The 60,948-nt window shown below is 38.6% G+C and overlaps 1 protein-coding gene across 1 annotated transcript; it reads left to right on the top strand.

Moving 5' to 3' along the window:
- Positions 1 to 2,689: 2,689 nt before the first annotated feature.
- On the top strand, positions 2,690 to 55,226 carry btbd8 (BTB domain containing 8). Its single transcript, XM_067459545.1, has 19 exons — positions 2,690 to 2,875; positions 4,495 to 4,653; positions 9,253 to 9,429; positions 9,650 to 9,783; positions 9,940 to 10,057; positions 21,519 to 21,608; positions 24,484 to 24,564; positions 24,688 to 24,784; positions 30,710 to 30,798; positions 41,492 to 41,594; positions 42,231 to 42,413; positions 42,496 to 42,669; positions 45,510 to 45,639; positions 46,650 to 46,711; positions 47,525 to 48,110; positions 50,233 to 50,320; positions 50,428 to 50,549; positions 50,642 to 52,492; positions 54,298 to 55,226. Exons 2-19 carry the CDS (start codon positions 4,550 to 4,552, stop codon positions 54,831 to 54,833), a joined length of 4,725 nt encoding a protein of 1,574 aa, XP_067315646.1. The 5' UTR covers positions 2,690 to 2,875; positions 4,495 to 4,549; the 3' UTR covers positions 54,834 to 55,226.
- Positions 55,227 to 60,948: the final 5,722 nt, after the last annotated feature.

Here is a 60,948-nt window from a genome sequence, read left to right as displayed (position 1 = left end):
CCTACTCTGAGCCATAGACAGTAAAAGAAATGGACTGAGCGATCCCATAGACAGTAAAAGAAATGGACCGAGCGTTCCCATTGACGTCTACGGCGAAAGAATGAAGTCAACCTAGGGGCACTCACTTCCTGATGGCTGAGCGAACTGCGCAGGCTCAGACTGAGCTTGACGACGTAGATGTGACGTGAGCCTCCTGTCTGACAGCTGTGAGTCTTCTAGTAGATGTGGAAAGCGAAATCTGAATCACGTTGTTTAAATATTTTCTCCCGTTGCTTTTGGCTCACTATGGGCTTCTCCCCATTCTTCCCCCTTGACTTTATCAGACTAGTCTCCAGGACATGTCTCCACGTCCCCCCGATTGTCTCATAGACAGTAAAAGATTGCCTGCGAGCGTCTCTTCAGGTCTATACGGTAATTTCTCAACTGTGCGACAGGGTCGCGTTGGTTATGACGCAATCGTTAGCCTATTTTTACAAAAACAGCTGCTGCGGGGCGATAGTGTAAGATACAAGGTAATGGAGCCTTTTATACATTGTCATGTTTCTTTAGAAATAAACAATGGACAAATGGAGTCTTTAAACGTCTCAGATGTAAAGTTATTCACTGTCAAAGTGACTCAAAAATGAATGGGAGTCAATGGGATGCTAACAGCAGGTGATGGCTTGGTTAGCAATGGCAGCCCCTAGGGGTGGAACGCTTTCCGAGCGCTAGATTACCCCCTTGAGCGATCCCTGAAGTCAACCTAGGGGCACTCACTTCCTGATGGCTGAGCGAACTGCGCAGGCTCAGACTGAGCTTGACGACGTAGATGTGACGTGAGCCTCCTGTCTGACAGCTGTAGGTCTTCTAGTAGTTGTGGAAAGTGAAAGCTGAATCACGTTGTTAAAAATTTTCTCCCATTGCTTTTGGCTCACTATGGGCTTCTCCCCATTCTTCCCCCTTGACTTTATCAGACTTTATGTCTCCACGTCCCCCCGACTGCCTCATAGACAGTAAAAGATTGCCTGCGAGCGTCTCCTCAGGTCTATACGGTAATTTCTCAACTGTGCGACAGAGTCGCGTTGGTAATGACGCAATCGTTAGCCTATTTTTACAAAAACAGCTTCTGCGGGGCGATAGTGTAAGATATAAGGTAACGGAGCCTTTTATGCATTGTCGTGTTTCTTTAGAAATAAACAATGGACAAATGGAGTCTTTAAACATCTCAGATGTAAAGTTATTCACTGTCAAAGTGACTCAAAAATGAATGGGAGTCAATGGGATGCTAACAGCAGGTGATGGCTTGGTTAGCAATGGCAGCCCCTAGGGGTGGAACGCTTTCTGAGCGCTAGATTACCCCCTTGCTCTGAGCTTGATTGCTATGTTTGAGGTATACCACGCCCTCCTCATTACCCTACGGACAAAGAAATGTACAAATATATAAATGTAAAAATAAAGAAATGTAGAAATAAAGACATGTAGAAATGAATAAATGTGGAAATAAATAAAAATAGAAATGAATAAATGTATAAATAAATAAAATAATAAATAAATAAATGTGAAAAAATATATACTCAAATAAGGAAATAAAGGTGCTTTTCTATTTCTATTTATTTGTATATTTATTTATAGCATTCCATAGTTTGCGCGTTCATGAGAGACTGACGTTCCAGGGTAAGACAGGACACTCCGGTGAGTATATGCTAGTTCTGGCGAAAAACAAGTTTTTTTTTGCTGTATCTTCTGTGCTTCTGACCTCCGCATCAAGAACACGCGTAGCCTACAACGACAGTTAACGGAAGCTAAATTTCCTTAATTTAAATCGTTTTCAATATGGATATTTTTCGTACACAAACACGCTTTGCTTCAGAAGGCCTCTATTAACCCCCCCCCCCACCCCCCCCCCCCCCCCCCCCCCCCCCGTAGCTGTGTGGTTTACTTTTATGATGGATAAAAGCACTTTTATGAACTTCAAAACGGAAACAAACATTCACTGCAAGGCTTGGGATTTTTTCGTATGAAAGAAGAATGTCATATAGGCCTACACCTAGGATGATTTGAGGGTGGGTAAATCATGGGCTAATTTAAATTTTTGGGTGAACTATTCCTTTAAGTCGGCATAAAACAGAAGCTGCGATAGTCTGTCTTTCCTTTTATGACGTAGTAGACTATTTGATTTTGTCCATCGATAAATGATTGGACCGTTGTGGTTTGCCGTTGCGATCGCCTAATTTGTGCTGGTAAACACAAATTTACTTTCTTTTACTGTCTATGGGTAAACATCATTTTCAAGAGGATAGATATTGGATGGTTGCAACAGAGAGGGACATTTGTTTATTAAGATTAAAGATTACGAAGGCATTAATAAAAATAAATAAATAAAAAACAATTATGTGCACACCACGGATAAATGATTTATAAATACTCCAATAGTCCATAAGACATAATTGTCCATTTTAATCGTGACTTTAAGACTAGGTTTAAATTTCTCCATTTAGCTTTTTTGTTTTTAGTTTAAGGGCGTTTTTATTTCTTATCTAGTTTCGTTCTATTACATTTGGCACCTACACATACATATTTTTTTTACAGTCTATGTGTTTGGCACATAGACCGTAAAAGGTTTGGCACACATCTAATAACCTCACACAACCTTCACCTACTTTTTGCATGCCGTACATTTCACATCTTCACCGCACGAGGGCAGCAAAACAAAGTCAGAAATACCCAACTCCCAGAAAGCACTCCTCATGTAAATTGTGAAGGTTGTGTTAGTTGTCAGCTTTTCTTGGATTGGTAAAATGTACTCTCGTTGTCAGAATCATTTGCGAACTGTTAGGTGCAGATGTGGATGTTAAACTGTGAAGATGGCGCGTTGTTCAGTTTGATAAAGTGTGAGGTAAGTGTCCTCCTCATCCAGTTGTCATTGACAACACGACAGTCTCTCTGATGCTTTTGAAATGTCATAGTGTCTCAGTAAGTGGTCTGTTAGTTTTATCGTCTCCAGCGCGATGTGAATATTATTTTTTCTTGTAGAACAATACAGATAATATATCTATTATGCACAGCGAAGTTTATCTCTTTGTGGTAAATGACAGTTTATAGGCTAATGGCTAGCAGTCTTGATCATTAAATACACGTTCACACCCTTTATTTAAACATTTAGCTCACAGTATGGTATAGATGAAGTGATTTTATGTAAATATTACTATTTTATGACTGATTTATTAAAACAGCCTTGCTTTGATAGCTCTGATATATTAACTCAAAAGGTGTGAATGCTAATCATGCTAACAGATCAGATTTTTCCATCTAAGCTTTATAATATATCATGACTTTGGTCAGTTGATTCTAACCTTTATTAAACAATAATTTACTTTATTATAATTGTGCATACTCACAGATGCTGACCCATGTTAGACTTGGTGGTCTGGTGATCGAAGATCCGACAGGGTAACTGAAAGTGTAGGCGTTCAAAACCCATGTGTCAGTTCTAAAAGCCCTGTCAATGGATAATTACCTGTTTTCCTATAATGTTAAAAAAACCCTCTTTAAACTATATTTGATCTATTTATTACTATATTTTTACTACTATATTTTGTTCATCACATGTCCTTAAATATCTAATAGCCTTGATATTATAGCCTTTTGATATTGCATGTGTGATGATAATTAAAATTTTACAGTTAGTGCAATCCTGCCACTTGTTATTTTCATAACCATATATCAGCTTTATCTGGAAAATCTCAATTGTTTTCTATAATGTTTGACTTAATATAATGACAGCAATATTGGACATAGCAATTTTTTTGCACTTTCATACATAAATAAACAATTGAATATTATTGGTTGTATATCTAGACTATTTGAAACGTGTGTAAATGTATAAATAAATTAGGTTTTGGTTTCATTATCAATTCATTGTATGTAACATTATTATTATTGTTGATACCTTTGGAATTAAATGTAAGGATTTAACATGATTGGGTCTAGGAAAACATGCAAAGTAAAACATTCATATTTATACCACCGTACCTCATTCTTCTTTCTAAGTATTAGCTACAGAAAACCCACATTCAATGCAACCAAATGTTGTTTTATGTTGGTTACATTTACTTGATTCTTTGAGTTAACGTTGTTTCTTGGTTTACTTTATTTTTATATGTAATTTGTTTATTTTATTGATTTTATTTCATAGATATTTAACTCCTAGTAAATTGTTGTACATTTGACATTGAAAATATCCTTTTTGTCCTATATAGGGTGCTTTTTTTCTTCTAATTCATTCCTTCTAAAACAAAACTAAAATTAAACAATGACAAAATATACACACAAAAACCCCAAAAAACATTGATTGACCATGAAGATTGTTATAAGTGTACGCTATAAGACACTTTAGCCAAGAGCGTCCCTAAATATTAAAATGGTATCATTATCATTTATTTGTATTTGTTGTAGTTTAAAGATGGTAAAGATGTGGTTAGAAGACTGAATTGTGTCTCTTATTTGTCTCATCAGATGTTCATCATCACAGAAATGTGCTGACGATTGTGCTCAGCAGTTTGGCAATAACATGTCATCCACCGAGGCTGCCAGGGAGTTCCAAGCCAAAGAGCGCAAATGCAGAAACCAGCTGAAGAAGAGACTGGCAAATGCTTTGTCAGGAGACCTGAACCGGTAATGATCAGATTCAGCATGAAAGACCTTTGTTATTCTCTTTCCAAACTTGTCTGAATTGCTCACAGCATGGAGCATCACTGTTGTTATACGATGCACTCTTAGCAACCAGTGTAGTCAAATCACGCTGACCTGCTTTAATGTTTGCGCAGCTCATGCCACTCCCTTTGCTGATTTCATACTGTATGCAAACGCTGATCATTTCTCTTTATGTGAACATATATTCTTCTACCGCTCAGAAGTTTGGATTAAATAAATATGTATTTGTATTTTTAGGTAAAGACTTTTTTAAATAAATAGATATATGTTCATAGCATTGTCATTTAGCATTCTTCATAGCATAGCAAATAGTCCTTTTGTTTATGGATGCACAATATATTGGTACCAAACATGTGATTTTTTTTTTTTATATATATGTATCTGCCAGCATTAGATTAATTTGTGAATTCTCATTCCTCTATTTTTAGATTTATAATTATACTACATTTGGCATCATACTGCGCTCAATTCAGTTAAAAATAAACCAGTTAGGAGCAGATGTCACATTTACGTTACTTGCAGCTGCAAGTGAGGAAAAACAAGCAAAATCCACAGAATAAGAGAACAAAAATGTTAAATGTCAGAATCAGAATTCAAAAAAAAAAATGTCTTTATAGAATTCCGCTGTAGAAGACACCCTTTGAAGCTAAATGCAGATGTTTATGTTGCAAGTCACAGACTGGACTGATGAAATCTGCAATGATTAGTCTACAATTAAAGCATGAATTTAATGTAAACAGTAAGTCTATATAATATTCACATGCAGTTCATAGGAGACATGCATACATAGCAGTTACAGCATGAAAAAATATTTAAACCTATAGCATTTTACATAGACAATGTTTAAACATAGCCTATAACATTTCTGTCTAAAAAAAGACTTTCTTGCACTTGCATGCACCAATTCTGATGGGGGAAAAGTCAGAATTGCAGGATATAAACTTGACCTTTTAAACAATTCTAAGGGGAAAAGCAATTTCGTTTTATCCTTCTAAGAATTTTGAGACATAAACTCAGATTTGTGGGGGGAAAAGTCTGAAAAGTCTGGGAGATCTAAACTAACTAAAATTAACTTTTATTCCGTGGCTTCCACTGATTGCTACTGCATAACTGTCATTTTATGCCACCACGTAGGCTCCACCTACAAAAAACATCATCGCTGATTGGTCTATGCTAAAAATGTAAACATTGTTGATTTGTCATTTTTACCAAATCTCAAAATGATTATCTGTTTTTTGATACTGCACATTAATATGCTGTGATGTCTAAATTCATTTTATTTTATTTTTTATTTAGACAAATTTAGTATTTGTTTTGTAATAATGTCCATTTATAACTTATTGCCCATAACATGAAAACGATTATTGACTAATGGGTCCGATTTGTCTACAGTCGGAGCTGTAGTTATTACTCATGGATCACAAGGCATTTTTAGTTTGGATGGAAATGCAACTCTCTTCTCTCCGATTTCTTTATTTCTCTGTGCTCACATCGGAGGAGAGAGGACTGCAGTCACACCAGTGCCCAGAACAAAGGCCTCGGGCAGCATAGGATTCTGGGTTACCCAGATTCATCGCACTGCAGCAGAAGATGCCAAAATGATGCTGACAATGATGTTGATGTGGATGTGAAGTGTGAGGAAGCGCCTCCATCAGTAAAGAGTCACTTTTTTGATTTAGTGCCTCAGTGATTCTTTAATAATAGTAATAGTAGTTATGTTGTTCTTTAAAGACACGTGTGTGTTTTTATTGTGTAGTATATTTTCAACACTTTTAAAGCCAGTTTTTAGTAAAATATATAGCTAACTGAGATAGGGCCCTTTCATACACCTGGCACAATGCGGTGCCAGGCATGACGCAAGTGTTTTTTGCTAGATTCATCCTGACGCAGTTATCATTTTCATGTCCAGTGCCACATTGTTTATATAGCAAATGCATTTGTACCCATTTATGTCCCCATGAGCATGCTGGTCTGAAAACAAGGTGTGTTCAGGCGCATTGTTGGCGCATTGCTATTTTGAGGCAACTGAAACCTGGGTCCTGTACCATGAAGCTGGTTTAGCAGGCTAGCCAGATTTGTTTAAGCTTAGTTTGTGCCAATCCTGGGTTTTAGGTACCATTAAAGTGGTTTGGCTTTTAGCTGTGTTCATCACCATAGTAACTTACGCTCCAGAGCTAACCTGCTCTGGGGCAGGTTATGTTCTGGATTAGAGATCTCAATCTGAAATTGGACCAATCAGCTGTGAGTAAAGTGACACACCTCTGATGCAATAAAGTCACTCCCCCTGTTTCTACTCCAAATTAAAGGTAACTGCATAGTAAATGGTTTTTAAAGACTAAAGTGTCTGGCTTTTAACAATGCTTATTTATAAAAAAATAATAATTTTGAATGATTTAGATATAACTTATGTAATTATTATACCTTTAATAAATTACACATTTATCATTTTAGTTAATCAATCATTAATAGGCACTTTGTTAAAATTAATACATAAGTCATATAAATAACATCACCTGCATAAAGTCATATGGATAAGCTTTAAAATCAATAAATAAAACTAGCCTATTAAAAAAAAGAAGCTTACTAAGCTTAAATGTTCAATTTTCTCTATATCAACTAAACTAACTTCATAACTTTTACTTGCATTGACGTATACTATTTTTCTTAAAGTTGTCCTCTTTCATAGACAGCTTTTCTTCTTGCTGTGTATTTGTTTTATTTTAATTCTCAATATTTTTCAATCATGCAATATTCTGCAGAATAGAGAAATTAATCTCACTGATTGTCTCGCGAGAAGTTCATCTCAGTTCCACAGCGTGTGATTGGCTGTTCACTACTGATGTCACAGCTAAACTCCTGAACTCAGGATCAAAGCCTGAGTTGACAAAGAAAGTGGATGATCAGCATCATGGGACCAACAAAGCCTTAATACAATGGTTTGGTTTTGTCAACTCAAAACTAATCCTTTAACCCTGAGTTTGTTAAACTACCATCATGGTACAGGCCCCTGGTCTAAAGTCAATAGCACAGTATTTTTGGTGTTATTTAAAGGGCACTTTAGTAATATGCGCCTATAGGCGGGTGCACAACGTACATACACTCTCCTTATTACACACACAGCAGCACACAAACTGTTTTTTAATATTACAAATAAAACGATTACAATGTAAAAGATTATTATTGTATACATGAAGATAAATATGCCTACATGTCATAATGGATAGTCATTGCATGTATCAGAATTACCTGTTTGCAGTAATGACAAATAAAATTAACTGCTTATTTAACCAATCGTGGCAATACAAACGTGCATTTAAACTGATCCGTCAAGTTTAGGGTCTTCATTCTGCCATGTAAATAGCGAATCCACCATGGTGCAAGCGCAACTGGCTCTTAAAGGTTGATTGGTTTATTGCATATTATGCCCAAAACACACCCATGACTAGGGGCAGCTCTTTAAGTGCATGGTCTTAAGCGCACGGCGCAAGTCAGAATACAATTTTGTTAGTTTAATGATGGGAAAAATTGTTCTGCACACCCTGTGCATAGTCTAGCCTGAATTCGATCTGAGGATACACATGTCATATCCGATCTGTGCCACACGAGAGGAAAAAATTGGAATGGGTCACTGTAACCATGCAGTGTAAAGTAGAGGGCTTAGACCAGGGGTTTTCAAACTGGGGTCCAGGGACCACCAGGGCTCCTCCAGGTCTAAGGGGTTCCCAGAAAATTTTAGATAATAAAGACAAAGCAAAAATGGATACAGTCTACTGAATATTGTAATTGGTTCATTTCTAAATGTTTCTCTCCTTTCTTGCCATATACATTCCAGAATTGTATGTTTGCTTTGTGTCTTTAGTGACTTTTCCTCACTATAGTACCCATAAAGCAACAATTCAGGAATGGTTTGAGGAGCACAACAACGAATTTGAGGTGTTGACTTGCCCTCCAAATTCCCCTCATCTCAATCCTACCGAGCATCTGTGGGATGCGCTGAACAAACAAGTCCGTTCCATGGAGGCCCCATCTCGCAACTTACATGACTTAAAAGATCTGCTGTTAACATCCTGGTGCCAAATACCACAGCACTCATTTAGGGGTCTAGTGGAGTCCATGCCTTGATGGGTCAGGGCTGTTTTGGCAGGGAAAGGGAGACATATTAGGACATATTAGAAATATTAGGAAGGTGGTCATAATGTTATGCCTGATCAGTGTATCTCATAGTGTGGCTGTATTGCTTTTTACACATAGCTGTACAATATATATATATATATATATATATATATATATATATATATATATGTATATATGTATATATATATGTATGTATATATATATGTATATATATGTATGTATAAATATATGTATATAAATGATATGTATATGAAAAAGAGACTCTCAGCAGTGTGGTGCTAAATGCAACAAAATAGTAGGAGGCAGTGAGAGATTCGACAAAATGTTATTCCAGTAAAAAAAAAAAAAAAACGGACTAACAGACAGACAGAACATAATAAAAACATCCTGCATTAAATTTTGTTATTTTGATCTCTTCTGCACTAGGCTGCTGCAGGAGGAGCAGGAGACTGACGTCACTCTGTGTGTGGGTTCTGTTCGGCTGAAGGCCCACAGAGCGGTGCTGCTGGCCAGAGCTCCTCACCTCCTGCTGGGAACCGAACCAACTACACCTGTCGTCCACCTGCAAGGGATTGAACCTGCAGCCCTCAAGGACTTCATACAGTATATACTGGCCTTTTCTGTATTACTCTTCACGACCAACTTAATCAGTATTATTATTATTACCGGTAATATTTTTATTGCATTAAAACTAAAGCTGTTTTTCCCCCCCTTTTTTATTTGATAAAAATGTAAAATAAAACTATGGATCAATCTTTTACCTGTTTCTGTAAAAGAGTTAAGAGTTTCTGTAAAACGTTACATGTTACTCTTGCTATAACAGAAAAGTGTACACAGATGACAAGTGCCTGGCGAAGGATTGCACTGCCTTAAATATACACAACGGCCAGTCAGTGGAAGTGAACGGCACTGCTGCAGATGACCCTGATGTTGAGTCTCAGGTCAGCTCTGACCCAGGTAAGGAAAACATGTCCAGTTTATTTCTCTTCAGATCTATGCAGAAATCGTATTGTTCTTTACTAATTTTTTTGTCCACTGGAGCTGAGTTAGCGCTGCTCTCTATTTATGAATAGTCTGTAATATCATTCTGCTTAATTTCTCTTTGTTTGTCAGGTTCAGAGAATTTAGAATCAGCATCAGGGCTTGGGGCAGATCTTTTGGCTCTGTATCAGAGGGCTGATATGTCTGACATCAGCATTCAGGTGGCCGATAGAGTCTTCTCGGCACACAGGTAAAATCATCATGACCAGCTTTCTGCAGCTTTTGCATAAATTTACACATGTGCTTGCATCTTGATATTCTTAAATTGTTTATGCAGCAGGGTTCAGAAGTTGCAGACCATTTCGAAAATGTTGTATTGTTTTTCATTTAAACAGGAGAATAAACAGTTCTAGGATTTTGGAAAAAAAATAAACTTATGATGTAAAATCATGAAGCTATTTTTAATATTAAAAATTTCTTGGATAGTAATCAAATTCTTGGTAGTCAGCAAATTTGTGACATTGACCATGTCAACTCCTACAAAAAGTCATATTTCCATGTTTACCACATCCTCAAATTATATTGAATAACATAATAATTAGGTTTTACCCAAACTTGTGGAGCTCACGCAGCTTGAGTGCTTCTGTCAAAGCAAAAGTGGGACATACATATTAAAACATTAATACATACAGTGGTCATTTCACTGCATTTGGCCCTCTGTTACATGGAGGTGCACTAATTCCAAATGTGTTCAACCATGACATTCTCTTTCATTTTCACTTTTTGTGTGAGAATTCACCACGCTTTTCATTCAAACCCAGTGATATTACGGCAGCATCAGTACTTCATGCAGAGATTTGCCAGCAATAAAGCTGTTTTTGTTAATGAAAACATTAAAAAATTGATGAACAGTAACACAAATGGATTGTTACACTACTAGCAGCATCAAATGGAAATTACACCCAAACAGGTTTGCCAAACAGCCCTATTGGGGTCTACTGTTGTTTATACAAACAAGTAGGCCCACTCTAAACTTGTACTATAACAAACTGTAAACAGAATTACAAAAGTACTTTGTATTTTCCATAGAGATGCACTGAAATTCGGTCTGGTATGTTAATCCAATAGTTACTCTCATGTATAGCCGATAATCAGTAAATGGCCATTTATTAAAGGTGCTGTATGTAGGAATGACAGCTAGTGGTTGAAATGGGTACTGTAGTCCGAATAAAAAATATAGTTTGCCCCACCCTTACTCCTCAGACTCGACGCTCATGCGGGCTGCCAGTTTAAGGACATGCAATAGGAACGAGTGCAATTGACAAAAGAAGGCAAGGAGAATCAACTTACAGTGTAGTTGATGAGTGGATTTATACACATTTGAATGTGCTTCCATTCATAGAGATTTTAGATGGATTCAAAGGCTTTTTAAGTCTAAAAAAAATCTGCAATCTCTGACCCAGTTTGTTTGCTGGCTTTAATGGTAGCAATATGCTGTGTTTTCACCAACTGGCAACCTGTGGTGCCGAATGGACCAAAACAGAAACAGACATTCTAACACGGGACGCACATTTCAAAGTAAGATAACTGTTTAGTAGCATTTGTTTTCAGAGAAACTAGTATGTAATCTTAGCATGTTTCCTAAATATCTGCAAACATATTATAGTATTTATATGCTTTACTACAGAGGTGTCAAAAGTACTCGCATTCATTACTCAAGTGGAAGTATAGATACTAGGGTTTAAAAATACTTCTGTAGAAGTTGAAGTATCAACTCAAGCTTTTTACTTAAGTAAAAGTGTAAATGTACTGGTTTCAAAACTACTTAAAGTATAAAAGTAAAAGTAATGTAAGGAAAAAATGCCATTAAAGACAAAAGCTTAGGCCACACCACAGGGGCCTATAGCGCACCACCCCACCTCCTCAAGAAAAACATTTTTCTAAAGGCCATACTGACTATAATGTTATATTAAAATGTTAATGTTGAAAAATTTGGGAGGCACTGGCTACCTGTTTTAGCCACATATATACCCATTGAAAATGAATGCATTTTAGTACAATGGAAATATACCATTATGTGTACTGCTGAGCATTAACATGTGTTTCCTGAAGCGGAAGATATGATGACTAGTTGCCTATAAGTAATGTTATCAATAACCTTTATTGGAATGTAAATGTAGGCTACATGTGTGATCAGTGTTGCCAGATTGAGTCGACGCTTTAGAGCCCTACGGACCCTGACTTTTTTTACACCCCTAACCTCATACCCACTGTCGGCCGCCGACTGCTTGGTTGTCACTTTAAAAAAAAATTAACAAACAAACAAATTATCCAAACATTTTTCTAAATTAACTTTAATAGAAAAACTAAACGAAATATAACTACTTGGACATTACAAACAAAGCTGAACTATTTTAATGACTGCAGGAGTGTGTCATAGGATTGTGCAGGGCCTGTGCAGGGCTCAAAGAATATATAGTAAAATGCAATTTATTCCTGTGATCAAAGCTGAATTTATCATCATTACTCCAGTCTTCAGTGTCACATGATCCTTCTCTAATCATTCTCATAGGAGGATCTGATGATCAACACATTTATGATTATTATCAGTTGTGCTGCTCATGGTGATGCTTAAATTTTGTGGAAACCATCTAAACATTTGTGGTAAAATTAAAAAAGAGAGAAATTAATACTTTTATTGATCAGACATGCATTTAATTGATCAAAAGTGATATTGTTAATATTACAAAAGATAATAATTGATTTAAAAAAATGCAAATAAATGCTGTCCATTGAACTTTCTATTCATCAAAGAATCCTGAAAAATAAAATGTAGGTGTAATCCACGTTTGAGAGTTGGTTCACTCTCCCACTTACTGTAGAAACGGCTTGTGTATATATATACTGTATGCCACTTTAGCATAGCGATCACTTGAATACATCTACGACGAGTTATCGCGCTAAAAACCTGGCTGTCATATGAATGAGCGCGTCTGCTGCTGATCGCTGTTTGACTGAAAGTGCGTGCTCGTCCGCTGGAACCCGCCCAATCTGGCAACACCGTGTGTGATTTGTGCTTTGAGTCATGTGCAGGCTCGATGGATCGCGTAGTAACCAATAGGGTGTTGGTTTGGTATATGTTTACACTTCTCATCCAACCACACAATCAAATTCACACTATCAGGATGACGCGATTTATCTGCATTTTTTTTTTTAACAAGATGAAATGAAAGAGGAGTAACGAGGCTATTTTTAAAAAGTAAGGAGTAGAAAATACAGATAATTGCGTGAAAATGTAAGGAGTAGAAGTAAAAAGTAGGCAGAAAAATAATTACTCCAGTAAAGTATAGATACCCAAAATTTCTACTTAAGTAAGGTAACGAAGTATTTGTACTTCGTTACTTGACACCTCTGCTTTACTATAGTCAAAAACTTATATACAACTAGGGCTGTCACTTTTTATTCGAATATGCAGTCGAACATGACGTGAAATATCTGTAATCGAACTATAAATAAACTATCCGGTTTTTAAAGGGAGATGAAGCACAATTTTTTTTACAGTCTAAAGGTGCGTTTAATCAGTTTAAAAGTCCAATCTGAATGAAAATGCTCCATATAAACACCTCGGAATAAAAATGAATGAAATTGTAATCGGTTTGAGAGGGGTGGGATAAACATTTTCATGAACCGATCAAACGAAAAATGTAACTATGTAAACAAGCGGACCTGATTACTTTTCAGTGTGCGTCCTTATATGATGTGATACACAGCACGCGCCTTCACCACTTCACCACCAGGCTATAATGTTGACGAGAGAGGAAAGTGCATTTTTCTGAGGGGTAAACTTTTTATTTCGTAAGAAGTTATGAAGATAATGTTGGAATAATGACAGAGACACAGCCTGGCTCTCCAGGCGTTTGTCCTAGGCACTTTTTACTTCAAATGCACCTGACAGAAGATTTTTTTATTTACTTTTGATAATCATTATACTTTACAACAAATAAATAGCTTTTATAAAACCGTTTAAGTTCTGGTGGTCGTTGAGAGTTGCTATGGCATCCGTGAACACATTCCAGCTGCAGAGGACAGCGTGAGAGCCGCACTTGATCCAGATCAAGGTGATAGATTAGTGTTTCTAGCAAACAATGTAAAGAAATTAATTCTGCTAAGGCTATAAGCCATACTCCTGCTGCTGTTTAAGTTGTCACGTAGATATTCAAATATATTCGAATACATTGCTTGATATTTGATATCCATTTGAATGCGATTTTTCTCAAAAATGACAGCCCTACATACAACAGCTTTAAAGATTTATACTAAATGAAAAGCCTATAAAAGCACTAAAAACTACAAATCTAAAATTTGAAATGCTACAAGTGAATTACACATTGTAATGTACAGTATGAAAAATGGATGTTTATTTTAAAATGATTAGTATAGCATTTAAAAAAACAAAACTTTTAAGTAAGTGTTAGATAATCACAATCTGTTATCATTTACACGCTCTCAAGTTGTTCCAAACATGTATGAATTACTAAACTAAAAAGAAGATATTTTAAAGAATGTTGGTAATCAAACAGTTGACAGTAGCCATTGACTTCCATAGTAGGAAAGAAATGCTATGGAAGTCAATGGCTACCATAAACTGTTTGATTGCCAACGTTCTATAAAAACTTATTTTTAGTTAATCAGAAAAAAGAAACTCGTACAGGTCTGGAACAACTGCTAAAGAGCGTATTGAGGGCACATATCGATTGCAAAGGCACACTCTGAAACATGGGAAATGGGACACTCTTCTCTACTTTATCATGGACTTTAACTGACATGTGCACATGGCAGCCATTGAAAGTCCACAACAGCGAAAGTGCATATGAAGTGTGTCATTTGGAACACTACAATTATAGCAGGGGTGTCCAAACCTGCTCCTGGAGGGCCACTGTCCTGCAGAGTTCAGCTTCAACCCCAATTAAACACGCCTGAATCAGCTACTCAAGGTCTTACTGGGCATACTAGAAAACTCCAGGCAGGCAAGTTGGAGCTTAACTCTGCCGGACAGTGGCCCTCCAGGACCGAAAAAAGTTCCCAGTATCAGCTGATATATGGTACTGTGCATCGCTGATATTTACTGCTGTATGGTCTGACTTAAATGGAACCAGCTAATGTTGCTGTATCATAAATTCCCAGGAGGTGGCAGAGTTTACTCCTAGGTGAAGCAGCAAAGTCGAAGCTTATCAGAAAGAAACTAACTGAATACTAACTGAATAAAACCATTTTGCATCTGGCGTGATTGCTGATGATATCATCATACTCTGAAGATGAATTACAGCACTGTTGTATTTGTGTAGTTTTCTGTCTTTCGGTATCTTGTTAGCACCTTTGTTTGGAGCTGCAGAGGTTAGAGCAGTTGCCATGACCTGTTACTATAGCAACAGGCTCTCCCTCATCATCAGCAAGGAGCAGCATCTCTGCGGCTTTAGGTTGTATGGATGGAGAGAGACGTCTGCAGTCCTGATCAGTATGTCAGGCTCGAGGTGACTGCTGCAGTCAGTCTCTTATATTAGTGTTACTGTCAGTCTCACTGCAGGATACATACACCACAACAGCACGGGTAATCCCTTGTCTCATCACCAATTCACTTTTATCATCTGTCCGTACATCTCCCACGAGACGAGGATGATCATTCATCACACACATATGTGCATTTTAAAGACACGTATACAGGGTAAAAATGCGCATAATCAGCTTTAATTCACTGTAAAGCAGTTGCATCAGCCCATCGTTGGGGACTGTTTTGGGTTTTTTGCACAGGTGTGCTGTTTATGACTTCACACATGGCTAACTTATGAATATTAAATAGACCATGTAAAAATAATAATTTAATGTCCCGGTTTTAAATAGATTGTTTGTTCAAATGGATTTTTCTAAAACTGAAATTATAACATCACAATTAGAAGTCTCAGTATTTAAGTGTAAAAAGTATAACGTTACTATGTAAAGTGTAGTATTTATGAGGATCTATTGACAGAAATGCAATATAATATACAAAACTATGTTTTCAGGCGTATAAAGACGGATAACATGGATAGTAACCCTAAACAGATAAACTTCTAGACAGAGCACTAGACACTCTCTGTTCTCTCCGAGGACGACCGTAGCTTCTCTGTGTTTCGAAAGGAAGGGGTGAGCAGTGGGTGATTGCAATTCACAACCTCACCCCTAGATGCCGCTAAAATTCACACACTGCACCTTTAAACAGCTAGCCTGACAAGCCGGACCCACATCAAGATGTTGGGTCTGGGAACTCACCATTTATAGGGCTTAATCTGAGGGGTGGGATAAACGGTTGTCTTTCAGATTCCCTCTGCGCGCAATTGGATAGCGCTACGACCAACCAGAGCAATGTGAAGCGGAGCTAGTTGATAATTAAACTTTTGCTGTATCTGGTCAGCAAAACTCCGAACTCATCTGGCCTTCTTAAGAATGATTTCAGTGCCATTCTTTTCTCAAAGAAAAGTTTAAAGGACAACTCTGGTGAATTTTTACGTGTATCTTGATCGTTATATCTTTGTGAGTACAGTCTATAGAAAATAAAACGAACGGGATTGGTGCTTGCAACATTGAGTTATTACAGTTAATGCCCGGAGCCCCCACTCAGCTAAAACGGCAGTTATAGGGGCATAAACGTAAAGGGTGTCTTTGTGCCTCTTAACAGACACAAAATGCAATTAAAATGTCTGTCCAACATAAACAGGTCCCTTACATGACAACAGGTTTAGCCACTTAGCAATTGTTTAAATTCACCTGTTTTAGACGGTTAGCTGTATCTCACGCTGAAGTCCCGTGGGAACTCCATTGTAGCTGGAAAAAAGGCAAATAGTCCAGTTGGGAAGAGCGTCATGTGCATGAAGAGGCTTTGCTCATCAGCTCGACGGTTCTCAGTATTGAATGTGTCCGAGAGAAACAGTTTTCGATTCTGTACTGCTGATCCGAGGACCGCTGCTCGATCAGTTACATGCGAATGCTCAGTATCAGCTGCTTGTGAGTTCATCTGTTCTCTCAGCAAAACATGACTCAGTTCAGTGAACGGTTGGAGTTACAATATAATTCAAGACATTAGTTTATTTCTCGGAGGGACTGTCACTCATGTCAGAAAGTGAGTAAATAAAGTAACTTGTGTGATCAGCGCTGATTTGAGACACGAACCGTTTAGAATGATTCAGTCCGATTTGCTGAACTGGTCTGCCCCTTTTCACTAAAAAGAACCGGTTAAAAAGAACGATTAATTTGTGAACCTGACATCACTAGAGTGATGATCAGATTGGGCTCACAAGTGAAGAAGAAATGGTTCACGTTTGTGCCTTTTTTCCGAATTGTGGCAACAGAATGTTAAAATTTGCAGCGAACACTAACTGACACAGACACAACACAGCAGGGCCGGTTGAAAAAAAAATGCCATTCCGTGGTCGAAGACGGGTGGAACCACTGTGGAGGTAATGTAAACTTGATTTATCCTTCCATTTGGGCACACATGGCTTGAAGAAAGATGTGCAGTAATAAAATAAACATGCTTTACACACACGATACTCCTCCCAACTGGACTATCTGCCTTTTTTTCCGGCTACCGCTGAGTTCCCAAGGGACTTCAGTGCGAGATACAGCTAGATACGTAGCCGAAACAATGGCTAAGTGGCTAAACGCATCTCGTTGTCATGTAAGGGATCTGTTCATGTTGGACAGACATTTTAATTGTATTTTGTGTCTGTTAAGAGGCACAAAGACACCCTTTATGTTTATGCTCCCATAGCTGCCGTTTTAGCTGAGGGGGGGCTCTGGGCATTAACTGTAACTCCGTGTTGCAAGCACCAATCTGGTTCATTTTTTTTCTCTATAGACTGTACTCACAAAGGTATAATGATCAAGATAAACTTAAACATTCCTGGGAGTTGTCTTTTAACTCCAAGTCTTCCAGAGTCATGGCCAAAGTGAAAGACCGCCGTTCCCCAGCTTCTTTGTTTACAAGAAGCACGTCGTGGAACCTCCCATCACTGCTGTCATTATGTTAAGCCCGTCCACCGACTCTATACACGATGTGATTGGCCTGATCACAATTTGTTTTTTCCAGCTCACAAGTCTATAGAGAGTTGCTAGACGACACTCGCTGCAAATTAGATTTGCTGCTGCTAGGGTGCAGCTAGATTTTCTTAGCCTATTAAACAGCAAGTTAAATGGCAAATTGTATTACAACTTAAGCGATTTTAGAGAGAGAAATAAATCCTATTAGCCTGTTAAAGTGCTTAAATAAACTTGTGACATTTAATTTTACAGCGTCATCCACAGCCAACAGTCTCTGAATTTTGTAGGTCAGTCGATAAATGTGTGTGTCATCAACTGAATACAGTATCAAATATGACTTGTTGGTTCTGTGGTATATTTTTCTCTTTGAATGCGAGACATTCAGGCTAATAAACTTTAATGTAACCAAGAACTTAAACCCAAACTAGCAGAATGTATGTCAAAAGCAAAATTTTGTTTTATAACTTCAATATTATTGGAAAAGCAATAGAACGCACATATGAGGACTGTATGACATATGCACAAAATGTTCTACAAATGGAGATGCTTCCTCTGCTACAAGCTAATTTGGGTGAAAATGAGGACAAAATTGTCCATGACAAAAAGGTCCTTACTGTATAAAACCCCTAGCAGGGGTATGCAGATCTGTCCGAATAAAGTAGAATCCATAATGTGTTAGACAATTTGTTTGTAAGTGTTATTCTTAGCCTCCCTCAGTCATCACTCCTAGAGCTGCAGTTTTTTCTGAGAGGAGACTAGAAGTGACACCTTATAAAATAAGAATCTTTTTATAGCGAATGTATATGGCAGACAGAGAATAATGGGGCTGTTGGTTAAGAGATAAAGGAGAACTGGGAGAAGGAGAAGATGAGGGACATAAGAGAGCAGAATATAGACTGTAAATCATATGAAGTGTCACCAGCTGTGTCTAATGCTGCCTTTAGGGAAGTTTTTACTTGTGACTTTAGAAATCGTAATTATGATTTGGTGCAGCAAATGAAGAGCAAAGGATGTGCTTTAAGTGTTTAATTTATGTGATATCTACTGTAAGTATTTTATCATTCTTGTTTTGCCCTAGAGAACAATAGGTTATTAGCACATGCTATAAATGTAAGAAATATATTATTTTTAATGAAATAAATCTCTTATGCTCAACAAGGTTGCATTTATTTGATCAAAAATATAGAAAAAAAACAGTAATATTGTGAATTATTATTACAATTTGAATTTATATAGTTTTCTCTTGTATTATACTTTATAATATAGTTTATTTATGTGATGCAAACTGAATTTTCATCAGCTATTACTCGAGTCTTCAGTGTCATATGATTCTTCAGATTCATTAGAATATGCTGATTTATTATCAAAGCCTTATCATTGTGCTGATTAATAGGTTGTATAACTTTTATTCAGCAAGGAATAAAAAAAATACAACACAAGTTTTATCAGAGCAGATTCACATTAATAAACAAGAAAATATCAGTGTTAATGCTGCAAACAAGTTCTTTAATTCTGAAACAAATTTAATTTTAACTGAGGCAGCTTTAAAAAGACAATAATGTTGATATTCAGCTCAATTTAGTTCACTCTAGATTTATTCAATTTAGTTCAGTAACAGTGCAAAGTATATTAAACTATTATGCAATAAGCTTAATTGAGCTATACAGACAGCAATAATGTCATTATTCGCTTAATATTCAAAATCTGCCTGCATTGACAACATTTTATGAGAACTGAGCTGTACGATGGCATTACTGTTTTCTCCAGAACTGCTGTGTAGATAAATGAACTAAAATAATAATTAATGGTGTTTACAATGGAAATGAATCAACACTGAATTTACTTAAACTGGACAATGACTTTCTTCTAGAGCTGCTGTACAGCCCAAAAAAAAAAAAAAAACTGTTTTTCAAAAATCATTTCCTGTTATCACTGTAACGCTGCTGGGGCCCCATTCATAAAACTTTGCGTAGATTTCATCCTCAAAGTGTACGTACGTACAAAAGCTAGATTTTGCGTATGCACAAAAAAATTCAGATTTATAAAACCATGCATACTCCAGAACCTGTGCAAAAAATCTCTTTATAAATCACAGCCAGCAGCAGATTGTGCGTATGTGCATCTCCACCCTGACTCCTCCCCTAAATCCCCATATATAGAGCTTACAATGCCTAGTTTTACTATGCATGACCTCATCTGCATATAATTTGCATGCACATTCCCATCCACGTGACACCATGTTTAACACTGTCAAAGGTAAAAGACATTGAAAAATATTAGATACAGACTATAAATGCTATTTGTGCCTTAGGCTACACATTACATTGCTGAATATCATTCAATATCCTTTTTTATTTTGTAGAATAAATATATCAAAATATCCATAAAAACATAAATAAATAGTGTTATTTTAGGCTAATATTATATAATAAATATTTTGTTAATTTTAAACAATTCAAATAAAATAAAATTCATGCAGTTTTGCTGATAATGTCCCTAGATGAAAACTTGCTCTCTCCTTGTTCTGCCATTGGCATAGTCTTCCAGCAGTGCCAGCGCATCCATCATACAATATGCACTTAAGTGTTGCTGCTGTAGGCTATTTATGTTTTCAGCGATCAGATTTAATCATTTACAACATATCACATTAATCACATAATGAGTGATAGGCCTACATCCATTTAAGAATGGAAGTGAAAGAAATTAAATTTACGTACGTTCAGCATATAGTTCCTTTTATGTCTTTAAACTAAACATGCATGTATGTATCTTTAAGACCATAATGGTGATTTAATGTTATTTGTATTTTTTGTTGTAACCGGGACCTATGAGCAACTTGTGAATATTGTAAATATTGAAATAGGTCAAAGTAAATTTTGGCATTTTGCAAAGGGTTAATTCCCTTTATCCACAGTCAGTTTCCTCAACTCACCATCAGTGTCACCAAACTCCTTTGTCTTAAATGTGCGTACGCATGGGTCAGAATTTGTGTGTAAGTGCGCATATTTTCCCACCTTTTGCGCATGAACTGGCCCCGTTTTGTGCGTACGCAAGCTTTATAAATGAGGCCCCTGTACTGTTAAAAAGCGCTATATAAATCAAGGTGACTTGACTTGACTATTCAACTTGAGTCAGTTCAGTGTTGAATTAGTTTAGTTCTATAACAGTGTCGGTGTTGCAGTTCATCAATTGCTAAATAAATTAGATTCAGCTATAAATCAGCTGTACAGAAGACACTTGTCATTGCAAAGAGTACTTCTCTAAGAACCTAAATGTAAGAATGTTTTGTGAATCCGGCCCCGTGGCTAATGACTATCGGAATGTGCCTGTGAAGGTATAAGCTCACTAGGTTTTGAATTAGAGTCACAGTCTTCCCAATCTTCTGAAATATTGCTTCAGCAAACCATTACGCCTCCCTCCTCCCATTTCATGAAGTCCTCTTTATATTCTCTTTTTTCTCAACATGCCCAAACATATCAGTCAGTGAATAACACAACACAGATGCACACAAGCACGCACACACATTTTTCCCGGGGCTGCTTTACAAATATCGATCCTGGGTAATGTGGTGTGAAGCGTGTGTGAGTGATAGGGGAAACTGATGTTGTCTGTGTGTTTGTGTCTCTCCTTTCCCACAGGGCCATTCTGTGTGCACGCGCGCAGTATTTCCGAGCGATGTTGTGTGGCAGTTGGATGGAGAGCTTGCGTCAGTGTATCACTCTGCAGGGGTAGGTTATGCAGTATAACCATCAAAATAGGACAAATCACTGCAACCCGTCATCTAGCCTCCAACGGTCTTCACACATAGTACAAAAACAAGTATCAAATACTCTTTCATATTTAGTTTTTGTCATCCGAAGGCTTGTTCCTCTTTTACCGGTTCTTCTTACTGGCTATATATGTATACATTCAAATTAATCCTGGAGGCAACTTTTACAACATTGCATAACATTTACATTCACAAGTTAGTTATTCTAAGTTGTGTTGGTATGAAAAGTGAGAAACTGCATAGTGATATGAGAGGCAAAATAGCACCAATATTTTGCCATGGCACTTTTTAGTTTCACAGATCATTTAGTTTCACGGTTATTCACAAATATTTCACCGCTCAGTGCTGCAGTGGACCAATCAGATCTGTTACTGTATATACAGAGAGAGAGCCTGGAACATCCTGCATTTAGGATGACAAAGCAGGGCTTTGATTTAAAAAAAAATGTCTATATTTTTTTTGGATTGAATCTGTGGCCCTTGTGCTTGCAGTCCATGTCCTTTAAAAATCCAGACTCTTGTGATCTGACCTGTCGCAGAGTTCAGCGCGAGTTCTCAGTCAGAGACCTTCTTCCTGAGCAGGAAATTCCAGCCTTTCAGCAATCAATTATTCATTGCTCAGTCTGTGTCTGGGAAAACCAGGATACTGTGTGTAGTGTTTCATGCCATGCAGTTCAATCCATGATGCGTATCTAAAGGCTTTTATGGATTTGAGTCCATGTGTGAGATCAGAGGTGATTTGATCCTAAAACTGCATTTAGCTTTTACCCAACATGGTTAAACACAATATCAAGAAGGATAAAATACTTATGGAATACTTTTAATGGAAACTTAAATTCCTTTTTAATAATTCACTATAGCCCTCTTCATCAGATGTTCTACATCTTTGGATCTTTTGCTGATATCTTGATCTTTGATCGGATTCTGGGTGTTCTGCCAATGATTGAATCTAAAGTGTCTTGGTTTTGCCAGGCTGTGACTTAAACTAAATGGGCCTTATTTTAATGATTTGAGCACATGGAGCACATCCACTTTTGCTAGTTGACGACCGAAAAAACGGTCGGCGTACCAGGCGCATAGTCCAAAAGGGTTGTACCTAGTCTCTTAATGAGTAATGTGTTTTTTGGGGGCATAACATGCAATAAACCAATCAGAGTCTCATCTCTCATTTCCTTTAAAGCCAGTTGTGCTTGCACCATGGTGGATTTGCTATTTTCATGGCAGAATTTGAGAGCGGAAAGAGTAGAGGAATCCTTTTCTGTAGAGGAATCCTTTTATTTTTAATATTTATAAATGTTTGTGTGCTGCTGCGCATCCCTGTGTGTAATAAGCAGTGTATGTGTGGTGTGCACCCGACTATAGGTGCATATTACTAAAGCACCCTTTAAATAACACAAAAAATACTGTGCTATTGAATTTAGACCAGGTTACAGTTGGTCAATGGCAGAGTCATTTTCAGTTGCCTCAAAATAGCAATGCGCCAACAATGCGCCTGAACACACCTCATTTTCAGATCAGCATGCCCATGGGTGAACAGATGGGCTTTGGTATGGGCTTTATGATAACTGCTTTGGGCTGAAACTAACAAAAAACACCTGCGTTGTCCCTGGCGTCGCATTGCGCCGGGGGTTTAATAGGGCCCAATTTGTCCACCCCAACTTTTTTTAATAGAAATTATGTCAGCACTAGCCTGTTTTTCCACAAATGTCCTTCTTGCTCATTCTCTCCATCCCTCATCATGAATGTTTTGGTGCTTGGTGGATCGGTCCCATCCTTTTTTTTCCCTCCTATTTACAAAATTGTTTGTGTTAAAAAATAGCTTACTGTACCATTATATTAAATATTAAACCAGATATTAAAGGTGGGGTAAGTCTTATTTCAAAACCGTTTTTGGAAAAAGGACTCGGGCCGAGTGGAATAACAAACTTGTAGCCAATCCGCAGGAAAGGGGCGTGTGCACGTCATTATTCAAAACACACGAGTCACACATGACGGACATTATCCGAGAACTAGCCTAATATATGCTGGCTTTTGCTTGACTATGCTCGTGTGTCATGTTCGCTTGTTAGTCCATTTGCGATCGTATTGTGGCTCACTTCAGCGATGATAAAGACCTGTTAATTTCCACATCGTATAGAGCATCTAAATCTCATCACTGTGTGCTTCAAGCATCAGCTCACAAAATGTGTCCGACAAGTAAGATACTATACTCCTAATATATGTTTGTTTACTCTTTTCACAATCTATATAACCCTTTTCCAGTCATTATTGTAATATGTCGTTAGCTGGACTGTCATGCTCGTGTACTATCGAGTTGTTCATGGGAACGGTTTGTGTTTTTGTGATCACTATAACTCTAATCTTGTCATAATTGTAATATGTCGTTAGCTGGACTGTCGTGCTTGTGTACTATCAAGTTTTTCATGAGAACAGTTTAATCGCTATAACTCTAATCTTGTCATAATTGTAATATGTCGTTAGCTGGACTGTCATGCTTGTGTACTATCAAGTTGTTCATGAGAAAGGTTTGTGTTTTTGTGATAGAAGGGGTGACTTTTTCATCGAATATTCAACCTGGATTAGATAAACAGAGAATCTGCCGTAGTCGTTGCCTGGGTTAGGTATGTGTGGGGCGGAGCTATCAAAATAGGGCCGAGACCCTTTTTGGTGGTAGGGGCGTGTTTGTTTTGGTGATTTTGAAATATCAACAACGGTTACCAGATAGCACTTACTCCACCTTTAAACCTGATATTTGAGTTAAAATGGTTGTGTGGAGCTTATAAGATGTCAAAATAATCTAAACTACGTCTGTTTTTTGTGTGTGTTTGTATCAAGTCTGGGTCCAGATGAGATGGAGATTCTGCTTCATTTCATGTATGGTGCCATTCTAGACTTCCCACCAGGAACAAATGTCAGGTAAACACGCTCTGTAGTGACATTTCTTATCTTACAATGTGATAAATACAAAAATCCAATGGCTTTGGACAGATTTTGCACAAATGCCAAGACGTGTGTGTGTGTGTTTGTCTCTTATCTTAGTCAGGTTGTGTTAGCAGCAGACATGCTGGGCCTGGAGGGACTAAAAGATGTGGCCGAGATGGTCCTGACTCGGGACTACTGCCGCTTTTTTCCCAAGGTAAGACCAAAGGGAGGGGTCACAGCTTACACATTCAGTCTATTTGAGGGGAGGAGTGTAAATAGTCCTGTTAAGCAGTGAGTCTATTGTCAGATTGTGCCAATAGCACTATCATCTTGTCGTTTATTACCCTTTAGGGACACATTATGTGATTTGTTTTTGTGAGCGAGTAAAGTCTGGGCATTGGTTCAGTTTTTGTAGAGCATTTCATTTGTCAGCCAAAAATACATGGCCCCCATTCTTCTGCTGTCGCTCCCTTTTGAGTTCCTCAGATGCAGGTGTAACATCTTTTTTCAGCTATAGTTGTGCCATTTTTTTTTTACTTATCTTAGAATAGAAGTACTGCAGCAGACTCAACCCATGTTTAGTGCAGTTTGACGTGAACGTGCGCTCTCTGATACAAAAGCAGCAGTGGGAGGCAGAGTAAGTCAGGAGGCGTTGTGTTTGACAGCCCTCTTGCAATTTGTGAAGAGTTGTATTGTTTATACTTCAAGTCTCTCATTCTCACTCCCACCTTTCAAGAATGCTTTGAGACCAGTCCAGTTCGTGTCCTTTTAGCCAGTAATTTCATCCTACTGTACACAGAGATGAAAGAAATGCATTCACTCCCCCTTCCTCTTTCAAAATAATTAGCTTCTGTTAAAGTGTTGGAAAGATTTAATGTTCGCTGAGAATTTAGTTTTCCCCATAAAGAAATGAATAGTGCTTTTGACAGATTTAAACTTGGACTGTATCAATATTATATTAATACACTACCGTTCAAAAGTTTGTGGTTGTTAAGATTTTTTGAAAGAATCCTCTGTTTGAAGACAGTTTGCAGAAGTCGCCAACATTCTGCACAGTCAATAGTTACAGATCTACAAACTTTGTGTGGCCTTCAGATTAGCTCAAGAACAGAGCTTCATGGAATGTGTTTCCATGGCAGAGCAGCTGCATCCAAGCCTTACATGTCCAAGTGCAATGCAAAGTGTCGGATGCAGTGGTATAAAGCATATGCTGCCACTGGACAGCTGAATCTAGAGAAGTAAAGACAAGTGTATTCTGGAGTGACGCATCATGCTTCTCTGTCTGGCAATCTGATGGATGATTCTGAGTTTGGCAGTTCCCAAGAGATCAGTACTTGCCTGACTGAATTGTGAAGTCTGAAGTTTGGTGGAGGTGGGTTATGGTGCGAGTTATTTTTCAGGGGTTGGGCTTTGCCTCTTTGTTCTAGTGAAATGAACTTTTAATGCTTCAGCATAAAAAGACATTTTGGACAATTTCATACTCCCAACTTTGTGGGAACAGTTTGAGGATGGGCCCTTCATGTTCCAACATGACTGCGCACCAGTGCACAAAACAAGGTCCATAAAGACATGGATGAGCGAGTTTGGTGTGGAGGAACTTGACTGGCCTGCAAAGAGTACTGACCTCAACGAACAACTTTGGGATGAATTACAGCAGATACTGCGAGCCAGGCCTTCTGTCAAACATCAGTAACCATTCAAATGCGCTTTTAGAAGAATGATCAAAAATTCCCATAAACACACTTCTAAACCTTGTGGAAAGCCTTCCCAGAAGAGTTGAAGCTGTTACAGCTGCAAAGGGTGGGCCAACTCCATATTAAACCCTACGGATTAAGAATAGGATGTCATTAAAGTTCATGTGCATGTAAAGGCAGGCATCCCAAAGCGTTTGACAAGATAGTGTATTACTACAATTTAAAATAGCTGTTTTCGATTTCAGTTTTTGTTAAATGTATTTTATTCCTGGGATGATAAAGCTACATTTTCAGCATTCATCCATTACTCCAGTCTTCAGTTTCACATTTCTGAAATCCTTTTAATGTGCTGATTTGATGCTCAAGAAACAGTTCTTATTGTGGTCAGTGTTGTAAACAGATTAAACATGCTGATTTAATATTTATGTGGAAACTGATTTTTTAATGAATAGATCAATAGAAATTTCAAAAGCGCAGCATTTTTTTAAAATTACTTTACCGTCTTAATTCCGTTTAATAGTTTTTACTGTCACTTTTAAAGTTTAATCTGCCCTTATTAATACAAAAGTATTAATTTATTCAGTTAATATATAGCATTTAATGCAGTCTTTAAAAAAATCCAATAGAAAAAAAGAAATCTTTAGAAAAGAAAAACAAAAAACTAGGGGTGTCAATCAATTAAAATAATTAATCGTGGTTAATCGCATATTGTCATGAGTTAACGCGTGATTAATCACAATTTAATCGCACATTTTTATCAGTTCTAAATGTACCTTAAATTAATGTTTCAAGTTTTTAATACTCTAATCAACATGGGTATGGACAAATATGCATGCTTTATGTAAATGTACGTTTATTATTAGTGAAACCATACTCAGAGCATGAAGACTAGACTGCATCAAAGGTCATAGATGTTTTTCAAAGAACTAGTTCATGTCTCATAAGCCTAAGCTTAAAAAGAATAAGCAGTGATTTCTCTCATTTTAAGAATATAAATGGAGGTATTTTTACACTGGCAGTTTAATTCAGAACAGGGCACAGTTCATATGAAAAATTGGTAATGTGAAAGCAGTCATGCGGACCTGGGAGCGCACCAGTACCACACTATACCTGGAGGAGGTCCATATTCCACCAGTGGGAATATAGTGTGGCCCCTTTAAGAGGCGTTCCCTATTGAACTGCCAGTATTTTGTGTGTGCACCGAACTCTTCCGTGATTCACCCCAACAATGTGAGAAACACAGACTCGGGAGCACTCTTGTTCAGAAAAGTAACCTGCTGCGTATTTGTTTTAACCAATTCTAATGTATTTAGTTCAATAAAACACTGTACAGTAAACGATGATGGTGTTAATGATTTACCTCGGACCTGCGTTAATCGCGTGTTAATAAAATGAATGCCATTAAAATGAATTTGCGTTAACACGTTATTAATGCGTTAATTTTGACAGCCCTAAAAAAACCACTCACTCAGTGTTAGCAGATAAGAGGAATGTTCTGCAGGAACACACAAATTCGCTCTGGACACAGTAACACATACTGTCATTTTTTCATCCTGTAGAAACGTCTTACATTTATGGTCAGTTACCTGCTTTTATCCCTATACAGTTACTACTCTTATGAAATACTTGAACTACATGTTGACTTTTAAAACTAAATTTAGCGCCCAACAGCAGATATTTCAGCTAAATTAATGTTTTTGCGCTGAATATTAACTCTGTGGATAGAACCTGTAAAATTTAAGTTTTGTGCTGAGGACGCACACACACACATATGTCAAGTGCATGATGGTATTTTAAAGGTGTCATGAACTGGCTTTTTTATGTTTTTATACTGTTGTCTGAAGTCAACACATGATGTTCGTGTTGATTTTACATTCAAAAACATCATAACTAATTAGTAATAGGCTATTTTCTACACTGGTTTTGAGGCTCTCTCCAAAACGCTGGGTTTTGATGGGGGTGGAGTACTGGAGACTTGGAAGTAAACGCCCACGGCTAGGATTGGATAAGATTTGCATATTTATTGAGCTGAAGCTCCCCTCAGTCCCCTGTCAGTTCAGTTCACGAGGGAGAGGAGAGGGAGCAACCAGAATGATTCTCTCGATCACAGGGCTAGTAAACGTCTTTATCAAACAAACACAATTATTTATTTCTCATCGACCCGCGATTGATTTGACTATTATTTTTATATTACACATAGCCCGCAAGATCGGACGATGCAAGCGCAAACACGCACACACGCGCGCGCTGCCCTTCAGATGTCAACTAGAGAGAGAGAATGGCACACATCAAGAATGGAATATTAAGAGATTAATCGGCCTGTCGGGCTTTGCGAGCATGGCCCATACGTGTCTGAGTCCAGCTTACTAAAGGTATGTTTCTGTAGACACGTACACATAAGCAAAACGATCTGTAACAATGCAATACTAGTACATATAAAAACACATGTGGTGGACCATTCCTGTCGGATCCAAATCCATCATCGACCGGAGATTTGTTTACAAACTCCGCAGTGAACTGAAGTGAACATGTCTGTGAGCTGGAACTAAAGTTCAACCATCATTCCTAATTAGGGTTGGGAACCGAGAACCGGTTCTTATGCAGAACCGATACTGATTTTTGAAAAATACCGGAACCGCCCGAAATTCCTGAGTGTCGGTTCCGAAAACGGTTCTGGTGCAACGTGTGTGCGAAGCGCTGGGAGCATAGTCGCGAGCCGCGCTCCCGCTCTCTCTCTCTCACACACACACACACACACACACACACACACACACACACACACACACACACACACACACACACACACACACACACACACACACACACACACACACACACACACACACACACACACACACTGTCCTAGCGCTGCCGCCTCCTTTCCCCTCACGTCACTTTTTTAAAATCCCCCACAGCGCGAGTCCCGCAAACGCGGCGCCGAGGAGCTTGTTTGTAATCCGAGGACAATGGCTCATTAGTTTCGAAATGGTTTGGGTACAAGGTGATCGCGTTGAAAATAAAGGCATTTGTCTAGCGTTATGAGCTCATTTGAAACATTGCCGCGGCTCATTTAAGAAAATGACAGCTCTTTAGTTCGCTGCTTTAGTTCGAGGTAAGTTAGTGCTAACAATAATAAAGAAAGACGATCAACACCTTATGTGTTACCACTGAAACGTATATATATATATATATATATATATATATATTTCCAAATGTAAGCCCATCTTATGCGGAATGCACGCTTCATACTGTCGTCAGCTCTGGCTCTAACGTAACTGTTTACTTTTTGCAAACCTTGTGAGCGCGCAAACGCTGCGACCTCGCGCCAAATGTTTTTATTGGTTTATTAAGTACAAACAGGAGAGTTATGAAAAATTGAGCGCGAGGGATATGTTCACTTCACACAAAAAGATTTTGGAATGAGACGGCTAACTGTAGTAGTTTAGTCCACTGTCTATAATAGCCTAATTTAGAGATTTAGAGACTTTTTTTTTTTAACCGACAACTTTGATCAGTTAACGTTGATACGGTCAACCATTGGTCAAATGGTCATCGGTTAACATCCCTAAAACAGAGAGAGAAAATGTAATAAGACAATTTCAGAGGTGTAAATTTGAACATGTTTGAACATGTTAAGGAAGCTTATGCAGCGACTGTGTTCTTCCACAACCAGGAATAGCGCAGTGTCTTGCTATCTTCTTCAGCTTGTTTATCGCTGCTACTTCCGTGATCTCATGAGTTGGTGGGCGGGGCTACTGAACTTCACGCGCTTATTATTCTGTAGAGGCGGTCAGGGCACTGACGACAGTAGAAGCACAAGAGCGTTTTCTGAGCCTGGTGTCTATAAAAGCTTTTCTTTGACTAAAGGACGTTTTCAGCTCTGAAACTTACAGGATAATCTTATATTACCATGACCTTTTATATATCAAAAACTCAAGGGAAAGTTGATTTCTCTATTCATCGCCCCTTTAAACGCTGATGCATTCGCTTGAAGCTTAAAATAAAGACGTCTCATGTTATGGGCACTTGGATCATGTACTTTCTTGGTAAGGTAAACTTGGATGCTTACCTTTCACTTGGAAGTAAAATTAAAGCCATAGGTACTCTTTGTATGGTGAATTGTGCATGTTAATTAAAGCTCAACAAGTCAAATATTATGTATGATTTATAAGTAACACATAAACAGGTATTTCTCCAGGTATTTTTTACTGGTAATCAGGTGGGTGCTTTGTATTAGTAACTTTTGAATAAATAATCTGTGTTGGCCAAATCTAGCAAATTGTGGCTTTCAGTAAATTGTTCAGATTGGAATAAAATGCAAGGAAACAGAAATTCAGGCAGCTGAACTATATACTGTAAGTTAGAGTTCCAGACTATTGAACCACAAAAGTATGTACGATGAGGTGTGAATATCAAGAGTCTGTCCCTTTTCTCATTTACCTCAGCCTGTTGATGGAGTTCAGAGATCCATACTGGAGTGCCTCGCCATTACCCACTCCATCGGCCTGCACGATCTCTACTGCTCCTGTGTGAGGTGAGGCATTTTCTGCATTTCTGTGGATGTGGCTGCCTTTAAAAATGTTTTTAACATGACTTTTCTGGTTGTACTGCCCCATTAGAGTTCTTTCCTCCATCTACTGCCATATGCGTATACTGTACAGTGCAAATGAATCACTAAATAATGGATGACTAAATAAATCAATAAATAATACATTCCAAAATGCTTTCTATTTCTAAGGTTGTGCTTCTGTCCAAATGAAGATGCAGTCAGTTTTGAATCAGTGTATCGATTCATGATTCGAATCGCCAAAGTCACGTAATTTCAGCAGTTTGGTGGTTTGACACGCAATCCAAATCATGAATCGTTGGGCTGATTAATAACGGTTCAAAGCTTTGTTTTGAAACATTTGTTTCGGCACATCACTATATAAGTCGTTATTTAGATTTTTTTGCGCATAAAAACTAATTCTCGTCACTTCATAAAATTATTGTAGAAACACTGTAGTGAGATGGGCTTTGTAATGACGTCTTTAGTGGCTTTTATGGGTCTTGAGAGAGGAGGATTTTTGGGTTAACTAACCCTTTAATATTTGTCTCATTTATTTATAAAAACAAAAAAACAAACAAATGCTTGGAACACACAAGCATTTTCATCAAAAGAGCAAAGTTTTATCTTTGGTGAGTGGGTGAATTTTGGCATAAATCAGTATGCAGAGGGCTATTTTGCCACCTGGCCATCTCTGATCCATCTTTGAGAAGCAATGATTGTGCTTACTGACCCTCTTTTGCAAAGCAGTCCAGTGTACAATGATTCACACAAAAATATACAAATTTAGCTAATTTCTCTGGCACATTCCCATCATAAATTAAATGAATTCACTGCATCCTCAATGGCTCAGATGCTGGGAGTTTATTATTACAGCCATTTATAATGTTTAAATAGATAAGACATTTTATGCTCTAGCAGGGGTATAAACACGGCGGAATGTGTAACATAAATAACAGCATTTTGAAAGGCATGGCAACAACATTCTACTAAAACAACTGAGCCCAATATGGCCACACACCCTTTAGCCCCGTTTCCACCACAGGAACTTTACCCAGGAACTAGGAACTTTGGGTGGTACTTCGTGTGTTTAGACCGCAGGAACCAGGGTATAAATGAAGTTCCGGGTAAATATTTCCCCCTCCAAACGGCCCTGCTCGCGGGGTAGTACTTTTTCAAAGTTCAGGAACTTTCGAGGGCGGGACTTGGGCGCTGAACATGCTGATTGGTTGAGCTCACGCAGCATTTTAGTTCAACTCGGCATTTTTAAAAGTCTTACACGCCGCGCTCATGTTGACAAGAGAGGAAAGTTAATTTTTCTGAGGGGTTAACTTTTTATTTCGTAAGTTATAAGATAATGAAGATAATGTTGGAGTAATGACACAGCGTATATTGCCCCAGGCAGTTTTTTACTTTAACTGCGCCTGACAGAAGAATTATAATTTTTTCTGAGATGATTATTTAAACAAATAAATAGCTTATAATAACTAAATCCACTAAATCTTTCAATCGGTACACACAAAAAATTATTACTGTCCGCTAGGGCTGTCATTTTTGAAAAAAATCTAATTCGAACGGATATCAAATATCAAGCAAGGCATTCGAATATATTCAATTATCTACAACGCCGTCATCTCCAGCAGCTGGAATGTGTTTACGGATGCCATAGCAACTCTCAACGGCCACCAGGACTTATACGGTTTTATAAAAGCTATTCATTTGTTGTAAAGTGTAATAATCATCTCAGAAAAAATTAATTCTAATGTCAGGCGCAGTTGAAGAAGTTGATTGTTTGCTTACATAGCTTAGGGACAGTGTCATTATGCCAACATTATCTTAATAACTTCTTATGAAATAAAAAGATTATCCCTCAGAAAAATGTATTTTCCTCTCTTGTCAACATGCTTGGTGCATGAGCACGACGTGTGCTCTTCAGTGGGGCGCGCGCTGTTGTCACATAAGGACGCACACTCAAAAGTAATCCGGTCAGGTCATTTACATGGTGAAATGTTTCGTTTGATCGATTCATGAAAAGATTTATCCACCCATCTCAAAACAATTACAATTTCATTCAGTTTGGGCATTTTTATTACGATTGAGGTGTTTATATGGAGTATTTTCCTTCAGATAGGACTTTTAAACTGATTACAGTGCTCCATGTAAACGCACCGACAGTAAAAAAAATTGCGCTACATGGCACTTTAAAAACCGGATCGTTTATTTATAGTTCGATTACGGATATTTCACGTCATCTTCGAATGCATATTCGAATATCGAATAAAAAGTGACAGCCCTTGTCCGTCACTGGCTTGGAGGAGCAGTCGCGCGCAGTCCTACATCACCGGACTAATTTGCCTAATCTTCTCGGAACTTTATCGCGGTCGAAACGCAGACAGCTGCAGGTCTGGGGGGGAGAAAAGTTCCTGTAAAAAAGTTCCTGGTACAAATTGTTCCGGGTAATTTTGGTGGAAACGGGGCTTTTGTTGTATTTTTCCGGGGGAAGGGTTTATGTAAATTTTAGGGTTCATGATGTCACCAACCCAGAAGCTTGTTGTAGTCCCTACCTTAAAAAGTGATTTCTGTAAAAGAAAATATCTCCCTTTGCAATGATCTTTGACCGTTGCAAATTTGCAGATGTTGTTTATGCTCGAACAGTAACATTACACACTAACAAAAGTTAAAAGTGTCATGAACCGGCTTTTTTAAAAAAAATGTATACTGTTGTCTGAGGTCAACTAATGACGTTCGTGGGGTTTTTTACATTCAAAACATCATAACTAATAAGTAATAGGCTATTTTCTACACTGGTTTTGAGGCTCTCTCCAAAACGCTGGGTTTTGATGGGCGTGCAGCACTGGAGACTTTAAAGTAAACGCCCACGGCTAGGATTGAATAAGATTTGCATATTTAATGAGCTTAAGCTCCCCTGTCAGTTCAGTGACATGAGAGAAAAGAGAATGAGGGAGAACCGACAACCAGAATGATTATCTCGATCTCAGGGCTCGTAAACGTCTTTATAAAAAAATCAACCCGCAATTGATTGGACTATTATTTTTATATTACACATAGCCCGCAAGATCGGACGATATAATCGCGAACACACATACACGTTCGGCGCGTGCCGCCCTTCAGATGTCAATGAGAGCGAGAGAGAGAGAGAGAGAGAGAGAGAGAGAGAATAGCAGAAGCAGAACGGAATATAATAAGATTCATCGGCCTGCCGGGCTTTGCGAGCCTTGGCCCATACTTGTCTGAGTCCAGCTTACTAAAGGTATGTTTCTGTAGACACATACACATAAGCAAAACGATCTATAACAATGCAGTACTATTACATATGAAAACACGTTTTACTCACATGTGTGTTGCACCATTCCTGTCGGATCCAAATCCAGCATCAACCAGAGATTTGTTTACAAACGATCCCGCAGTGAACATTTCTTCCCCACGTGAGCTAGAACTTCATAAAAAATAGTTCAACCACTCATTCCTAATATTAGGATCCGAAGGAAGCTTATGCAGCGACTGTGTTCTTCCACAACCAGGAATAGCGCAATATCTTAATCATCCTCCGCATGAAATTGTTGTTGACCAGCTAGCACGAGCCCTCCATGAGTCCGTGGGCGAGGCTACTGAACTACACGTGCTCATTATTCTGTAGAAGCGGTGTTTCTGACGTCAGTATAACGCACAGGACCGTTTGCGGAGCCTGGTGTCTATAAAAGTTTTTCTTTGACTAACAAGGAATTTTTCAGCCCTGAAACTTACAGCATATTATATTACCATGACCTTTTATATATCAAAAGCTCAAGGGAAAGTTGATTCCTCAATTGATTCATCACCCCTTTAAAAAAAAGTGAAATCATAATCAAAGAACGCCTTTAAGACTTTTCTTCTAATCTAAGACATATTGTTTAAATCCCAATCAATGATTTTTGTCTTTTCTTAAAACTGCTTCCATGCAGCCTGACAAGCCAGACCCACATCAAGATGTTTGGTCTGGAAACTCACCATAGACAGGGCTCAATCCGAGGGGCGGGATAAACGGTTGTCTTTCAAACTCCCTCTGCACGCGATAGGATAGCGCTACAACCAACCAGAGGAACGAAGGTGAAACAGAGCTCGTTGATAGACTAAACATTCGCCGGTTGGCAAAACTCTGAACACATCTTCCCTTCTTAAGAATGACTTCAGTGCTGTTCTTTGTTATTTTCGCAGAGAAAAGCTTAACTCCAAGTCTACCAGAGTCACGGTCAAAGCTGATTCGAAGACCGTCGTTCGCCAGTTTCTGTGTTTACTAGAAGCACGCAAACGCAACTGAGCCTTTGTCATTATGGCCCCGCCCACCGACTCTATACACGATGTGATTGGCCCGACAAGAGTTTGCCATTTACAGCTCAGAAGGGTTTTGAGAGTTACTAGACGACACTCGCGGGCAGATTAGATTTGCTGCCGCTAGGGTGCGTCTAGATTTCTAGGCTAGCTTCCATGTACAGTGGGGCAAAAAAGTATTTAGTCAGCCACCAATTGTGCAAGTTCTCCAACTTAAAAAGATGAGAGAAGCCTGTAATTTGCATCATAGGTTCACTTCAACTATGAGAGATTATAAGAATGTTTCTGGTGTCCTTTGACAGTTCTTTGGTCTTGGCCATAGTGGAGTTTGGAGTCTGACTGTTTGAGGTTGTGGACAGGTGTCTTTTATACTGATAACAAGTTCAAACAGGTGCCATTAATTATGGCTTATTATTATTATGGCTATTAATTATTAACAGGTGGAGGACAGAGGACAGCCTCTTAAGCCTTGTTCATACTGCACAATTTTAATACTCGTCGGGCCACTGCTCTTTTCACACTGCATAAGTATCTGGGGCAGCATTCAGTCACTGCTGTGTTCACACTGCACAATGGATCGGCGACAGAGGGGTTCACACTGCATGTCTGTACAAGAGGAAGAATCTCCGACAACTTTCTCTCTCCGGTGCGCAAACTACATTTCCAAACGTTCCCAACCAAACACATGTGCGATGTGACAAGTAAACAACGCAAGATCACACGTGTCAGACCGGAGTTCTCGCACGAGACTTAGAATTGTTATTAAAAATAATAAACTGCACAAAGTTTGCTCCAAATTGTCTGTGTGCTGATTTGTGGAGAAAAAGAAAAAAGAGACAGAGGGAGCAAGGATTGTGTTCTGCAAAGAGAGTTTGAGGTAAATAAATAATTTTGCAATGTGCTGCTGCTGCGGCTGGACGTAAAATACTGACAGTCTGTCACTGACACTGACACTCCTATCAGAACTTTCTGCTGCCCTGTATCTTGCTCTCTCATTGGCTGTCGGTCATCGCCGCTGTCATTTTTTTATGTCAAAAATAATTTCACACAGCAGGAGGTTTGAATCGCCAACAGGTCCAGATATTTAGCATGGCAAATATCTCACGGGCGTTGGCGATTCTTTCTGATCGTGTCTTTGATCAGTCACACTAGAGGGCTGCATTGGGGTTGAGTCCCGCCGGGTTCCGCGGGACCCAACGCAAACCTCGCAGGAGCGGGCGGTTTGAATTTTGTTGCGTGTGGGAATGGCCGGCTAAAAAAAACACTGCGGGATAGGGAGGTTGCCTAGCGCCATGATGGAGATGTCAATAGATGACTTAGAAAAGAACCTCAAACGAGGTATAGCACAAAAGCTAAGCAAGGAAAGTCTGACATTTGGAGAAGTTTCTCAATTGTTTGTGATAAAGATGGAAAGGAGCTGGACTTTTTTCATTGTGACAAATGTGCAAAAATACTCATCTACAATGGGCACAAATCCGGCATATCTGGGTTGAGGCAACACACCTGCTCTGTTCTCCCCGGTCAAAGTTTTCATGTAGCCTAGTTTATCATATTATGTATATTTTTTTTGCAAAGCAGTCTATTTTTATGTGCAAATTTTTTGATGAAAACGAAATTATATTTGAATGTATTGTGTGTTTTGTCTTTTTTTTTTTTTTTTTTTACATGCAGGCCAGGGAAACAAAACAAACAACCCCATGAATCTCTGTAATAATATCAATACAAATACGTGTTTTTTTTTTCCTGCGGGACAGGAGAAGACACAAAATCAGTGCATCTCTATTATTGTGCGGGAATAATTTCTCAGAGTTTTGCGGGTGCGGGCGGGAGTGGACATACACATTGCGGGAGCGGGCGGGAGTGTAACACATACGTTGCGGGAGCGGGCGGTAATGGTCAGAAATACGGCGGGCGGGAGCGGGATGAAGAAAACAGTCCCGCGCAGGGCTCTAATTCACACTGCGTGATTGTCACTCTCGTGCATGAGCACCGATTTGCCTATGATCTCGGGCATTTGTCGGCGATTTCGCAAAACTCGTTGGCGAGTCAAAAACGGGGCTAAAATCGGGCAGTGTGAACTCCGCTTTAAAAAAGAAGTTACAGGTCTGTGAGAGCCAGAAATCCTGTTTTTTTTTTTGGTTACCAAATACTTATTTTCCACCATAATTTGCTAATAAGGTCTTTAAAAATCCTTATTTCTTCTTCACAAACGTAAGTAAATAAATACCATTGCTGTGAGTTATACAGACATTTGGCAATTGCTTGTCTTGCATCCTATATTTCTCCTGTTTGTGATAGCCGGATGGCAGACCAACTGAAAAGTGTTTGCACCCTGTATTGTACCAACAAATATTGGCTTTGCTTGTTTCACGTGTGGTGATAAAGCACCTTCAGATTGATTTGAATAAAAAAATATTTAGATTGTGGTAGCCATTAAAAAAATATTTCCAATAAAATTGTTCCTCTTTGATTTTACTCAAATTTTGTACTGGTAACACATATAGATGGAAAAATTAACCAGATGTCCAAAGATTCTTTGATCGACAACATGAATAGCAGGAAAAAAATGCAATATTTGACCTTTAATCATTCCGTACCATCATAATTACTTAATTACTCAACTCTGTCATTTAAAAACTCAGTGCACTGCGGTAAACCAGCTCAGAGAGGCGTGTGAATGTAGGTCGGGATTTTTCCAGTGCCTTAGAGATAGAAAGAGAGAGACTGTGTGAGTGTGTGTTGTTTCTCTGATGTTTTGCCGCTGCCTCGGCTGCGGGTAGGAGGGTGAAGAGTCACGCATCAGGATGCGAGGCTCTCAATACAGCATCAGTGATCTGATGGTATAAGACCAGCGCATTACTGCTGCTTTCAGTTCGGAGCCAGCCCAGCTCAGCTAAACATACTGCCCTTCTGTTACTAATCTAGATCTTTGGGATCTTCGATGCAAAAATAAAGATATTCTGTTGAACGCAATTTGAATAGATGTATGCTTCTGTCTAGCTTTCTTAAGTCACAGAAGTTACCACTAGCACTGCAGACATCACACAGTTGATTGAAGTCTTGAACACTACTTGTACTGATATTTTAGACTAGGTAACACCTTTCAATTCGAGATATAATTCAAACATCCAGCCCTGGCTTAATGATCATCCCTGTTCCATTAGGTGGAAATGTAGGAAAGCATAGAACAAGTGGAAGAATGATAAACTTAAGGTTTCATTTGAAATGTTTTGTGATTTATTAAAACCGTATCAAGTCACTGTCAAGACTGTAAAACCTGCACAAGAAAATAAATAAATCACAAAATGAATTATCTCTGAAATAATTGTTAAAAATGCCCATAGGATTATGTTATGAACCCGTCCATGGTATTCTCTCCTACTGCAACCCCTGAGACATTGTTGATAAAATTCAGGATGTTAAAACTCAAATTTTGGCCCCAGTTGTGACTCATTCGAAATCTACATTTCCTCCAAGCTCTTTTTAGGCATTTTGACACCGTCTCTCTCATTCATTTGTCACACATATCGTCATTGTCATACAATCATGTTTTCTTAAAAATAGTTTTTATTATGTTGCCCTCATCATTTTTGGCCATAATAAAGCGTTCTCTGAGGAATAGAATGGTTCCTACGAGCTCCAAACATGCTGTGATGTATCCTCCCCTGAAATAATCTTGGCTCTGATGTTATAAATAATTATAGGCCTATTTCAAAGTTACCATTTCTTTCCAAAATTCTAGAAAAAGTGGTTTATTTGCAGCTCTATTCTTATTTGTCCCTTTCAATATATTCAATACATTTCAATCAAGCTTTATGTCATTTCACAGTACTGAGACTGGATTACTTTCCTTTCCATTCCTTGGATTGTGCTATTGTAATTATTTTAGATCTCAGCACTGCATTTGACATGATAGTTCATTTTATTCTATTGAACTGCCTTGAGAGAGTTGTTGAGTATCCAGGTTGCATGCAGTTGGTTCACCTCATATCTCAAAGGGCGAACCTTTTCTGTCAGTACTGGTAATCACAACTCGTTTTCAATACTGATTACATGTGGTGTCCCACAAGGCATCATTTTGTCTATTACTTTTTTTCTATTTTTTTTTCTTTATTACTATATATATATATATATATATATATATATATATATATATATATATATATATATATATATATATATATATATATATATATATATATATATATATATATATATATATATGTGTCTCTCACACTTATTGAGACAGTGCACACCTTTATCTCCCTGTCAAGTTTAACTATGGTAGCTCCTTAAATGATCTCATCTCCTGCCTTGAGGGAGGAATTTTGTGGATGTCTGAACTTCCTCAAGCTCAATCGGGATAAAAACTGAGGCCATTGCTTTATGCCTAATTGTGTGTTGCTAGGCACCCTGTCTTTAACATTCCACAAATCTGGGTGTCGTTTTTGAAATGAAGTCTTTTTCATCTTCTGTCCAAAATAAAACCAGTTCCCTTCAAAGAAGGATTTAATTAGTTATTTATGCACTTCATCACAATATGATTGGACCACCGCAATTCCTTATATGTAATTTGCCTTAATCTACTAATTTTGTTTAAAAAAAAAAAAGCAGCATCTAGACTTCTAACAGGTTCAGGAAAAAAGAGAGCATATCACCCCTGTTCTCCCTTTCAGGCATTGATTGAATTCAATAATTAAATTTGGATACAAGTCGAATTTAAAGGGGTACTTCAGCGCTGGGATGATGAATCTGTATTTAAACTGGGTCATCAATGTAGTAGAAATGTGAAATTATTTTTGAATGTGGTGCCTTCTAGATTGAGAAAAGACAGAAAATGTATTTTTGTCTCATGGGGATGAAAGACTACAACTCCCAGAATGCTTCGCTGCCCTGTGAGGCCATTCCCAAAGCCACCTATTGGATTACTGTGACTGAGTTGGAGAAGAGAGTACAATTAAAAACTGAACGTGTCTGTTCAATATAATGAGTGAGTCACCGCGCGAATATCACAGCACTGAGCACTAACTGCAGGAGTCAGATAAATGAGCTGATGAGTTCTTGTGATGAGAGCTGAGGTAATCGTGACTACACTCACGGCATACATCCACAACGCGAGTTCAGTCTGGCGCGTTTCAGTTCATGCCTTTGCAAGCTTAAAGGGTTAGTTCACCCAAAAAATGAAATTGATGTCATTAATGACTGACCCTAATGTCGTTCCACACCCGTAAGACCTTCGTTCATCATCGGAACACAGTTTAAGATATTTTATATTTTAGTCCCAGAGCATAATGCAGTCAATGCCCACTTCACTGTCCATGTCCAGAAAGCTAATAAAAACATCATCAAAGTAGTCCATATGTGACATCAGTTGGTTGATTAGAGTCTCTTGAAGCATCGAAAATACATTTTGGTCCAAAAAATATCAAAAACTACGATTTTATTCAGCATTGTCTTCTCCTTCATGTGCCTCCAAAAAGAATCAAACGGTCAATGAATCAGTGAATCGATCAATGATTCGGGTCGTCAATGTCACGTGATTTCAGCAGTTCTGAAGCGCCAAACTGCTGAAATCACGTGACATTGGCGACCCGAATCTTTGATCGATTTCGTCAACGATATAGCATGTTGATATAACGTTAGTCACATTGTAGGCTACACAGTGACTGTGATGTATTCTGAAATACAAGCATGCAAAAACATCATACTTCAGTTCTCAAAAAATAAATATATATATTTTTACAAAATGAATAGCCTTGACAAATTAAGTCGTTTTAACTTATATGGTGTAAAAGGTGATGTTTGCTATTAGGATCGAGTGAGCGATCTGGAACCAACGTATCTACGGTTGTATTTTGTAATACAAGATAATATTAACCTTTGTCATTAGACACACTATTTAGTTTTGTATACTTGGAGTTTTCTGTTGTTACTGTACTAACATCTTGCGTTATCTAGACAATGGTGTCTCTCTAAGAAACTTTCAATGTAATGATAAATTGTTTAAAGGTCCAATGGCATGGATTTTTTTTATTATTCCGCTAGGTTTTTTCTGATAACCATGACACTTGTATGGTAGTGTTGTGTCCTTTTTTGAGTCTGACAGAATAAAAAACTTCTGTACTTTGGTTGTATGGAAAGGAGCAGATGTGTTACACAGACCTTATGTGTTCCACTAAAGAAAAAAAACGGCAGGTTTGAAATGACACAAATGTGGTCACAAAATACACAAAACTGCATTTGTATGTGTGTATATGTATGCATGTATGTATAATGCTAGGAAATAAGTTTTGATTGTTGCTTATTTGTACTTGGCAAGAATAAAACATGGATGAAACATTTCAATCCGCAGATGGGTAGCTGAGAATTTTGTGAAGTGCTGGTCAGAAAGGAATTTTGCCCTCCTCCCTCCAGAACTACAAAGAGATTGCCTTAATACCGTCACCAAAAACATGGTATGTAAAATAAGTTTCTGTTTTGGTGGGGACTTCTCTTTGAATTTGTTTGTAAATTAAGCTAATAATATTTTATATCCCCCAATCCTACTTTAAAAATTTCTCACAATAACTTTTCTGCATTAAGACATTACTTTAGTATTTTTATATTGTATGCCGTTTTCCTCATGGGAAACAACATATACAGCAACAAAGTTTTCCCCCTCACTGTTTTTCTGCTTCTGTCTGCTACTAATAGTACAATAAGACATTGATGAGATGAGCTTTGGCCTCTGTTGTGAGGATGGCCATCGACTAAAGAGCAATTATAGGTCTTGATTGAGTGGTGGCTGTGTGTGCGTGTGTGTGTGTGTGTTAAAGCCTCAAACAGCTCATTAACTTCATAGTCTGGCAGTCTCCTAAATTTCTTTCACGCACATACACACAGACCCAGACCTTCAGCAGCTACATTCAGCCAAGTGTAGTTGTATAACCATGGGTTTTCCCCTTCCTTACTTCCTGACTTGATGTAAACCACTGCTGAAGCATATTGGATTACACTCGGAAATTTGCAGTCACTAACAGTCCGGCCACTGTGTGTCAGAGGAAGAAGGGAAGATGGATCTATGAATGAGACAGTGTGTTTATGGTTTTCAGTCGGTGCAGAGTGTAGTATCTGTGCTGTGTGGCAGCGAGCAGCTGATCTCCAGCCTGCCGGAGGTGAAATGGGCCAAGCAGGTGCTGAGTCTGGCCAGCGAACTGCAAGAGGAGTGTCTGCAGATGATTGTCACACACCTGCCCCAGGTTACACACACCGCTGCCTTCCGCGATCTCCGAAGGGTACGGCCAACAATCAATGATGTTTAGACATAAGATATAAGATGTCTTGTCAGCTATGACTGTCAGACTTATATCGTTTCAGAGAGAGGAGTTTACACGTGACCCCACTCTACTGAGGAAGGTGTGCATAGCGGTGCGAGACGGCGTTACTGTGGAGAACTGCTGTGACCTCTTTACTGCTGTAAACTGGCTTAGTGGTGACCCGAGTGAGGTAGACATTATCACAGAAGACCAAGCCAATCAGGAGGAAGTGGAGGTAAACAAATCAGGACACTAAAAGCCAGCATTTCATTATAGCTCATTTAGTTAATTGATTATTTGTTTAAACTGATCTAAACAGAGCCGGTCAGTTTAACACATTGATCTAGTGTGATTTATAATATTTATTTTAATAGTGAAATGTTTATATTAATTATAAAATGCGATAAATTACTGTATTTTATTATATTTCTCCATCGAATTCTAAGCTTGCAGTCAGTACTACTACAGGCAACTCACCTCGTTAACCAAACTTTATGATATCTTCTTTTTATTATACATTCTTATTAACAAAATAACTAAATATCACATGAATATTGAGATGGTATATTTATCTAAACACACCCACACACACACACACTTGTTGTTGTGACATATGAGGACATTTCATAGGCGCAATGGTTTTTATACCGTACAAACCATATTTTCTATCCCCTTACACTGCCCCTACCCCTAAACCTACCCATCACAGGAAACATTCTGCATTTTTACTTTCTAAATAAAATTAATCCTGTATGATTTATAAGCATTTTGAAAAGTCAATGTGGCCAAAGTGGCCATGGCCAATGTCCTCGTATTTCACCCTCTCCTTGTAATATCTATGTCATACCAATATCATTATACACATTTGTGTCCTCATATGTCACAAAAACATGCCCGGACACACACACACACACACACACACACACACACACACACACACACCATGAGAGTTAGACATAATTACTCATAATGTTTATTCATAATTCGGAAAATAAATTAAAATATTTTTTAAGAAATCTGAGAGATGAAATGATGGGTGAAAATGACATAAATACATAAATTACTGCGATAAATAAAAGAAATCCGATAAAGTACGCTTGCTGGTAAATCAGATTTCTGATTTATCCAAGGGTGCGTCTTAATCAGCTCCCTAGATCAGTAGTCAGGGCACTGATAAGGGAATCAGTCAATGGGTTGGCTACTGAACTAGCACCCCGCACACACCCCGAGGTTCTTCTGCTTTCTGTGTCTAAGCGACTGTGTCCCGTAGCGTGCTCATTTCGTCGTCATCTGTGAACATCTTCACCAGTCTGGAAGTTGTTCTCTGTGGCAGTGGAGGACAATGCTGTTGCTATTTTCAAAGCATGTTCAGCAAGGATGCCGAGAGGGGAGAAAAAAGGCGTAAAGTTTTAATACAACTAGGGATGTGATGGTGTGGAAATTTCCCCACCGGTTAATCAACGTGCGTTAACACCGGCATGACTCCATATGCATGAACTGACACACACACTGTGATTGACAGTTCGTCCGTGAATGGATGACAGTTCATCCGTGAATGTGTGCTCTGCACGGCACATTTTACTTTTGGTTTTGAATTAGCGCCAATACGGGGGCGGGTTGCTTAAATTGTGGGTCTATTAGCCAATTGTTCTTAATGAAAAACACAACGACACAGTACAATGACACCCTCATTTAAATAGGCACTTTTACATTAAGTTTTGAAACCAAATCTTCCGCGATCATCTAGTGATGAATGGAATCTGTTTCCTGCTGCGTTTGTGCTGCGACACTCTTTAGTAAGCAGACGCATTCAGTTTTTATTTGTACTGTCTGTTCTATAACTGAACTAAATTTCTTTACAAGAAGGACTTAATTATTGTGTATCGGAATCGGCCACGAGAAGGACTTAATTATAAATTATCGGTTAAAATTTTTCATATTATGCATCCCTAATAATTTTAATTCATCTTGTATGGATTTGCATTTACAAATACTGGATTTACTTCTGAAATTACAGTATGAACATATGTTTTTACATCTGTAATCTCATGTCCAGTTGAAACAATGAAATAATTGAGTATTTTCAAAGTATGGTGGCACTTTTCTCCATTGCGTGTTACATGCAAGAATTGTGGTTGTATGTTTGGTATAGTAAGAGGTATTTGTGACGTCAACCGAAAAGAACAGTTTCAGTTATTACATTTTCATAAAAGATTGAAGACACAACTTTCTTGAAAAAAAAAAAAGTTGAGATATGTTGCACTAATAAATATACGTATTAAAAAGTATATTATGTATATTTATTGGAATCTTTTAACTAAATATATTAATAACTACAGTGTTGTAGTAATTAAAATACTTGATGAATAGATTCCTTGTGCTACATCAAGCATGCCTGCAGCGATGGTCTTGCTGAGCACATTTTGTCTGTTAAATGGCATGTATACAAAGTGCTTCATTTGATCCTGGGATTTAAAGTCGCTATAATGTACGTGACCAGGCCTGGGCCGGATTACAGTAAAGTGACACTGCAAATAGAAAAGGTCACAGTAAACAACCCAACCTCCAATGCTCATGGTCTCACTCTAACATTTTATGGTTATTTTTATTTCTCTCTGCCCATCTCTGTCGCTTCCTGCCTCTTTGTGAGTTAATTCACATCCCAGGGGAAATAGGAGAATGGATTAGTCTGAGAAAGACCAAGAGTCATGGGTGTGGCCATGTCTAATCTGGCTCTATGTCCATTATAGAGAAAAGCAGGGAGGGGCAGGGGGAGAAATGAATTGCGGATGGAAAGGCTGAGGCAGGATCTGAAAAATACAGAGGTCCTTTTTTTTTTTAATGAACATTCGATGCAGAAGGCGTGAACACAAGCCTCTGCTAGTGACATCATACATTTAGCTGGAGAGGATCCTGTTAGCTGTAGAGGGAGGCAACGGCAATCGGTTGCCAAGACAACCAGCCTTTGAAGCAGCTGCTGATTCGCTCCTCTTCTCCTGCTGTTGTATCCACCCTCCCTCCTTCTCTCTCTCTCTCCTCGCTCACCCGCTCTCACTCATTCTGTCCCTCTGGTAGCCATTCAGGCGTGAGCTGTGTTTGCTGCGCACGAGGCTCTGGACCTTCCTGTTCCAGTCCTTCTTTGCAGTGCGGCACACACAAGGATGGGACTCTCTACGACCCAGATATCGAGAAAAAATACTTGCAGGTAAGGAGAGGACTGAGAAGAGGTAAGAATTTAGCAATAGTAATAAAATGAGGGATGGAAATTAAATGTAAATAATGTTGGATGAGTGTACAAAATAAATCAGAGGAGAAGTACATAAGAAACGAACCGCTCTCAGGCAGCAGTCAGAATGCGCTTGTGTAGAGGAGGAGGAGGAGGAGTAGGGTGTTACTTTTATTTATTTATTTGTATGTCCAGTGCAGTGATAAAGAGCCCTCCTTTACATGGATAGTGGGGTAGCCAGTGCTGGTGAGAGAAACCCTGCTGCATAACCTCCAACTCCTGTCAGTCCATCAAGACTGCCATCAGAACGGATCTCTTTAATATGATCCTGTGATGCTTTGACCACCGAGGACTAGTATACTCAGAGCACATCAAAACATTATATCCAGAGGGGGCTGGGGACTGGGCTCCACAATTAAATACAATGGGTTTTGTGTTCAGTGGAAACATATATGCTTGTGGATAAATTATGCATTGCTTTGGGTGTCAAGATCGTGCTGCTTACATTCTGCTTTCTAAAGAATCCCCCACATACGAGAATACGGTGCCTCATATGCAAAGCATTTGCTTTGCAACAACAAACACTCAAGCTGCATTCCTTCACAGGAGGTATTTGAGCCATGATTTGGATTGTTTTCTGGAACGACAGCAGTGAAATCCGAGCTCAGTTGTACTGCTGGGAAAAAAGCCTAGATCTTTGTTTTATGATGATATTAAGGACATTCTGGATAAGCTGTGAGATGATCAAGGGCTAGATCTGCGCTGTCCCTATCTGAGATGAAGGAGTAGGAAATCAGTGGCTCTCTGCAGAGCTGCACTGCCAGTTTTACTGATTGGGGTTGTGACTGATTGTAAGTGCGTGTCTGATTGAGGAAATGTTTGGCAAATGTTGATTATTCAGGAGTGGATGTTCTAATTAAACTGAAGCTGTCTCAAATCTAAAATGAGCTATTTATTTATTTCCTTCCTCCCTCTACCAACCCTCTCAGCTGCTCTTGATAAAGGAGACTGCAGACCGCTCGGGAAAAAACCTGTGCTCACCAGCTCGCAGGTAATATTTTATTCTGTTATTTTGGTGAAACCAAATGTTTGACTATAGATAGATAAATTGGCTAATATTTGATCATTTTGAGATTGTCTGCATCAACCAATATACATAAATATTTAATATGAGAAAGATAAATGTTCTTTTACTGTAAATTCATCAATCCTATTTGCCTCCATTGAACTGTATTGTGTATTAATTTGCATTATATCAACCAGCCTACTTTCTAGATATCAGTATTGGCTTAGACATTAAAAAAAAACAATATCGGTTGACCACTTGAAATAATGTGATTTACTGGCTTTGCTGTGAGTTCTGATTTTGTAAGGGGTTCTTTTACTAAAAACAAAACAAAAAAACTTATTGAACTGATGTTAAATGTGTGTAAGATGAGTGCTGTTTTGTCACAGCAACCTTAAGGTTGATTCAGGGAATCTATGCTGCAGAATTACTGATCCTGAAAACATATGTTAGCTATATAGTTTACATGTGAGAATTATTTTCTTAAAGAGGAGGTGAATATCTGTAATTTTTTTGTCTCATTATTGAGCTATAATAATAATTAAAATTAAAAATACATATTTATATATGACCTAAGTGAGATGGATACAAAGACACTGGGCTAAGAAAACAGCTGTCCTTCATTTATGATTTTCTTTGATTTGCTACAATATGCTTTTTAGCCTTTAATCCAAAGGTTATGGTATAGTGCTTCGTTCTTATGTCTGAGATTACTGTCAAATGGGTTGCTGATCTGATTAATATTGTACAAAGCCATCATAGTCTTTCATTCTCTCTCCATATCTCTCACTGCAACAGAAACCTACAAAATGCCTCTCGGGCACTTCATCTCCATGTGATAGCCCTACTCATCGTCCCATTAAGGTATCACAGGGTCCGCGTGCTTCCCCTGCAAGATCTGTAGCTGCAGCATCAGGCACCATGAAGTCTGATGCTCTAGGGCCATCAGCTCACACGGCTCCTTCTGGGAAAACAAAATCCAGTAACAATGCCTCACTTAAAAGCAAGAATGATAAAATAAAACCAACTCAGATGCCAGCTAAGACCAAGACTTCATCTACTGTTAAACCAGTGTTGAATGGCACTGCTGGTGGTGCTCCACGGGAGAATTCCACCCCTTCAGGTGCCCGTGGTTCACCTACAGGGAAGATGTCGTTGGACAGGAAGCCAAACCCAGGAGCAAGGCCAAAGTCTTCCCCTGCTGGGTCTTGTCTCTCAACAGGCCAGGCTAAAGGAGGAAAAGTGCTGAAGAACACAATGTCAGGGAAAGATCTGCCTCAGGATTCAGCTAGCAATGCTCAGAATACTCCATCTAACTCTGGCAGCACCTCACCAGACAACAGCACTGGGAGTCCACGCAACAATGGCCACAGGACACCAACAGGTTAATTTACCTAGATTCTTCATTATCTTCACAATGCACATGTGAACATGTTTGTCCAACGACACACACAATATAGTATGTGTACCCCCAGTGCATCCAACATGTAGGTGTGTTTGCTTCTTCAGTAGAACGCAAATGAAGATTTTTAACTCCAACCGTTGCTGTGTGCCAGTCATATAATGGGGTGAATAGGTAACAAGACTATGATAGCAAAAAAAAAAAACATGCTTAGGCAACGTGCACAAAACCCCTGCTGCTCCTGACGACACATTGGTTTGTTAAAACACGAACCGATCGGTTTCTGTGAGAAACCGAACAGTATTTGTCATTTTTTTACCTCATATCCTGAAGAGTCTCATCAAGTTTTCCCATCGGCTGTGACTTCCGTTAGGTGAAGTCAAATAGCGGCTCGATCATAGACATACATTATGTAGATCCTCATTCAACCTATCCGCGCAGGCACTAATGAGGTATCTATATATATATCTATGATCGCGCCAGTTTTTGACCTCACCTAACGGAAGTCACAGCCAATGGGAAAACTTGATGAGACTGGTTGGGATATGAGGTTAAAAAAAAAAAAAAAACATAAATACTGTTCGGTTTCTCACAGAAACCGATCGGTTCGTGTCTTAACAAACCAATGTGTCGTCAGGAGCAGCAGGGGCTTTGTGCACGTTGCCTAAGCATGTTTTTGTGTTTTTTTTGTTTTGCTATTATAGTCTTGTTACCTATTCACCCATTATATCACTAGCACACAGCAACGGTTGGAGTTAAAAATCTTAATTTGTGTTCTACTGAATAAACAAACACACCTACATGTTGGATGCACTGGGGGTAAGCAGATAAACATCTAATTTTCATTTTTGGGTGAACTAACCCTTTAATGATACTCTAATTAAACTCAAACTAGTCCCTTGTTTTACTGTGAAGAGTAGATGCTTCCAGCGAAAATGTTTTTGTCTTTTGCTTCCAGCAAAATCAGAGCTAGTAAAACTGTCTGAGCAGAAAATCAGTCAATTGGAAAAAGGTGTAACTCACTCTTGAACTTAAACTTCACTGATTAAAAAAACATGTAACGTTTCTGCCATTATCAAGGCATTCATCAGACATCAAGAACAACAATACACATACTGCTTTATACATTCTTGCAATCAGCAACAGGTGTGCTACTCTACTAACTGTGAAAGTGGTTTCCTATCAAGATTAGGGGAGAAAGAAGAAAAAAGAAAAGAAGAGAAGGCAAATAATCAATAAAATATACTATAATCAATTTCCTGATTCAAACTTTTGGGGAACAATGTGTTGAAAGTAAAAATCCAAAAAGTTTCTCTGGATTTGTGAAAACCAGACTTAAAAAGAGCTCTATAATGAAATAAGCTAGACAGAGCTTTAGGTCCATGGAAGTCAAGAAGCTATCCTTGGTTTTTTAGATTAGCCCCTGATATCGGGGATTACCCTCTAATGTTTATTCTTCTGTCAACGCAAGTAAAAGTTACAGTATGTGTAAAAGTATGTATGCTTCTGATTTTTAACAAAAGGTAGAACATTAGAATGGGAAGGGAAGGACAGGGAGAGAAATAATGTACTAAAGTTCTAAATCTTGAAATCCAGAGGTAAAAATATAGGTATCTCTCCCCTTTTCCTTGCTCATTAGCTGGTGTTTGCCTGGTACTGACGACTCTGTGAGTCAGAGAGTCTGTGCTCAGCAGAGTAGGTTTTAGCGGGGTATGCCAGAGTTAGCTTCTCATTAAGCTGCTTAGCACTTCTAAAATTGTACATGCCTGTTACCTTGCTCACAGTTCTTAAGGAAAGTGGTTTTAGATAGCACATGGATACTGCTGGATATGCCAGTTTACAATGAGGTACAAAAATATCAAAACCTAATCCATTTTAAAATAAATGTAATACATTTTCTTGAATAGCCTTTGTTGAGAACAGGATTCTGTAGGATAATGCTGTTTAATTTGATTAATTGGCTGTACATTAAAACATACACATGACAGTTTTATATCATTTGCCTGGAATTATTTTTAAATAACTGCATTCTTTGTTGTCATTATGCATTTATAAAAACATTACTGTGTTGTTATAAAGACTGGGTAATCCTTTTACATTGTAGGTCTCAGGTCAAAACTTCAAGCCAAGGCAACAACAAAATCTCCTCTGACCAAACCTGCCCAAAAACCAGACACTGAAAAGACTAGCAGGTGAGTTGTTTTATGAGCGCAACCAGCCTGTGATCCTCACACTTATTTACTATATCTATTTCTTCCAGTTGATAGTCAATATTTGGTCCTTCATTGTGTTGCTACAGCCCCACTAATAAATCAAGCAAGACTAAGCCTACCACAACTAGCCGTGCAGTACCTGTAATTCCTGCATGCCGCTCGGATCCAAAGAGCAAGAGCACTGTGTCAAGCCTTTTAGAAAACCATGGTAAGAAACAGTCATGCTTCAGAATGGATCTGATGGTAAACTGTTTTTAACAGTAATGAGCTCAAGTCTTTTCTGTTCCCTATTTTGAACAGCTTCATCTAAACCTGACTCAGCCCTTAGCTCTAAAAAGCCTGCCTCCCCCAGAAAAGAGGTAGAGAAAGATATATCCAAACCTTCAACTATTAAGAAGACAACAAAGGCCATCTCTGAGTCAAGGCAGAGCATCAAAGCTTCCACGTCTTCCTCTAAGCAGACGCTTTCTGCCTCAAACAAAACAGGACCTAAACAGAAGGCTCCAGAAACACTTCCAACAAAATCATCTCTAAAATCCTCAGGGGCAGTCAAAAGCTCAACTCCTGCTGGCTCTAAAAAAACAGGCACTGCTGTGAAAGATTCAATGGCTAGCCCCAAACACTTAAAAAAGGTCACTCAGCAGAATCCAGCTTCTACCGAAGGTAAGACAAGAAGCAAGGAAGTAGTTGCATCGTGTCTAGAGAGTTCCAAAGTTCCTTTGTCCATGCATTCACAAGTCAGCCCGGCTATATTAGACCAGCCAGAAGTAGCTTCCAAGCATATGTCAGCAACTTCCACCAAGGTTCATGATATGGAGAAAAGAAGTGATCCAGTGACTAAATCACAAAGCACAGAGGTGAAGACTCATTCAGTAACTCCGGACATGCATACATATACTTCTGAACAGTGTGAGGTGAGCGGGAGTAAATTGTCCACAGACCATGCCATTCCACCCCATACCACTGGATCAGACCGGGGCATCAATTCCATGAACTCCTTAAAGGACTCAGATCTCCATCCTGATACACCTTGCAGTCTAGGGAGCATTGAGACACCCCTAGAGGACTCATGGAATGGGCTTCATCCCCAAGTTAGCCCAGAGTCAGAGACTGGCAGTGCCACTACTTCTTCTGATGACATAAAGCCACGGTCAGAGGATTATGATGCTGGAGGTTCACAGGATGACGACTGTTGCTCTCATGACCGTGGCGTTTCAAAGTGTGGGACCATGCGTTGCCCTGACTTTCTGGGACGCAGCAGCAGTGACACCAGCACACCTGAGGAGCTTAAGATGTATGAGAGCGGGGCTGGACTACGTGTGGAGGTACGGCTCAGAGGACGGGAGGCAGAGACTACAAGTGAAGAAGAGGTAGGCTGTCAAAGACCACGATCGTGGATTAGAAAGGATGATGTGCCAGTGGAGGAGGAACCTTGTGAAATGGATTCTGCATTAAAAAACTTGAAGAGTGTACAGAACCACCAACTTTTCTCCACTGAGGAAGAAGAAGAGGAGGAGGAGGAAGAAGAGGAAGAAACTGAAGATGAAAGATCGGAAGTTGAGGTGCTACCGAGAGGAATGGCTCCCCCGCTTAATGAGCCACCTCCACAGTTCCAAGGTATTATCAACCTTGCATTTGAAGATCCTGCGGACCAAGAGAATGAGCAACCAGAGTACCAGTCAGCTTCTAACTTCCGGCGCTCTGTTTTGCTCTCGGTGGATGAGTGTGAAGAGCTTGGATGCGAAGATGGAGGCGCCCAGACTCCGACAAACCATTCAGGCGATGTCTTTGACAGTGAACCTCACAATTCTCAGACAGACTTCTGCTCCCAGCAATCCACAAGCACAGCGATAGGAAACCATATCTCTAACCACCAAGAAAATGAACGAGAGCCCAAACCTGTAGTATTCCTGACAGAGGTCCAGGGATCTCCACAGGAGGATTGTGCATATAATCAATCAGACACTCCTGTGCAAGACAAAGACACCAGTGACATTCCCGCTCAGGAGCGACCTAGTCACCTGGACCTCCGGCTGGCAGAACAGTATGGCAATCCCCAGGCCAAACATATAGACAGCAGGAAAGCTGACTTGCGGCTAGACTTACCTGAGCCGCAGCTGAATGCGAGCTCACCTGCACACTCTCCAGCAGGTAATGTATAATGTTAGAGCCCAACCCCCTTGACAGCAGTCTCAGAAACATTCACTCAGTTTCCCATCCTGACACATTCAACTCAAATTTCCAGACAGTTCTTCTTCAATGAGGTAAATCCAATGGGGTATATCCTTGCAGTTCATTGATTTAGATAGTAGCACACTACTGCCTCCCTTTTCCCCCCTCACTTAATCATCTTCTATTGTTTGCTAATACTTCAATAAGCTATACACACAACTAAAATGCCTTCTCTGAGGCGCTATAGTTACTCAACAAACAAGTTTACAAGCTTAATTTTTACAGAAAAAAATATCTATATGCGTGTGGTTTAGTATGCTGACCATCTGTTATGTGGTATGGCTGGGAAGTCTCAGTTGTACCAGTGCACTTAATATATAGTCACCCAAGTCTTTAGATTTTTATTTTTTTGTCATTATCCATACTGAATATTAAGCTTCTTCCTCATAGGCCAAGTCCTTTATACGTTGACTTTTCCATAAGAGATCTTTATGCAAAAGACAAGCACCAATGTGACTTGGCCTTCAAATATATAAATATATGCACAAACATACAGTGAGCTAAGCTTCCTTTTAATACTGCACATAAAGGACCACACCTTATACAGAGGCCATGATGCTTTGAATGTGTTAGATCTAGATGTTTTTTTTGTACTCAATATTGATGTTGAGTGTTGCTGTCTTACTTTTCAAGACTCTGTCTGTTTAGTCATCCAAACCAGGGAATCTTGCATGCCAATGCTAGGCTTTGTTATTGCTTTTGTTCAAATCCCATCTATGTTTGTATCCATCCTTGTGTGTTTGTTTTTCTATTTATTTTATTTCTCATTCACAATATATCACACCATTTGTAGTTCTGTAGTAGGTAATCAGTTTCTCAACACTAGATTTTTGCGTTGTAGATGTCATTTTATTCAATGCATTACTGTAGAATTAGTAGTTTTGTTTTTTTGTATGTTGTGTTTCTAGAAAACAATTTTCAAGGTCCTCCTTGTGTCTCTCTTTTTTCACACTTGTATACGTGTATACCAGTCACTGTTAAAGGTTTTGCTCGAGTTTTATCTTTACAAGAAGCGTATCTTGAGTTTGCCAAGTAAAGCAATAAGCACTCTTTTGCCAGCATGTCCCTCGTATTTTCAGTGTAGCTTTAAGTTAACACTTAAGAAACAAACTAAAAAGCTCCAGTGCTTGCTTGCTTTTCAGTGTGTATATTTAAGAGAAGAAAGGCTCCGTTCGATCGGAACTAGAGAATTCATATCTTTTGTGTGTGAATAAAACATAAGTTATGCTAGAGATGCAGCGGCTGGCAAAAATATGCCTTTTACTGTTATAGCACTTGTGAACAAAAGAGACACATTCAGCGTAGATTTTCCTCTGTGCATCACCTTTATGGCAGCTGTCCATCCTTATCCTAAATTCAGAAGTTGTTCATGGAAAGTCAAAAGTTGCTCCATGGAAAACTTTGGATTTGCACATCTGCTTAATTGTAATGCATGTGTCATTTAACCGGTTTAATGACAATAGAAAAGTGATTACTGCCTAAGACAGAATATATTTTTTTCATCTATTTAGTCTTTAAAAGGATTCGTATATCAAGCTTGTCTTAACTGCTTCATGGAGGACACAGTTGCACTAGGGGTGATTCTGTACTGTATCACGTGGAGCTAAAAACAACGCATGTCTTCAAGAAAATTGCTGTTTTTTGTTTTTTTTTTTTGTTTTTTTTTAAAGCCCACATACGGATAAAACATTTGGTCATTGTGCAGTATTGTCAATTATTTTTAGGGGACATTGATGGTTGTGACACATTGGATCAAACCTGCACACATGACCGGCGGTCGTCTAAAGCCCTGTCCCCCATTATTGAGATGGACCTGGGAGAAGCCCTCGAACAAAGCATGGATGCGGACAGGAGCAATGATCCCCAACGGGAGGAGTCACATTGGGATGGTAAAGGAGTAGAAACAGAGGACGTTAAAGAGGAAGTGGACGATGAAGTCAGTCAGTTTGCAGAGAAAGACTGGAGTCTGCTTCGACAGCTTCTGTCTGACCAAGAATCCAATCTGGGCGTCATAAACTCAGTCCCAGAGGATTTAAACCTTGCACAGTACCTGATAAAGCAGACGTTATCCTTGTCTCGAGACTGCTTGAATGAACAGGACTACTTGTATCACGAAAAAGACACATTTAAGCGCTGGGCCGAGCTTATTTCTCCATTGGAGGACTCCACCACCAGCATCACTGTGACCAGCTTCTCCCCTGAGGACGCTGCCTCTCCACAGGGCGAGTGGACTATCGTGGAGCTGGAAACGCATCACTGACGGCAACCTGAACTGGAATACAGACAGTTTTGACAGGACTCTTTGGATTATTGCATCCTTTCCTCCTCCTGTATGTGCTTCTTATTTGTTCAGGGGAGAAGGAAGGATCAGTCCCAGCTTAAGTTGAGCGAAGTTACATGCCATTTTGTACTCATCGTGCAGGTACTATATGAAGGACTGGAATAGTGACCTCAGTGCAGTTGTTTTGCATGTGGGCAGTTTTCTAATTTATATTGTTTACTTGATGGGTGTTGCTTGAATCTTTGTAGAATACCAAAAATGCATTTTCTTGTTGCTCTTTTTGTTCAAATGTTTTGAACAGAGTGTAGAGAGTATGTTAGTGGTTCTGGTTTACATTTGTTGTATTAATAATAAAAGCTGTGTTGTTTGAAATCTGTTGATTTTTTTATTATTATTGAAAGGTAATAGACTACTGTAAATTACTGTTTTTATATTCGAAAAGATATAGGCAGATAAAAGTAACGATTCAAAAATGTATCAATCTGTTTACAATAAATGGTGAACATTTTGTGTAAATAAGTTTGAAGTAAATTTGACCAATTAAAAGCTGCGATTGCACATCTTAATTACAACCACTCGTTAAAAGAGTATGCCAATTACATTTTGTGTATTTATAACCCATTTTATTGTTGTTTTTCTTTTATCAAATGTATTGAATCACAAATCAGTTGTGACGGCTTTAGTCATGGGAATGAGTTGGAAGTAAATCTGCAGTTTATTCTGTGAGATCATAGATTATTTGGATTTGACAAAAAAAAGACATTTCAATAATGCTACACGTATATTACTACAGATAACTTCATCTAATAATACTTCAAAACCTTTTCACTTTGAACATGAGAATGGCATTTTAAGGCCTCGTTATTTCTCTTGACAGTTAGGCTAAATCGGGAAACTTTGGGCTTTGAAGACAAAAAAATACGGGAAAGAAAAGATATCTGTTCTCGATTGCACAGATTATCTGAAAGTGACAGATGAAGTGCTGAAGGGAAAATCATCCTGTGTCCTTGCAGATGAAAAATATCTTGAGAAGAATACAATAAGCAAGCACCATGCTGCTCCTCCAGGACGTGTACAGTATTGTAGGCGGGTTTGTTCACCATATCTACAGCTCCAAACATTTTCGAATAGGCCTAGATATTCTGTTTACATAATCTGTAAATTCACTTAAATGAGTGTGGGAAAGTGTTTCATTCTTATTCACTTCATTTGTTACAGAAAGGAGGTACCAGACCACTTAAGGCTATTTCAGGCAACAATAAACGAATCATCAAACAGGTTCTTCTGCGATTACACAGCCAGTTACTCACTCACTCAGAGTGAGACTTGGAATGGAATGTCTCCCACCCAATTTGTTAATCTGCTTTTGTCTGGATGCGCATACATTTGAAAAACACTGGTGGAGAAAAAACAAAAAACTGGACACGGTTCATGCAGATCTTAATATAAATAGACAAACGTATCAAGTAGGTCTATGGTAGCCTACCTGCAGAAAAATGTTAGCATATTCTCTTTTTAGACATTAATGTTTAAAACGGGTTCATTATAATGCTTTCATTTTTTTCTCACCCTCATGGGCGGGTCTCTGGATCTCCTAATCTCCTAACTGTTTTGAGTTATTACACTAGATTTTTGCACATTTATTTTCCCACTACCAGTGTAAAGTATTTTTTTTCTCTCTCAAACTATCCGTCACAGGCTGACATTCTTGTGGTCTTAACTGTAAGTAGAAATAACTCCACTAGGTGGAGACAAAGATAGATAAGACCACCACAAGAAAATAAGTAAAGTTAAACGGATAGTTCACCCAAAAATGAAAATTCTGTCTTTACTCACCCTCATGTTGTTCCAAACATGTATGAGTTTCTTTCTTCTGCTGAACACAAAGAACATATTTTGAAGAATGTTTGTAACAAAGCAGATAGAGCAACCATTCACTACCATAGTATGTTTCCCTACTATGGTAGTCAATGTTGTTCGATCTGCTTGTCACAAACATTCTTCCAAATATATATTCGTGTTCAGCAGAAGAAAGAAACTCATACGTGTTTGGAACAACATGGGTGAGTAAATTATGACAGAATTTATTTCTTTGTTTTTTGGTGAACTGTCCCTTTAACTGTGCCGTCTTATTTTCTTGTGGTGGTCTCATCTATCTTTGTCTCCACCTAGTGGAGTTACTTCTACTTACAGTTAAATAGGAAGACCACAAGAATGTCAGAATGTGACGGATAGTTTGAGGAAAAAGTACTGGTAGTGGGGAAATAAATGTATGTAAGCAAAATCTAGTGTACTAATAACAAAGTTAATATGTCCATAGAGACCCGGCCATGCATTTTTTGAAAGGCAGCCTACTTCTTTTTAAGAAGAATATCAGAATGTTAAAAATGCTTTTGATGAGAAAAGCAGATATTATCAGTGAACTCGTTCAGTCACAGTGGATTCGGTGTTCACACCACTGTCCTAGAATAGAATTTGAAGTGCCACTCATATAACTTTTCATTATTTTCTCCTGAAAAAAAAACTACATTTATAATGTAATAATGACACCTTATGACAATGAGACAGAGCCCATTAGTAGACGCAACCAGAAGTAACTGTGGAGGCTGATATGGTGCAAGTTACATAATCTCCATCTCATCTGTTCTCCTTTAAAACAGTAATCCTCTTTAAGACTGCGACACCCGCTGCCGTTCGGCTAAACCCATTTGTCTTTTTAATTGCAAGTGAAGGTTTTGAAGCCCACATTGTTTCGCTGTCAGGAGGAATTCAGTCTGAAGCAGATGGAGTGAAGATGCAGCAGCTGCAGTCTGGAGCTTGAGAAGAATCAAGTGGACATCCTTATTTATTCCTCATTTCCTTTGAGAGAAACAGTCACAATAATATAGGCCAGTCCATAAAGCATTCTTTCAACGAATCACATTTCAGCTGTAATGTTGACAAGGATGAGAACTGAAGTGTGTTGTAACGGAGAGACTTTAATAGGCTATATTGGTCACATGCAGTTTAGAATGGATCAGTGTAGATGAAAAACCCCAAGACGATTTGGGGGAAGGTTTACAACAATTCAAAATGTTTTTCCTTGTATGTGGAGCCACTTTTAATTTTAACTTGATATATCAATATTATCAGAGTAAATAAAGGCTGCTTTTTACACGAAAAGCACAAGCCTGAGGCCCTGAGTCTAAATTTGCCTATTTCTCTTTAATCGGTAGATCTGTTTTGTGATGGTATAATACTCCCAGTGTTCAGCTGTATAGTCAAGTGTGAGTTCAGTAAGTGTAACGAATTTAATATAATTTTTTTTGTTTTTGGTTCTGCACTCAACAATTTTCTTAGTTTAGCTTATGAACAACAATTTAAAAACAAAACATCAGCCATAAGGGAATTAGTCTGAATTTTTATGGTAAATCTGTAAATGTGTGTTTGAGTCAGAAGTCACAAAGCACACTAACACAATTGCAGTTCATATCAGAAGCAGAAACCTCTGGCAGGCCTGAAATCGTTTGACTATTTTATATGTGTATTTTAAAGTGTGTGTGTGTGTGTGTGTGTGTGTGTGTGTGTGTGTGTGTGTGTGTGTGTGTGTGTGTGTGTGTGTGTGTGTGTGTGTGAGCCTGTTTATGTGGTTTATGAGGACACAAATTTGTATAACTACATGGGTATTACAGTGGTATTACACTATAAAGGTGGTTTATGAGGACATATCAAATGTCCTCATAATTCAAACGGCCTTAAAAACATACTAAAGGATGTTTTTTTGAGAAAGTAAAAATGCAGAATGTTTCCTGTGATGGGTAGGTTTAGGGGCAGGGGCAGTGTAAGGGGATAGAAAATACGGTTTGTACAGTATAAAAACCATTACGCCTATGGAGAGTCCCTGTAAACCACATAGACCAACGTGTGTGTGTGTGTGTGTGTGTGTGTGTGTGTGTGTGTGTGTGTGTGTGTGTGTGTGTGTGTGTGTGTGTGTGTGTGTGTGTGTGTGTGTGTGTGTGTGTGTGTGTTTTTGAAAAAAATACTGAAAGTTGATGGGTAGGGGGATAGAATATACAGTTTGTACAGTATACAAATCATGTTATGGAAAGTCCCCATAAAACTTGACAACCCAATGTGTGTGTGTGTAATTAAAGTATTTAAATATCAAATGTTTAATAAAATGACTTATTCCTATATTAATTTATTTGTATGGCATATAAATACATTTATTTTGGATTTAAAAAATATTGTTTTTAAATAAATTAGGTCATAGGTAAAACCCAGCACTGTTAATTGCACTGAATTATCAATTATTTACTTGCTTGGTTTTAGTATTATATTACTTTATTTTGAGTTAGCTTTTATTTTATATTTTCAGTTATAGTTTCATTTCAACTTTAATTCATTTTATTTTCAGTTTTAGTAATTTTCGTACTTCATCTTAATAAATTAAACTAGTTGCTAAGTTTTTAATATAATATTTGATTTCATCTTTATTTCAGTTACTGAATAGTTTCAGTTGTCTGCTTGACACCAATAACAAATAAACACAACTTTTGCATTTACATTCATGGCAAAGCTCCACAATCTAAAGATTCATACTTATTAAACTGTATTATTCAGCAGTTATTTATTAAGCCTATAAAGGGCTCATACTGTCCCAGATATTGAAACTCTTGTCCCAGCATGTGAGAAGGACACCCATCCTTTGTCTCCTGCAGACATAGCAACAGTGTTCGTGATTCATCACAAGACTGTTCCATTACTAAGTGACTACACTGTCCTCAATAAGAGATTGGACATGGAAAGAAGCACTCTTGACAGAACTAGGGCTTCTTTGAGAAATAGCCTATGGTGATGACCATTATTTTTTCATTTATTCATTTTTAATTGACATGAAGTGCTGCTGTGTTCTGTGTCGTGATGCAGGTGTTTTTTGCTAGTTTCAGCTCAACGCAGTTATCATTTTCATGTCCAGTGCCACGTTGTTTAATTAGCAAATGCACTCGTGCCCATCTGTTTGCCCATGGGCGTGCTGGTCTGAAAACGAGGTGTGTTCACGCATTGTTGGCGTGTTGCTATTTTGAGGCAACTGAAAAGACTGCAGTATTAACCAACTGAAACCTGGTCTAAAGTGTTTTATAGGGTGCGATAGTAATTAAGCGCCTATAGGCAGGTGCACAACACATGTACACTCTCTGCTTATTACACACACAAGGACGCGCAGCAGCACACAAACATTTTTAAATATTAAAAGTCCTGTTCTTCGCGATCCCATCTTTCAAACTTTAGTTAGTGTGTAATGTTGCTGTTAGAGTATAAATAATACCTGCAAAATTATAACACTCAAAGTTCAATGCCAAGCGAGATATTTTATTTAACAGAAGTTCCCTTTCAAAACCTATACGGCCGGTTTGGACTACAGCAGGAAGTGCAGGGATGTAATGACCTCACTAGAACAGTTTGTTGACTAACCCTCCGCCCACAAGTACACGCAAAATAGGGGGCGTGGTCTTGTTGCTCTCCCACGTGGAGAAGAGCGCGCATTGAGTGCTTGCATCATCCCGTCATGGTAAGAGGCGGGACCTTTCCGGGTAACATGCACTAAGCTGCAGTCCAATGACAACACGGGTTACCGCTGGCTGGCCCAATCAGAACTCGTTACGTATTTCTGACGGAGGGACTTCATAGAACAAGGAAATCATCAGGCCGTTTTTAGGACAGAGAAAACAGCGCTTTACAGATAAGTAAAGTGTGTGAAAAATACTGTGTTTTTTTACACGTGAAACATGAACTCATGTTATATTGCACACTGTAAACACAATCAAAGCTTTAAAAACACACGAAAAACAGGACCTTTAAAAATAAAAGGATTGCTCTGTGGAGAAGCGCTCTGTCTTTCTGCTCGAAATTCGATCATGTAAATAATGGTAATAGGGCTTGGGCGCCGCGTTGCATTCTGGGACGTGGCGGCCATGTTGATGGCCTCGCGAATGTAAACATACAGCAAGTCGAACAAGGAGAAGCAGATTTGGTAGAAAGAAAAAACATGTTCAAATTCCGAAAGGGATTTGGAATTTACCGGGATACGTTAAATAAGGAAGGCAGGGACCGC

Source organism: Pseudorasbora parva, chromosome 12 (assembly GCF_024679245.1).
Source record: "Pseudorasbora parva isolate DD20220531a chromosome 12, ASM2467924v1, whole genome shotgun sequence".
Taxonomy (NCBI): domain Eukaryota; kingdom Metazoa; phylum Chordata; class Actinopteri; order Cypriniformes; family Gobionidae; genus Pseudorasbora; species Pseudorasbora parva.
The sequence above is the reverse complement of the archived record's forward strand: the minus strand, read 5'-3'. Positions and strand labels throughout refer to the sequence as shown.

Coding starts and splice junctions, on each gene's coding strand:
- btbd8 (XM_067459545.1), top strand. CDS start 4,550: ATGTCATCCACCGAGGCTGCCAGGGAGTTCCAAGCCAAAGAGCGCAAA. Junction 42,414..42,495: donor CCTTCCGCGATCTCCGAAGG/GTACGGCCAACA, acceptor ATATCGTTTCAG/AGAGAGGAGTTTACACGTGA. Junction 46,712..47,524: donor CTGTGCTCACCAGCTCGCAG/GTAATATTTTAT, acceptor TCACTGCAACAG/AAACCTACAAAATGCCTCTC.